The sequence below is a fragment of the Enhydra lutris genome, unplaced genomic scaffold, assembly GCF_002288905.1.
Source record: "Enhydra lutris kenyoni isolate GAN:26980312 unplaced genomic scaffold, ASM228890v2 scaffoldscaffold15, whole genome shotgun sequence".
In the NCBI taxonomy this organism is placed as follows: Eukaryota; Metazoa; Chordata; class Mammalia; order Carnivora; family Mustelidae; genus Enhydra; species Enhydra lutris.
The window spans coordinates 62,294,102-62,364,741 of record NW_019154099.1 but is presented as its reverse complement, the minus strand read 5'-3'; the positions used below and the strand labels follow the sequence as shown (position 1 = coordinate 62,364,741).

Sequence of the window (70,640 nt, the reverse complement as noted above, 5' to 3'; positions counted from 1 at the left end):
CACCACCATCACAGATAGTCGCACCTGCCCATGATCTAGAATTTCTCTTCCAGGCTGACAGGTTGGGTTACCTATTGGTAAACTAACATTGTTCATTCTGTAGTTTGGGTTTCTCAATCAAATTTGTCCTTATTTAGAATCCGTTCCCATGCTATTCAAAATAGATACCTAAATAAGGGTAAAATTCCTTGAGATTGCATTTTGGTCAGACGTACCTGGGGAACCACTTATATTTGTACCAGAAGAGACAAAAGTCCTCACCTGCCTCCTCAGGGTTCTTTCCAGACTTTTAAGGGCTGTCACTGGTTAACAACAAATTTCCTGCATGACAAATTAAATAGATTCTTTACTGTCTTTTTCATTTTTTTATTCCTCTCTTTTGAATTTCTCTACATCTTTAGGTTGGCACATAGTAGCAAAGCAGGAGTCTGCCTTTCCTTCTTTCTTTGAGACACATACTGAGCAGGCACTGAAACACATCTAGCTGGGAGTCTGATAATTATACAACCTGAAGGCCCAGGAGGCATGATGCCAAGTCCGGAAGGTGGGTGGGGGGTTCTTGGGTAGACTGGTCTGTGATGAATGGGGGACAGTGAATGATTCAAGGGAGTGTCCACCCCCCACCTCTGGGAAGGTACTCAAAGTGCTTCCTCATGATAGCCAGCGGCATCTGATTTCAGATCAGAAAGACCACAAGTTACAAGAGGGAGTACTGTTTTGTGCTGTTTTTCTAAATATAAAAATAAATAAGTCTTGTAAGTCTTTACCCATAAAACCTTTTCTTTCATTTCCTCTCTTTACTGCCCAGGACAGTCAGTGTTTCTCAGAGGTCCACCTCTGGAGGAGGTAAGCTGTTGACGGTGGGCCTGGTATCCCACCGAAAACAATGGGAAAGCCTGCTTAAAATACAAGTGTGTACATCAGAAACATACTAAGAACTTGAAGGGTCAAGATTCCAGAGAGAAGGACAATTCACTGATGTGAGTTTTGTATTCTAAGCCCATCTTCCCTGGGGCACCTGGGTGCCTCAGTCAGTTAAGCCTCTGCCTTCAGCTCAGGTCATGATCTCAGGGTCCTGGGATCGAGCCCCGCATCGGGCTCTCTGCTCAATGGAGAGCCTGCTTCCCCTCTGCCCCATCACCCCATTTGTACTCTCTCTTTCTTAAATAATAATTAAATAAAATATTTTAAAAAATATTATAAGCCCATCTTCCCCATGAGGCATTTGCTAATTCTTACACAGTCACAGAGAGGCTGAGAAGCAGAGCAGAAATCAGGCTCTACATGGCTTTCGGGAATTCCCCAGGGCTAGGAATACAAAATGTGAGCTCAAGGCTTCTGAAGCATCCAGGACGTGGGTCAGAGAGAAGGCATGTGAAGTGTAGTGAGTCTACACATCTTATCTGTTTGCCCCTCTAAAGCATTCTTTAGGTCCTCAGCTGCACATGCAGAGATGAGGTGAGTAGAAAGTGGTAGCCAAGAGGTTACGTGGCTAAGGAGAGTATTTAAAAGCAGTTTTGTAGTATAAAAATAAAATAAAAATAAAATTCAAGGCCCTTTAAATTCTGATTCAAATCAGAACTCTTGTAGAAATAAATAAGAGAAACTGGAAATAGACCATATCTTATGAAGACTGAAACCTAGTGTTAAAACAACTCAAGATGATCATGTCCTATTCTAACTAGATGCCAGAACTGAAGGCCCTCCCAAGTCCTTGCAGTGTCTCACAACACAATGCCCAGCCTTCAGTCAGAAAGCACCAATGATACCAAGAGTCCAGGCAACAGAAATAGACTCCTAGATAACAACTTCAATATTGTTGAAGTTGAGTTACTGAGTTACAGTTACTGTTGAGTTACTGAATACAGATAAAAAATAACTATGACTGATATAATTCAGTAAAATAGACAAGATGGCATACTTCACAGAGAACTGGAACCCACAAAACAGAATCAAATGGGAATTCTAGGATTAAAAACACAGTGGTTGAAATTTAGTAAAAAGTAGATGATTAGCCACAGCTGAAGAGAGTAAGTTATCTGGAAGTAGGTCAGTAGAATATATCTGGATAAAATAAAACAAAGAATGGAAAATAAAAAGAATTATAGGAAACATATGAAACACAGTAAAAAGATTTAACATGTAAAATTGGAGAAGGAGAAAGAAATCACTTAGGATCATTATTGGAAAAAAAGAGACTAGAATTTTGCAAAACTTACAAAAGAAATCAAGCCATAGATTCAAATGTCACTCTAAACCCCAGACATAACAAATGCAATGGAATTCACCCTGACAATGTCATTGTAAATCTGAAATCAGTAGACAGAAATTCTTTAAAATGCCAGAAGAGAAAAGGAGCATCGAAACGTGGATGGAGACAGCAGACTTCTCAGTAGAAACTATGGAAGGCACAAGACAATGGAAACACTGAAAGACAATAGCTGTGAACCCAGAATTCTATATTTAGTAAAAAATATTCCTCAAAAATGAAGATAAAGCTATTTTCAGAAAAATAAAGGCCTGATAATATACCCAGCAGACTCACACTAAAATGCTAAAAGGAATTCTCTAGTCATAGGAATATCCTGTTAGTTGGAAGCATTAAAAATCCACCACAGAATAGAGAGTATGAGAAAGGGTAAGTATAAATCTGTATAAAACTGTAACTACAATGTCTATGGTATTTCATAATGAAATTCATAATGGATTCATAATGAAACAAATACCAAAGATGGTTAGTAAATGGGGTTAAAGGTTCTCCTGTCCTTGTATTTCCTAGGAAGTTGTAAAAGTGCTAATTTATTTTCAATTATAGTACCTCTAGGATGCATATTATAATTTCTAACAAAGCTGTTGAAGTAATATTTTAAAAAATATAGTTAACAATGCAATAAAAGAAAAAATAGAATGAAAAAAAAAACTTCATTAACTCAAATAAGGTAATGAAGGAGAAAATTCCTGCATGTGAGTTGAATAGAACACAAATAGGAAGGTAGTAGATATAAACCCAGCTGTATCATTAGTCACATTTAATGTACATGGATTAAATAATTAACAAGCAAAAAGATAGATGGAATTAAAAAAAATGCATCCTCTATATAGTGCTTAAAGAGCTATACATGAAATACAATGCACAGAAAATTTGGAGGTTACAGGTTGGAAGACGTCATGCCATGCAAACATTAACCAGAAGAAAGTTAGTGTATTCATGTTGTTAATATCAAACAGAGGAGATTTGTAGGCAAGAAGAAATACACAGATAAAGAGAAACATGTCACCCAATGAAGGCTTCATTTCAATAGAAAGATATAATCATTTAGTCTTTGAAATCTATAAAGCAAAACTGACAGAACTACCAAAGACTAAGTCCCTAAAAGTCAGAGTGGGGGACTTCAATGCACCCCCCATAGACACTGACAGAGCTGATTGATGCAGATTAATCAGTAAGGAGAAAATTCAAACCATACAATGACTTGGTAGGAAACTGCACCGGACATCTGCAGGACACACACTTCTTCCAAGGCTGAAATGGAAGAGTCACCAAAAATGGCCACACTTGGCCACAAGGCATGCCTCAATAAATTTCCAAAATTGAAATCACAGGATAAAGCAGTATTTTAAAACTTTTTCCAACCCATAACATGTATCAGGGGGTCACCATGCCCAGAGTGGCCGTGCCCCACCCTCCCCAGGCTTCTTACCTTCAGAGGCGCCATCTTGTCCGTGAAGTGCTTGCCTGACTTGACTCTGGACTCAGAGGGAGGCTCACCTCCAGCGCAGGGACGTGTCCTTTCACCAACTCCTCGTTTGATTTTTGCTGGTAATACTGGTATTTATGTTTTTATTCACACATTTAGTTCTCAGCTGCATTTTGTCCTCCCTTATGGCATTCAGACACGGGCTTGGACACTATATGGCTCTCAGGGACATTGGGAGCCAGTGTCTGACTTGGGGGGGCTTCGATGCTGTCACTGAGAGAAACGTTCTGTTCTGATGGGCTCAAACTGTTAAATCACTAAAATTTTAGCTTTTGAAAATCACTGTAATCAGGGATCCATGAGAATGAGGGAGAGGAGTTGCGGGTGGGGCTGGTAAATGATGTTTTTACGTTTTGTTTTGTCAAAGCTCCCCTGGGGACAAACACTGTGAGGTCCTGCTTGGGACTAAGGATGCCTTCAGCACACTGGGCAGGGAGATCCCTCTGGGGACAGGCTCCACCAGGGTCCACGTGACCATGTGCGATGAGAAAGCTTCCAGCACCTCTGAGTGGAGACACGTGGAGGGGGCGCTTCCCTCCCACGCACTGTGCTGAGGGTGTGCACTGGCATTTCAGCGTGGAAATGGCGTATAAATCACAAAGAAATCTAAGAATGTTTCGTGAGATTCAAGCACAAAACAGAAAAATTAAAACTATATGAACAAAACAAACCAAAAAACCCCACTGAGATATCTGTTTACTTTTCGGGGGCAGAAAGGTGGTTGGTGCAGAGAGGGAAAGGCTCAGGAGTCAGGGTACTTGTGCCCGGCTCTGCCGCTGGCCGGGCTACGAGGCAGCTGAGCCTTCTCTCTCTGACTCCGTTTCCTCAGTGTGGATCCCAGGATTATGAAAGCCTCAACCCTGTGGTCCCCCTCTCCCGGGCCTCCATGCTACTGCTGACTTGAGGACATCAAAGAGGAGAGAGGACTTTGGTTTCTCTTGAGAAGCACGTGCAGCAGCAGTCCCAAATGAGACGGCTCCGTTTAAGTCACTTTCCATCTGTGTTCTAGAACAAATACCAATCCGTCGCTAAAGCTGTAACTCGGGAGAGCAGTTCTCTCCCTGAGCCTGTTCTCAGACATGACTCGTGGCCTCCACAGACCTGCCTTTCTAGGGAAAGGAGGTGATCACATTTGCCCCAAATGGCTCTTCCCAGCCTCACCTCAGGAGTCCAGCAGAGGGATAACCACCCACAGTCAGAGGGGCTTGCATAAAGACGCTTGTTGCAAGAGCAGCTCTGGTCCCCCCCACACTGCCGTGGGTCACCTTCACACCCCCGAGACCCAGCCCGTGTTTCCGTGTGCGGTATGCATTGTGATGCAGGGACCTCACGCGTGTGTCTCGTGCACGTGTGTGTGTGGTCTGCAAGGTGCTGCCATGGGAGGGAGGTGTGGGGAGCTGATTCAGGCTCATCGTGGACAGAATTCTCAGAAGCTTCCTGAAACCCCGTCCTGTTCAAAAAGAGGAAGAACCTTAAGAAGCTCTTCTTTCTCAGACTTAATAATTATTGTTTCCTTAAAAAAGAAAGAAAGAAAGAAAGAAACCCACGTCCCCTCTAACTTAACGAATAGCGGAGCCCTACTTGGAGTTGCGTGAATAAAACACGGTTCTGTGTGCGAGGTGGTTAACAACATGTGCACATATATACTCTTTATTCCTGAGGGGCTGTGGGGTCTCACGGAGTCTGGATGTGCTGTGGGGGGGGGGGCTCTCGGGGCAGACGGCCGCGCTGACCGCCCTCTGCAGCCCTTCAGAGCCTCGCCCTCCTTGTCCGCTCACTGGAGAGAGTTCCCTGTTCGGAGAGAAGAGGTTTCCTTTTGAAATTCTAGGAGCCCTGCTTATTCCCACGAGCCTGCCTTTCGGACCCTCCTGGGGAGTCCCGCCTCTGCAGGGACTGGAGAAGTGTGAAGCCGGCCTCCAGCGCCCCTGGCCTGTGGACCACAGTTGTAGGTGCTGTGGGGGCTGGATGGAGCCGCGAGTAGAGAGGGTTCTGGGTGGGGTGTGGGGAGGATGAGCTTGCGGGATGGGCCGCACCCTGTCCTACAGACACGCAGAGGATGGAGGGCACAAGACAGAGCTGGAGAGGTCAGGGCTAACGCGGCCAGAGGGAGCAGGAAGGTGTGGGTTCAGGTGAGGTTGGCAGTGAGCCAGGTGGGGGAGAGAATCGGTAGGATCTTGGGGAGCACGAGGCCGTGACCCCGACAGGGGAGCAGCGCAGAGAGAGGAGGATGAGTTGGGCGACCAGACTGCCCCCTTTAATGCCTCACTATCACTGCCTTCTGCCCCCAAAGCCAGTCGGGGCTCCTCTGAGCTCTGCTGCTGGGCGGGGCAGGGCCCTCCTCCCCCCGGGGGCAGCCCGCTGTGGACCCACGCCTGTGACATCAGGTTCCCAGAGGCCAAGGACCTTGGTCCCTCCTGTCCGCACACTGCTGGGAGCAGCCCCGGCCCTCGAGGAGCGTCCGCTGCCCATCCCCCAGAAGTCCAGGCACGGGGCGGCCTGCAGGGGCTTCGTCAGGTGGAAGGGCCCTGCCTGAGACATTTGAGGCCTCGGAGACTTGGTGTTCTCACGACAGAACTCTCCTGTCCCCGGGAACTGCGAGTTCGGCAAAGTCTCTCACGAAATCTGTCCCAGCAGCAGAAACTGGCTGGGTGTCAGGCCCAGTCGGTGAATCTGCCATGAGTGGAGCAACCGCTAACCTCCCTTTCTGCCTCTGATTGCACTGGGGGGCGTGCTGCGGGGAGGTGCAGACTGGGGGGCCTGGGGTCTCGAGGCCCCAGGGCTGGCTCTGGCCCCGCAGTGTCAGGGTGGCTCCTGCTGTGCTTGGTGACCACTCGCACAACTGGGAGGTCTCTAGGGATGCGTCTGGGACTCCGTCTTGGCCGGCATCTACACGGAGGGCGAGAGGACAGGCTGGCCACAGTGACCATGATCGGGAGCTTGGAGGAGGAGCCGACGAAACGGGGGAGACCCAGCAGTGTCCCGACAGGCTGGAGCGGAGAGGCCGTCGAACGGTCCCCTGGAATGTGGGCTCCGCGAGGGCGGGGCTGCGTGTGTCTGCGTTGTGCAATCCTGAGCCCCCCGAGCAGTGCCCGGCCCGGGGCGGGTGCTCAGCAAACACTAGGGGAAGGTGCACGAAGCCGGCCAGGTTTAAACCTTTGGTCCTGTGCTTGATCTACGAGGAGCCGATGCGTGTGGCTTAGCAGCCACATTTACAAACCCTTGCAGGTCCTCGTGAACACTAGCTCGAAATTAGGGTGTGATGAGTCCCCAGACCAGCCAGTCTTAGGGTACATCATGGGTGTGTGGTGGTTAGAAGGCTGGAGGAGTTGATTCGAACCATCTACGTGACTACAGAGTCTACCTGCAAGAGGCTGGGAGGACAGGAGGGGCCTGGCCTGGAGAAGAGGCTCAGAGGTGTTCTGGAAAGTTCCAGGGAGAAGCATGGGACCTGGGCAGAAGCGACCAGGGGAAATTCGTGGACCGATTCCAGCAGCTAGAAAGTTGTCTGAAAGGGAAGGGGTCAGGGATGCCCAGTGGTGTGGGGCTCAGCCCCAAATGGGAGGCCGCCTGCAGTGAGATTTCGGGACCTTCCCAGGCATGGCCGTGGGGTATAGGTCGGCAGCCCCACACGCCCAGGATGTGGCCCTTGACTCCTCGGATTTGGACTTGGGGTCCAGGAGCCCTGCAGTGACAACACAGGAAACCCACTGGGAGCTCCCTGCCGGTCTGCCCAGGGACCAAGTCACCTGCCCCTCCAGAGAGCGGTTCCCTGGAGCAGACGGTTTACTTCTCTTCACAGCAGGGGATGTCCCAGTGCAAGGAGCCACTTATCTATTATTCCAGTTTACCTGAAGTTTTCCCAAAGTTTTGAAGGATTTTGTCCAGAATTGACAGTTTTTTATATTGCTCGTTTTGTAAATTCTTCTTTCCTGGGGGAGAAAAGAAGTACAATGATCAAGATTTGGTCAGTCATGAAGGCGCGATCCCAAACTTCCCTTTCCAACCTCAGAGGTTTTCAGGGAGCCCAGAAGCTAGTGTGTGTGGCTCATGGGGACTGGTGGAGACATGTGTCGTCAACTTTCTCTGTTTCCTCCTTCTCCACTGAGGATGAGCTTGCACGGTTCCCTCTGGTCCCTTGGATGCTGTCCTTGCATCTGGGCACATATTTTCGAATGGGCACATATTTTCGAAGACATTTCACTCCTCAAAAGGATGAACCCCGACCCCCCTGTCCAGGCCTTTTTACCAATGAATATTGTGTGGGGGTCTCACAATATTGTGTGGGGTCTCAGCGCTGGGGAGAGGGGCAGATTTTGGGTCCATGGGGTGGGTCCTGGGTAGACGCTGGCCCCATGGAGCGGGGTGGGAGAGGACCCATGCAAAGCAGCACCCAGTGTGTGAGGTTCCTTTTCTTGGGATGTAACCATAGCTGTGGCCTACAGGGTGCTCTCGCCCTTCTCCTTCCCGACCTTCCCTACTTTCAAGGTGTATCCAGGAGATCCGCTCCCCTGAAGTTCTCCCAAAACTCCATTTAACACAGCCAGGATGCTTAAGAAAATCCTTAACTTTAGCAAGTTTATCTTGGTCCCACATGTGTGTCCCGAGTTGTTTCTGGCTGGTCTGCGTCTCCCACTGCTCTGCGGGTGTTCAGAGAAGAGCCACCCCTCACCTACCGGGAAGAACCCAGCAGGTCCTCAGAAGGCACTCATTGAGTGAGTGAGTGAGTCTTTTGTCAAGGCTAATGCCAATAGGAAATTAATGATTATGGCACCGAATGACATGTGTCCTATGGGACACTTAGCTGGTAACCCAAAGTTCAGGCACACTCTAGACGTCAGGAGTGGCGCTTTGGGTCGAGAAGTCTTTTCAGACCCTCTGGAAATCACACAGGTGGTTGGTTATTCCAGCAACGAGAGAGGGAAACTCTCTGCAGAGGCTTCAAGCTGCTTTAGGCTGTTAGGATAGTACTCTCAAGTATTTTAAGGCAACAAATTCATATTTGTAATAAGTATTATAAGATCATGGTAGAACTTTAAAATTTGAAGGAGCGTGTCTGCAGAAAGGAAGGCCATTTCCGACAGTGGACCCCGCACTTCCAGCTTTCTCCTGGAGGTCACGGTTGCCCTCCGTTTCTGTGTATCCCAGTGGAAATCCATACCACGAAGATTGTTGCCAACATCATACTCTCATATGACATACATCATAATGTTTGAGGCCACGTTTACATTTTTGTTTTAGAGGAAATTGCTTAGGAAAATTTGGCAGACAATTTAGGCTGACTGACTTATGGAAACATGTAATTCATCAATAAGCATAAAAATTTTGCATCTTAATTTTGCTTATTTGTGGAGTATAATCTATAGCCTTTAGGATTTCACATACAATGGTAACATCTACACCGTCCCTATGGGGGTGTGGTTCCATTTGAACATCCATGCATCCAATGAGGCTTGTGGGAAATGTTCACTTTCCATTTGCAGTTGAGACCCCAGTGAGGCATAGCAGCTTTGTGTAAGGTCACTGAGATGGTGGGAGGCCCTTCTGGGAAAGAATCCTTCCAGGCTGTCCTGAAGCTTCTGAGAGAGTTGAAATCCTGGGCTTTCATAGCTACAGCGTTCCCCATGGAAGCCCATGGGTGAAAGTGCACTACTTGAACTTTCATGCCTGGAAAAGATGGAGTAGCAAGGACCAGATTCATCCTCCCAGTTTAATTTGAAAACCAGAAAAGAATACATGAAACAATGATTGCCCACAGATCAGACAACAGACAGCCAGGGACAGTGATCCCTGAGAAGGGAAATCGACACGGGGCTCCTCACGATCGCTCCTGCTCCTGCCTGGAGAGTTTCATTGGCATGATGAGTGAGGACACAGGCAGAGCCCTGCGGTCTCGCCAGGAGATGAAACTGGGAGAGGCCAAAACAGCAAGTGAGGTCAGAGAACTGGGAGACCTGCAGAAGGTTGCCCTGAGTCTCCAGCTGAGTATGGGTCATTGAGAAACGATGGGAAGCTGGGGATGAGAAAAGAACCCCCCCAAAGGGCAACAGAACAATTTCCAGAGCTCACACAGGCCAGAAACAGACGGCTTCCCCACTGGAACACATAAAAAGCCTCGTTATACACAAGGCACAGGGGAGGGTACTCTGAGTTTTATGGCCTCAGCATCAGGGAACGTTAGCCTGGGAGTGAGTGCTGCCTGGTCTTACCTAACAAAGCTTAAATGCGAACCTCAAAAGGATCAACCCTTTCAAAGTCATTTAACTGGTTCAAGAGCAAAGCTTGCCAGTATTTTAAAAATGCAATATGCAACACTCAACAAAAATGAAATTTATAGTATATGGCATCCAAACAACAATGAGCAGGCATGAAAACAAGCAATAAAGTATGGTCTATAAGAACATGACCTAAAACGAGAAGAATTAATCAATCAAAACCGACGTAGAAATGACATACTTGATAGAATTAGAAGGCAAGGATATTAAAGTTCCTCCTAACACCATATCCCATATGGTCAAGAAGCATAAATTCTCAGATTACATTAAAAAGCAACACCTAACTGTACAACACCTAACTGGCCTACAAAATTCCCCTTTATTTTATTATTTTTAAATTTTTTTTTATTTATTTATTTGACAGACAGAGATCACAACTAGGCAGAGAGGCAGGCAGAGAGAGAGAGGAGGAAGCAGGCTCCCCACGGAGCAGAGAGCCCGATGTGGGGCTCGATCCCAGGACTCTGAGATCATGACCTGAGCTGAAGGCAGAGGCTTTAACCCACTGAGCCACCCAGGCGCCCCCAAAATTCCCCTTTAAATATAAAGCACAAGTAGGTTAAAAATAAAATGACGGAAAAGATCACCCAGGTGAATACTAATCAAAAGAAAGCAAGAGGGGCTACTTAAATTTTAGACAAAAATCATTTCTTAATGTTAAAGCAGTAATTCACCAAGAAGATATAACAATTCCATATTTTTATGCATGCAAATGAAATGCAATGAAAGAGATTCAAAGTACATGAAATGAACATTGGTAAAACCAAAAGATAGGGTGAACAAATCCACAATTACAATTTCAATTCTTCTTTCTTTCTTTCTTTCTCTTTCTTTCTTTCTTTCTTTCTTTCTTTTCTTCTTCTTCTTCTTCTTCTTCTTCTTCTTCTTCTTCTTTTTTAATCAGTATAGCTTCTATTGCCTCTTTAAAATATCACAAATAAGTCTCAAAAATCATCCGGCTTCTCGCTGTTTCTGCAGATGGACGACTCAGATCTTATTCATCAGCCTGCTGAACTGTTCTTTTTCAGAAACGTAGATACCATCCAAAAATTTTTGATATCCTTGTTTTTTTTTTAATTTCTTTTCAGCACAACAGTATTCATTGTTTTTGCACCACACCCAGTGCTCCATGCAATCCGTGCCCTCTCTAATACCCACCACCTGGTTCCCCCAACCTCCCACCCCCCGCCCCTTCAAAACCCTCAGATTGTTTTTCAGAGTCCATAGTCTCTCATGGTTCACCTCCCCTTCCAATTTCCCTCAACTCCCTTCTCCTCTCCATCTCCCCTTGTCCTCCATGCTATTTGTTATGCTCCACAAATAAGTGAAACCATATGATAATTGACTCTCTCTGCTTGACTTATTTCACTCAGCATAATCTCTTCCAGTCCCGTCCATGTTGCTACAAAAGTTGGGTATTCATCCTTTCTGATGGAGGCATCATACTCCATAGTGTATATGGACCACATCTTCCTTATCCATTCGTCCGTGGAAGGGCATCTTGGGTCTTTCCACAGTTTGGCGACCGTGGCCATTGCTGCTATAAACATTGGGGTACAGATGGCCCTTCTTTTCACTACATCTGTATCTTTGGGGTAAATACCCAGTAGTGCAATTGCAGGGTCATAGGGAAGCTCTATTTTTAATTTCTTGAGGAATCTCCACACTGTTCTCCAAAGAGGCTGCACCAACTTGCATTCCCACCAACAGTGTAAAAGGGTTCCCCTTTCTCCACATCCCCTCCAACACATGTTGTTTCCTGTCTTGCTAATTTTGGCCATTCTAACTGGTGTAAGGTGATATCTCAATGTGGTTTTAATTTGAATCTCCCTGATGGCTAGTGATGATGAACATTTTTTCATGTGTCTGATAGCCATTTGTATGTCTTCATTGGAGAAGTGTCTGTTCATATCTTCTGCCCATTTTTTAATATGATTGTCTGTTTTGTGTGTGTTGAGTTTGAGGGGTTCTTTATAGATCCTGGATATCAACCTTTTGTCTGTACTGTCATTTGCAAATATCTTCTCCCATTCTGTGGGTTGCCTCTTTGTTTTCTTGACTGTTTCCTTTGCTGTGCAGAAGCTTTTGATTTTGATGAAGTCCCAAAAGTTTATTTTCGCTTTTGTTTCCTTTGCCTTTGGAGACTTATCTTGAAAGAAGTTGCTGTGGCTGATATCGAAGAGGTTACTGCCTATGTTCTCCTCTAAGATTCTGATGGATTCCTGTCTCACATTGAGGTCTTTTATCCATTTTGAGTTTATCTTTGTGTACGGTGTAAGAGAATGGTCGAGTTTCATTCTTCTACATATAGCTGTCCAGTTTTCCCAGCACCATTTATTGAAGAGACTTTTTTCTACCGTGTATTGATATCCTTGTTTTTAACAGTTATGGCTTGCTGAATCAAAGCAGCTGAGTTCGATACAAGTTCAATGTCATTTCCTTCAAGAATTAACTCATCTTTTTGGGCTTGAGATACAGAACAAGCAACACCTGGCCTCATCTGAACCCTGCGGATGTATTTTTCACCCAAGAAATTTCGAATTTCAACAAGAGAACCATTCTTCTGAATAACAACGTTGATGGGGAAGTGAGCATACACAGCCCTCATCTTGTGTTGGAAGCCCAGTGTAACGCCCTTGATCATGTTCTGTAGGTGACTACAGATGGTGCGAACCGTAGCCAGTTCTTTTCTATTCCCCCACCATTTGTCCACTCGGAGCCTCTTCTTTCTCTTTCCAAGAAGACTGAGTTCTACGTTGATGTGATTGAAGTCCCTTCGCACGGTTCCTCTGGGGCCCTTCATTATAACTGTGCATCCCTTCAGGGTGATGTCGACATTTTCTGGAATGTCGACAGTCTGATTGCTGAGAATGGTCTTTATCCTCACAGTAGATGTGGCAAAGAGAGCTCAATTCTGCTTTCTTAATAATTGAGTAAACAAGGAGACAGAAGTTCAATAAAGATGTAGAATACTTGAACATGGTGGTTCGCTGACTTGATCTAATTGACATTTACAAAACACTCCACAAATCAACAACGTATACACATTCTTTTCAAGTGCACATGGAATACTTGCTAAAGTACAATATATTCTGGGCTATATTGAAAGTTTTTAAAAATGCATTAAAAATATCCAAGGCATATAATATGTGTTTTCTGACCAAAATGGGATTGAATCATAAATCAATAATAGAGAGGTATTGGAAAAGACTCCAAATATTTGAAAATGAAACAGCACATTTCTAAATGGTCTGTGGGTCAAGAAACAAATTTAAAAAGAGAGTTATAAAGCATTTTGAACGGACTGAAAGTAAAAGCATCATATATTGAAATTTGTAAGATGAGATTAAAGTAGAGCTAAAAGGAACCAAATGTTCATAATAAAAAAAGAAGAAAAGCCTCAAATCTATGACCTAAATATTTACATTAACCAGTCACTTAAAAAAAGAGAGAAAAAAATTCAAAGTAAGCAGAGAGAAAAATAATAAACTTAAGAGAGGACATGACAATCATATAAAATAGAGAAACAATACAGAAAAATGAAACCAAAAGCCTGGTTCTCTGGGCAGATCAATAAAATTGATAAGCTACTAATTAGACTACGAGGGACAAAGAAGAGCACAAATTACTAACATAAAGAATGAGAGAATTGACATCACTATAGTTCCTGCAAACATTAAAAAGGGTAATAAGAGACTGTCGTGCTGCTATTTAGATGAAATGAGCAAATTCCTCTAAAGATGCCAACTACCAGAGCTCACTAACCCTTTCTCTGTAGGAGAAATAAAATGTGTATTTAAAAAATCTTTCCACAGAGAAAATACAGGCCCTCATGTCTTCATTGGTAAATTCTACCAACATCTTGTGTAGAGGTAATGTCCATTTCATATAGACATATCCAGAGAATCGAAGGAAAGGGAATACTTCCCAACTCCTTCTGTGAGGCTGTTATTATCTTGAAACCAAAACTAGACCAAAGCATCAGAGAAGAAAAATCCGCACCCCAACATCACTCATGAACAGAGACGCCAAAATTCTTAATTAAATTTTGCAAATTGCATCCAAAATACATAAAAAGGAAAATGTCTCATGGGTTTATCTTGAAAATACAGGTCTAGTTCAGCACTAGAGAGTCAAGACATGTAATTCACCACAGGAACAGAATAGAGAGAACCGATGGACCATTTCAGTAGATCAGGGGTCGGCAAGCTATGGCTTTCAGTCCAAATACGGATCAGCACTGGCTTCAGGAAATCCAGTTTTATTGGGATATAGCCACACCCATTCTTTTATGTATTGTCTTTGGCTACTTTTGGGCTACAATGGCTGAGGTAAGTATTTGCAACTGGGAATTAAAGACTAAAATATTTACTATCTTTTTACAGAAAAATTTCTCTATGCCCACAATAGATACACCTAAGTTTGCAAGAACGTCCATTCTTACCATTCGCACTTCTCCTTCAACATTTTACTGCAGCTAGTGGAGTAAGACAAGAAAAATGAATAAAAGGTGTACCTATTGGAAAGGAAAGAAATATCCATTTGCAGATGATATAATTCATTATATAGTAAGTCCCCGAGGATCTACAGGGAAGCTTCCAGAACTGAAGAGTGAGGGGAGCAAAGTGGCAGGGTGCAGTCTTTCACGAAAAAAACCACATTTCTATACACGAGAAATGAATAACTGGAAGTCAAAATTTAAAGAGCAGTATCATTTATGATAACATCAAGAATATGAAATATTTATGTATAAATCTAATAAAATATATGCAAGGTCTTTATGGCGCGCACTACAAAACATGGTGAGAGAAACTGAAGGGGACCTAAGTAAATGGCATCATTCATGTCTATTTGAGAGAAAGAGAGAACTAGCAGGAGGAGGGGCAGAAGGAGGGGGCAAGCCGACTCCCCACCGAGTGGGGGGCCCACCACAGGGCTCTGTCCCAGGACCGTGAGATCATGAACTGAGCTGAGGTCAGATGCTTAACCGACTGAGCCACCCAGGTGCCCCAAATGGCACCTTCCATAGAGTGGAAGGCTGAATACAGTCCAAAAGTCAGTGCTGTCAAACTGATCTATACATCTGTGGCAATCCCAGCCAAAGTCCCAAGAAAATTTTCGGCAGAAATTAACTGTCTTTAGAACTTATATGAGAAGACAAAGAAACCAGAGGAACCTACTTGATTTTGAAAATCAGAACAAAGTGGGAGGATTCACGTTACCTGATTCCAGATTTTGGTATCAATATGTAGTGACCAAGACAATGTGTTATCTAGAGAAAAGCAGATCCCTGGTCAGTGGAACCAAACAGACCCCAGGAAGCGGCCCACAGGTATAAGATCAACGGATTGTCAACCTCCGTGCCAAGGCAGTTCAACAGAGGGAGGGGGTTCCTTCAACAATGGTGCTGGAACAGCTGGACCTCAGTCATGCGAGAAATCGAACCAAACAAAATAATCCTGACCTTACACCATATATACAAACTAACTCAAAATGGATTACAGCCCGAAATGTAAGCCCTACAGCTCCCAAGTTTCTAGAAAAGAACATAGAAAATGTTTGCGACTTCGAAGTAGGCAAAGATTTCTTATATTTGATTCCAAAAATGAAAAGTGATCAGTTGAGTTGGACTAGTATTAGGAACCCCTGATCTCTGAAGGACACCACTGTGCAATGGGGAGCCAGCCCCATCCCGGGGGACAATCTTCCCAGTCACGCGTCTGACAAGGGACTCGTATCCAGAACATGGAAATACCTCTCCAAACTCAACAGTAAGAAAACAAACTCATGAAAATGGGCAAAATATTTTGAAAAGACACCAGACCAAAAAAGGTATTCAGATGGTAAATGAACACATAAAATATGCTCGATGGTCTGAACCACTGGGGAAGCGCAGATCACCACCACTGTCAGTGCTCAGGGTGACCCAGGGCAACTCTCTGATTCGGGAACGCGAGACCCTGTCGGCAGTTTCTTGTGAAGTAAAACGTGGCGGCCACACCTCTGGCCTTTTGCCCGAATGACAGGAACACTTACAGTCACCCCAAACCTTGTATGCAAATGTTTCCAGGGGCTTTTCTGTGATTCCTGAACCTGGACACAAGCCGGTGTCATCCAGCAGGCGCTTGAGGAGTAAACCGGCGCGACCACAACGGAGCCCGCTCAGCCACGGAGGGAGCGGAAGACCGATGGGCTGATGTGCGCGAGTCTCAAATGCGCTGTGCGGCTGAGGGAACCAGGCTCAAAAGTCTACGCAGTGTTCGTGGTATTTAACGTTCCGGAAAAGGGAAAACGACAGAACAGGACACGAGTGAGTGTTTGCTAGGGCTGGAGGTGGTGGGAGAGGCTGAGTAGAGAGCATGGGCTTGTGGGGTGATGTGTGTCTTCTGTGTCATGTTTGTGGTGATGGTTGTGTGAGTTTGTAACGAGGACGATTTCACAGAGGGCCTGTATCTTACCAAAGCACAGGAGGTCGAGTGGGAACGCCTAACCTGACTTACGAATCAGGATCTGCCCTAAGTCCTTCCCTTTGTCACCCAATTGACTCATCCCACCGCTTAAGGGGCTGTGACCCTGGCTCACGGATGATGAACTGTTAAGTTCAGAGAGGGGAGGTCACTTCTATGAGATCACGCAGCCAAGAAGAGGGGGAGCCAGGGTCTTACGGGATCCTAGCCTCTGCCCTGCATGGTGTCCTGCGTTCCCATGCCTCACAGAAACTTGTCCATTCATACCCCCCTTCAGCCGAGTAAGATGCCAGGAGGGTTAGCTGGTTTCCCAGTGGAAGGTGACAGATACCGGTAAGAACCTGGGTTAAGATCAAGCTGAAAGTGATCATGTATCAAAGAAAGGTCCTGTTACAGGATCGGTGGCCTCCTGCCGCTCAGCAGCCCGAGAGAACCCTTCCAGCCCAGGAAGGAGAGCCAGTGAGTTTCCTAGAGGTGCCTGCTCTGGTGGCCAGAATTTCACGTTAGAGATTCATTCCTTGGAGCCTACTCTAAACCCTCTTTGCCTCACAATCCCGAGGCATGGCTCGGAGGATGATGTTACGTTGACTATACGTTTACGTCTTTGGGGAGGTCAGTGGTGGAGCTCAGTGTACCCCACGGACAAGGAGTCCAAAACATGTGGGTCGCTCGGCGTGTGGAACAAAGGCACTCAAGACCAGCCCTCTGCGAGCCTGTCCGTGTGCCTGTCTGGGGCAGAGGCTGGAGCTCAGGGAACCCCTCCGGGGGGGAAGCCCCCACCTGTGGCAACAGGAGCAGGAAGTGCTCCTGCTCCCAGCAGCGGAGCCTGGGTTGAGGGCCGAGCACGGAGAGGAGGGAAGCCTGAGGGGCGCCCCAGCTGCGCTGAGCCCCAGGGGCCCCTAAAAGTGTCCCAGGGCCTGGCGTTGGACCATTTTTGACCTGCACCATCCTTTCTAATGGCTCAGCCTAATCCATTAGTCCTCAGGGAGGTGTTACAACTATTCCTTCCATCTAATTTGGAAGGCCCCAGGTCCCCAAACCGCTGCTGGCCAGAGACAAAGACGATGACTGTTTTCCAAGGTGACTATTTGTCTACAGACAATATGGGTTGACTTCTAGCCTGGTTCAGATGAATCATTGCCAGCTCTGGGGGTCTCCGACGATGGACGAGCAAAACCCACTTTGTACTTAAGTCAGTGCTGAAGGGAAGAGAACATCAGGAAAACGGACTACCTGACAGCTCTTGGGTGGAGATGGTTTTCCACAGGACAGGAGAAAGTTCTAGATAAATCGGCACACAAAGGCTGGGGAGGGCCATGCCTGCGGGGGTAGCCAAGCTCTGCGGGGCTCTGGGGCTTCTAGTCCCCACCCTGGGGGGCCCCCCCGGGGGAGGCAGGAAGTGTCCCCTGCTGGCTTCTTAGATGGAAATCACTTCCTGCAGTGAGCACCTGAAAGGGAAATCACTACCTCATTGTTCTCCCTGGCAACGTTTCCAGCCCATTGACAGAGCAGGTGGGATCTGCCAAGCGAAAGACAGGAAGGGCGGAGGCAGGGGTGCTGGGCCGCTCACAGAGCTGGAAAAAGCAAGAACTAGTCAGCAGAGCTGGTCTGGACGGCTCTGGGCGACTGTGGGAAACCCAGGCTTCTCTAGCTGCCCGGGACACAGGAATCACTCCCATCAGGGGTCCGGAGCAAGTCCTGTGGCCCACACCCCAGGGCCCACTAGGGCGAGAGCCTGGGTCTCCAGGCCTCACAGCCCCCATCTGTGAAATGGGCCTGACGCGGGGCTGCTGTGAGGCTGATGGCGTGATTCAGATGTGACAGTGCTGGGCACGTGGCGAGAGCATCACCGTCACCGCAATGCTCATCACGGTCATGGACGAACAGTTAGTCTTCATGAGCCGGATCCAAGGCCCACGGGGGCACCGGGAACGAGGCTTCCTGGAGGGGCTCACGGTCCAGTGGACGTCACAACACCCAGTGTGGCCACGGTCTGTCCCCTTCCACAGACGCATGTGGGGGGGGATTAGGGTGAGTGCCGCAGGGAGGGGACAAGCAAGCCTCGAGGAGATGACGTGCAGAAGCCCTGCGGGTCCCTCCGGGTCCTCCTGAGGAAGAATCGAAGTTACTCATGTGAAGAAGCAGTTTCTCAGGTCCGGAGGCTGTCTGAGACCGGAAGCTCTCCCTCCCAGACGAGGTGCATGTCTGCACATGGATCAGTGTGCCCGCCCCTGCCTCGCCGGCGTCTAGTGACCACGGCCGCGTCTTCCCCCACCAGCTCGCTCTGTGGAGGGGGCTGGGTTCGCGTGGCTTCGGGAGGAAGTAGGTCGGCCGGCTGCTGTGCTCAGTGGCGACTCGGCTGGATGCCTGCTGGATGCAGCAGCCGTGGCCTGTGCAGCACCTTCCGGGGCTGCCTGTCGCGGGCCTCCCAGGCGCTCCGACCTCGGGGGGGCAGCATGGGTGTTGCGGGCTGCAGGTGGAGGGTCTGAGTTCTGCTGGAGTTGTTGTCCGATGGCCACTTTCTCACTGGCCGCAAAATCCACTTCTCCAGATCGGGGAAGGGCGTGAGCGTGGCTTTCCACGCTGGCGGTCTGTGTATCACCGCCTGCCCAGGAGCTTAAGATCCACACACGATGGTGTCAGGCCGCCCACAAGTCACCCACCTGTCCCCCTCGGTGCCAAACCCACGTGTGGCCTGGGGGAAGCCAGAGACGCCATGGGGACCCTGGGCTTGTGGGGCCCTCGTTCCTACGTCAAGGAGCTGAAGGGCCGTGGACGTGGCGTTGCTACGGTTACAGGCAACTTCGTGCTGGCCAAACGTCCTCGTGATTTCCCGTCCAGAACAACGAAGCTCGGGGTGAAGACACGGGTTCAGCCCCCGAGTGAGACACTGAATGCTCTTGGCATTACAGACGCTGCACAAAACTGAATGCCATGTAGTCTTGGCTCTGGGGTGGGAAGAGTCTGGAAGGTCCCTTCCTGCTGGACCACAGTCTCTTCACAGAGAAGCTCCCATGGTGGGTTTGAGCTTCTAAGGGGCTCTGGACACTGAAGGCTCAGAAGCAACCTTCTGGGGACTCGCCTCCACCGCTGTCGTGGGACCCCCGTTCCCCTCCCGTCCCTGGCCGGTGCTGGGTGATGGGGCCTGGACGACCATGACGGGAAACCGTGCGGCAAAGAAGACAGGGCTCCTCTGAGCCTCGCACTATTTCTTAGTTAAGTTAAAATGGTGAAGTATTTACTTCTTCTTTAATGCCGTCCGCGTTCACCGGGGAAGCCCCGTGGCCTGGTTCCCAGGCGGGGCTTGAGCGTGTCTGCTGCCAGGTGAGGTGGTGGGTCGCCCTGCGGTCCTTGTGTTGGTCTCACTTAGAAACAGGGTTGTTGCAGGTGTGACCAGTTAGAGGCCGTCACATTGGGAGCAGGGTGGCCCTACTGCCACGTGACAGCTGTCATTACTGGCACAGAGACATGTGCACGGGGAGGAGGCCACGTGACAACAAGGCAGAGGTCGGGGAGGGAAGCCCAAAGACCTCAGGGAAACCACCAGTTGCTGGGAGAGCGCGGAAGGGAGCCACCGCTGACCTTCGTCCGGGACGCGTGCCCCCAGGACAGAGGGACAATCTGTTCCTGCGTTCTTTGCTCCGCTCCACACAAGCACTGAGCCCAGGTCGGGGGCGCGCCCGAACCATCTGGCCCCTGAGGTTTGCAGAGGGGGACCCGGGCTTGCCTTCGGCGGTAGGGAGGGCGTCGTGTGACAGCACAGGACTCTGTCTTGGGAACCGGAAGTGTCACCCGCATGGGCTCTCCAATTTCATCCTATCCTTGTGTTTTAAATGTTGGTGCCGACCCTGACCCCGGGAGCCGATCTCATGGCCCCGTTGGTGGCAGCCGTTTGGAAACCACCTGCCGGAGGGTGCCTCTTCGTCGGGGAAGGTGGCACCGACTCCCAAGAAGGGGACGGTTTCTCTCCAGATGTCCCCATTTCCTTGTCTCGTCTTTCCGCTCTGCCAGAACTTGTCTCTGTGGCTCGCCTTCCACAAGCTGCTCTTTTGCTCCCCTGCTTTTCCAGCTGGCTTCCCCTGAGGCCACCCGCACCCCCCCGGGCACGCTGTCTTCCTGGCCCGTTTCCCCGCCGATCCCGGGAGCACCTCAGGTCGGGTCCTCGGAGGCTCGTCTGTGGCTACAGAACTGGGCACCCCGTGCAGCCCGCAGTGACCCGTTGCGCTGCCTTTCAGTTGCTTGTAAAGTTGTCAGAACATTATGGAATCTTGCCTTTTCTCGGTGTTCATGAATCTACATATTCTCCACACATTTCCACGGTGGCGTCTTTGCCGTGCTTGCGCTCAAATGAACCCCAAGGTTTTGGGTTCCCCTTCAGCTGTAATGCTTCATTAATCCACCCAGAACACACAGACACCTGCTCTGTACAAATTGTGGGCTCGCGAGGAGGACACAGCATCCTCCTCAGGAGGCCACGGTGCACCGGGGTGGGGGGGGCCCAAAGGACTCCTGTGATGGGGGTGGGGCAGGGCATGGAAGCAAAGCAGCCTCACTTCCCCCAGGAATCCAGGGCTCCCAGGTCTGCCTTACAACTTCCCCTTGGTTTCTAGGAGCCCAGCTGAATTGGGAGCTGCCCTAACCCTTCTGTTAAACTTTCACTAAAATAACAGAAGTTCTGGCTCAGGTTGGAGCAGGAGGTGAGGGGAAGCAGAGAGGTGATGGAGGCTCAGACTGTTTTCTCGACCCTTTCCCTGGAGGGAGGCTTCGGACTTCACGATGCGGCTTCCTTTGACTTAAAAGGGCTCACGAAAGATCTGCTTCTATATTGTAGACCTACAGGGATACGGCTTAGATGTTTAAAAATGAAGAAATGAACAAAGACACAGGAGGTAAACTGAAATATTAAGAAAGTGGATCGTGGTGATCCTTATAGCAGAGAAAGTAAAATGCAAGCCCCAAAGCATTAAACAGGACAAAGGTGGGCTCTTTCCCACACGGAAAGCTGGAGTTCACAAGGGAGAGATGGTGCTCCTGACAAGCCACACACCAAACGCCACAGGAATCGTGCTTGTGCGGCAAAAACCACAGGAGAGGCAAGGACACACGCACAAACACATTTACAGTGGGGGAATTTGCACACCATCCTGGGAAAAGAATTGGGGAAGAAAATGATGGGGAAGCAGAGAGGGACTCGAAAAGCATCATCGATAAGCAGACGGTATAAATACGCAGCAAGCACCCTTCCCAGCCCGGCCGCAGAGGACACACTTTCTCAAGTGTTTGCATTGTATTCGCAAAAACTGATAATACATCAGGTTGCAAAGAAAACACATGTCAGACACAAAGCAGAACTACTAAAAACACTTTCTGGTCACAGTATCATAAAAACCAGAAATTATTAACAGAAATAAAGAGAAAAGGTCCTACCACCAGAATTGGAAAACATTTCATAGACAACTTTTGGGTATAAAGGAATTAAAGACTAAAATGTATAGAACTTCTGGGAAATAATGATAATTAAAACACTGTGTATGAGAATCTACGGGTTATGTTTAAAGGAGCAGAGCACCAACCACTTGTTGGTAAAATGAAATAAATGAATTACTCAGCTCTAAAACTGGAAGAGAGGCAACAAAGGGCACTATAAAAAAAGCATAAAGAAAGAAATATTAATGACAACGGCAGAAATTAATGAAGAGCATACTGGAAATACAGTGAAGTTAGTTAATATGTCAATACCCTAGAATTTGGGAAAAAATTAATAGACAAGCTACTTGTTGACCAGTTAGGAAGGAAAAGAAGAGCATATATTTATAAAATTAGAAATAACAAGGGGGAATCGCAGTGGGAAAAAGTGATACCTTTAAGATAATGAGATGATTTAGATATGTCCATGCAAATACGTTCGAGGAACACAGAAGAAACGGATCATTCTCTAGGGAAATAAGAGTTTGCTAAAATCGCTTCTCCTAGAAGAAACAGAAAAAGTTACTAAGGAACTACCTGAGAAAAAACACCAGAAGGAGATGGTTTCACAGGGCATTTCTAAAAAATCTGAAAAGACCGTCTGGTTTCAATGCTCTAAATCTCCAAAGAGATTCCAACAGGGAGGAAAAACACTTAAATTCTTTATTGTGAAGGAGGTGTAACATTGACATTTCAACCTGATAAAGATAGGACAAACAACTGCAGACTAATACTACTTATGAACTGTATTGGGGCTCAAAAATACTAAATAAAACATTGACAAACAGAATCCAAAATAATCAACATGAACAAGTGAGGTTTATTCTAGGAATGCAAGGTTGGTTCAATATTGGAAAATCCATTCATACATCATTCACGTTGACAGGCCTAAAGAAAAAAACATTGAGTATTGCCAAAGAATGAAAAAGAGTGTGACAAAATATTAAAAAATGGATGGATACTTTCTTTAGATGTTAAAATATGCATGCCTTTGTTCTAGGGCCAGAAACTTATTTATTGGCTAAACACTAGGGGTATTTTAGCTAAGATCGTGAACAAGGCACGGAAACGCACTAACTCTGATACTTGTGACTGCTATCTTCGAAATATGAGCCAATGCAATTAGATAAGAGAAACCAATGAGATGCCTAAACGTTGGTAAAGAAGAAGAAAATTCTATTTGTACATGATAATGCAGTATATTTGGAAAACTCTATAGAAGCAATGATTAACTGAACATTCTCACTCATCACCCACCAGGCAGACGACAGGCCTATCCCGAGTCTCCCCGGCACACAGGCAGGGTTGTTCCCAAGTCGCCGTTACTGTCCTTGCAAAGTCTGTGCTTACCGCCAGAAAACTGGGACTCGCCAAAACCCTCAGGACCGCCGATCTGATAACTCTCATCAATGCTGGGTTCTTTGATGATGAACATGGAAAAAACAGGTGGACATTGTTTTGGTTACATGCTTATGAACACTTGGACCCATACTTTATTTCAATACTTTAAGTGGAAATGCCAATATCATCTTCGAGCTTAATCTAAAAATGTGGTCTGGGAAGTTATCACTCAGGCGTCGAGTCCGATGTCATCTGTTAGGGAACCGCGTTCACTCATTTGCTGCCCCAGCCTCCCAGTTACGAGAATTTACGTCCCGACGACATGCAAACAAGTGTGCCCCAGGATGTTCCTGGAAACTTCGTGTGTAACTGCGGAAACAACACATGGAAGCACGTAGAAGGACTGCACGAGGGCGGGAGCCATGGTCCACATGCACTGGGAGTACAAAGGGGCTACAAGACCAGATACCATTGCTGAGACGGGTGCGGAGTGACTCTCAGCGAGCAGCGTGCAGGGAACAGGGCAGAGGCTGGAAATTTGTGGTGAGCACCTTCATCTAACGAGGGAGGAGGACAGGAGTGTATGGTTAGCTCCTCATTTCTGCCAAAGGGACTTGGGGACTTGCGGTGTTGGTCTCCTGGGGATGCACACTGTGGTGGGCAACTCGTAGCTTCTGGTATGTACCTTTCTCTATTGTGATGACTTTTAAAACCACGCTAAGGCTCACATATTCAAATACAAATATCAAAAATCAACAGCATGAGGAGACCAAAAAATGATGCCAGTAGTAGCAGTGAGCTCAGACAGAGGCACAGAGAACGGGCAGGAGGAAAGACCCAGTCTAGGTGACCTTGAAACTGCATTCGGCTAGTGACAAAGAACTCACAAGCACCGTTCTCCTGTCAGCGGATCTGACTTTTCCCGGCTGCGGGTAGCAGAGTCTATGCCTCCAGGACGAAGCCAGGGCTTCAATTGTTGTGGAAAATGGGAGCCGTATTTTTAACAGAAAGTGACAAAGGAGTAGGAAGGAGACCTGGAGGAACCCTGTGATACTGGGTGGGATCAGGGCATTGGCTTGAAGCCGTGGTTTTACGTAGAGAAAGGAGGAGGGCGACAGTTCAGTGGAACTGTGTGTGTGTGTGTGTGTGTCTTTGCGCGTGCCCGTGTGCATATGCCTGTGTGTTTGGGTGTGTGTGCCTATGTGTGTGCACGCGCGCGTGTCTGCGTGTCCGCGTGTCCGCGTGTCTCCGTGGTCACTTATGGCCCTGCCTGCAGAGGGGGCCTGGCAGCGACGGCCTCCTCCCTGTCTGCCTGGCTCCCAGGTCTTCGTTTCTAAGTTCTGTTCTCTGGGAAAGGAGATCAGACTCCGGAGCCGGGGCAGGGAAAGGGCTAGAGGCCGAGAACACCTCAAGGGGCCAGAAAGGAGGGACGTGTTCAAGAGAAGGGCGCGGCCACGGGACACAAGTGGCAAGTGGGCAGAGCCCCCAGAGCACATGCGGGTGAGCGGATGAGGAAGGAGCACGGGACGAGTGAGTAAATATGGGACTAGCCCTTCCTCAGGGCAGCAGTCCCTATAAATAAACACAGGCAGAGTGAAAGGAGCTGAGAGATGCCATTCGACAAGGTCCTGCCTCGGGGCCCAGCACCACGTCCCGCAGAGCAGGCGTCCTGTGACCTACGCAGGCGACCTTTCCTCTGCGCCATCTTTAGGGTAAAGGAAAGATCTGTCATCCCGTGGCGCCCATCGGAGCCTTGGCAGACTGGAATTCATGTCAGCCACCTCGGCTGTTGGAGGGACGCTCTCCCCCACTCCTGGGGGCCTCCCTGGCTGGGGGGAGGCACTGGCTCTCCCCACCCACCGCGCCCAGGAGGGACACTGACCTAGCTGAAATGGGAGAGGCGGGAAGTGTGGCAGCCCTTCCTGCAGACGGCCACCTGCCTGCGGGGACATTCCTGTCTTCCTCCCCCAGGCCCTGCTTTGCCAGGGCCAGGGCCACGGGCAGGGGTGGGGGCTGGACAGAGAAGGGAAGTCTGCCCGCCGGGGTGGGGGGTGGAGAGCAGCCTCCCTCTCTGGCCACACTGTCACCCTCCATGACGGGGCTGTCCCCATCGGCCTCTGCCTGGCTCCTCCGTCCTCCCACTGGGTTCTCTACGCAAGCGGGGTTACGGGGTTGCATTTACCATTATTGAAAATTTTGTCTTCACTGCCAAGAGACAACTGTGGGTTATCGGAGAGTCCATGGTAACTCTGAGGAGCACCAACTTGGAAATTCTCGTCCAGGATGGGATCTGCAAGGAAGAACACGGAAGAAAGAAGGAAACGAGTTTTGCTTGCGCGCCTACGGGCGTTCCGGTCCACACTGAGGCGCAGGGACTGCCGGAGGCCTGGTCAGGTTCTACTGAAAACGTGCGGTGCCAAGTTCGCACGTGAGGGAGTCTGGCCTCGTCTGACCGCCTTGCCCTCAGCCGGGGGCCTCGGCGGTGTCGGGCGACGCCGTGCTGGGAACTGGGGTTTACATCGAGGCACGACTTCCAGGCAGGGCTGACCTCTCCTGCCGCTGAATGTAGTTCGTGCACAGCGCGTGGATTCGGATACCGGCTCCGCCCCGCCCGGTGTCGCCCCGACACTTGCCTTGGTTCTCAGCGAGCTGGTTCTCGGGTCTAGGTGCCTTCCGGACACCGCGAAGCTGCCCTGGGGAAGAGCGCGTTCTTTATCTTGGCTCACTACCCGCCGGGTGGCCCTGGGTTGGTGCTTCAGACCCTAGTTTCATCCCCCGTGGAACGGGGTCAGGCTCGCCGCCCACCCTCTCAGCAGGCTTAGGTCCGCGTCCGTGTGCCGACGGGTGGGAGCTCCTGTTTCCGTGCGCCCCGGGAGCCCGCGGCGGCTGGACCCCATGCGCAGCCCGAGCACAAGACCTTGCTTGCGTGTGCACCCCAGAGACCACCCCAACGTAGGCGGAACTCGTCTCTGCCAGCCCAGGCCTCTCAGTCTCAGGAAGGTTCTAGAAATGGTTTGGGACAACTGTGTCTTTCTCATTTTCATTTGCTCTTGCCCCAGAAGTAGCTGGCCTTCAAGAACGCAGAATGATGGGATTGTGCCTTTACCCCCACGAACCCAGGAATATACGCAGTTATAGGTTCAAAAAAATGTATACTTGCTTTTTTCTGTGAACAGTTTTGTTGGTAATGTTGATGGTGTCCTTTGCTTTCCAGCCATTGATGATTTATTTGGGTCCAACATCTCTTGGACTAGAATTTCATCTTGGGAAAAGCACACAAAGTCATGTTAAAGCCAGCGGTACAGGACAATACACTTTTGCTCTACACGGACCTAAGGCCTCCTGTGAAGCCGGGACTGGAAACAGGGACTCAAGGAGCACCGTGCACACGGGTTTGGCTTTCTGCAGAACCTTGTCTGGGTGGGAGACCACTGCCTTCAGCAGTTTCTGAAATCCGAGACCCCCCAGATACCCTGGAAGAATAAACAGGGCCCCCCAAACGCACCATGCTAGAAGCCTGGCCCCGGGTGCAGTCCTACTTCTCGCTCCCCCGGGCATTCCGTCCCCTCTGAGACTTTCCCCGGGCTGTCCCCATGTGAGCGCGGCGTCCTTCCTGATTTCTGTAGGACGCAGCATTGCTTTCTCCCTTGAGTCTTGCTGACCTCTCCCAGGAAGCTTTTAACAAAAGAGCACCGGACTTTGCCCGACGGGGGGGCCCGTCTCTCTCTGCTTTCGCTGGACCGTGTTCCAACCAGCTTTCTCCCGGACCCTGTTTTCTCGTCTGCAGCATGGGCCTGTGTTTATCTCCTCGGGCAAGGAGGTTCACACAGAGCAGTGTACGCGGAAAGCACTTAGCACCGTTGGGGACCATCAAAGCTAAATGCAAAGGAGAAGGGGGTAGTGGCCAGTCGCCCCATCTCTGCAGGCCGGTGGGCGCCCTGACCAGCTGGTCCACGTACCGAGACGAGCCCCGCCGCAGGAGGACCACCTTGCCCTGGTTTGCCCAGACTTCCCTGGTTCAGTGGGCAAGTGCCACATCCTGGGAGCCCTGAGGTCAGGGCAAAGCACATGGCTGTCCACCCTGGCTCTGGGTCATGGGGGAGACATGACTTCTGGGGAAGAAGACCTCAAGTGTCACTGGAGACAGAGACTCTGCCGGCAGGCATGGGGCGGTGCTCTCGTGTAGCTCTGGGGCCTTCTTCCCCCACAGCCTCACCTTCCTCCTCCTCCCCCCAACCCAGACCCTGAAATGGGCCCCAGGGCCACGTGGGCTCCACAGCTGGGCAGGGCATGTGACGGGCTCTGAGAAGCACTTGGCTTCTCCAGGCAAAGACAGTGGGTGTCTCAACCCGCCACCTTCCTTCTTCCTGCCCTGGGAGTGGCCACCATTCTGGAGCTGCAGGCACTGTCCATGACCGCAAGTCATGAGCTCAGGAGATGGCCAAGGTGACCTCGGGGACATGGCTTGACGCCCCTGAGCTCCTGGGGACACAGGAGCGCCACCCCTGCATGGTGGAGGTGCCGCTCGGCTCCCCTCGAGCGGCCAGGGGCATTCTTCACTGCTGCCCTCTCTGGTTACACCTGCTTCGTCCTTGAGAAGACCTTGGCCACTCTTCTGGGCCAGTTATTATGCAGAAGAACCAACGTGAAGTCCCTAAAATCATGGTGTCTAGTTAGATTTTGGGTCACAGAGAAGAGTGGGTATTCATGGGACTAACGAAGAATTATTGAGCCCTTACTGTGTACCAGAAACTTTCCAGGTGCCCAGGAGTCAGGGATGGCCCAGCCCTGGCCCCTGATCTCTGTCCTGAGCAAACCAGCCCTGTGTGAGGGGCAGGACTCTATACGTGTGACCATTCACCACACCTTCCAGAGCACCCACCAGGGGCTGGGGTTAAGGGGGCCCGAGGCAGCGGGGGGGGGGCACTGGCAGGGACAGGAGGCAACTGAACGGCCCACTCAGTGCTCCTGGAACCAGTCCACCTTGGGAAGGAGGCTGCAGTGGCCTCCCTGGGACATGTAATACCTATTGGCCGCGGACGTCCCGGGAGGTCCTCAGAGCAGCTGTGACAGCCCAGCTGCCACAGGACAAACCCCGTGTGTGGGCAGTGTCTGTTCTCGGCACCAAGAGGAGCCCGAGGGCAGCCGCCTTCACACCACTTCCCGAGTAGGCGGTAGGCAGGCCCAGCGGAAGGTTCCAACAGCCCCCAGGACCCCTGCATCTAAGTGTAGCAAAAACCTTCCGGGAGCCCCGACAGGTTGTACAAGTGAGAAAACTGTCTCCAGGCTATGTCTAATTTCTTATGGTCACATTTACTTTCCTGGAAAATGAGATATTGAATATACAAACGGACAATGAAAAGATCTACATAAAGGTAACACCAGCCCACCAGGTTCGAGAAGTCGCCACTGCGGGAAGGTGACCGTGGTCTCCAGCAGCAATCCTGGAAGTCAGACCCCCCCCCACCCCCAACCCCGGGGCCACCTGCTCCTGCTGGCTGGGATGTGATCCGTCATGGCCGCTTCCCCAACTCTTGTCCTGTGTCCAGGGACCAACCAGAGAAAGCCCAAGGTGCTTCCCTGACCCTCCCACGGGAACCGCTTCTGGTGAGCTGCCCCGGTGTCCCAGCCAGCGCCTACATCAGGGACCCCCTCCCCAAGCCGTCCCCAGCCAGCCTCTCTGTCAGGGATCCCCCCAGGCTGTCCCTGGCTAGCGCCTATGTTCGGGACCCCCTCCCTATGACATCCCCTGAGCTGCCTCTGGCCAGTGCCTACGTCAGGGCTCCCCCTTCCAAGCCATCTCCAGCCCGCAACCATGTCTCGCCTCCTCTCCCCCCACTAGCCGTCCCTGTGCCACCCTGAGCTTCCACCCACCACCGCCCCCAGTCTCTGCCCCATGCATGGGCCGGGGGCCTGGCTGACGTCCTGCAGCGGGGAGCTCTGAAGCCACAGGCTCCGCAGCTCTCACTGGTGGACGACACAAGCCTCGGGAGACACAGATGTCCCCCTCTCACGGCTTCCCGCTCTTCCCCAGGAGAGGTGTGGGGTGGAGGCGGGGGGCAGGAGCCTCGATTCCCCTTCCGGGCTTCTGTGGATCAGCCCCACAGCGTCGTCAGAAATCCCAGTGACTCTGTCCTTTCGTTTCCCCAGGTGGTCGGGACCTTGGGTGGCCGGCCCCAGGAGGGAGTGGGCACTGGTGACTCTGGTCCCGTGGGGACCGAGATGGTCAGACCCGCCGGGAAACTCAGGAGTGCTGGCCAGCCCCGCTCCTGGTCCTGGGGGTGCTTCGCTCCTGCCGGGCTGGTTCGCGGGACTCAGGGTTACCTCCCAGCTCCGGCTCGGGGCTCAGTTTCCCTAACCTGCAGGTAGTGTTTGAAGGGTGTCTAATGCACACCTGCGCGGGGTGGGGTCCTTCATGCCCCTGGGTTCTCTCCACGCCCTGAACCACACACAGAGCCCACGTTACCATCTCATCTCATGGGTGGGCCCTGCCAAGCCTGTCCTCTTGGCTCTGTGGAGGGGCAGGGGCAGGAAGGTTCCCGAGGGCATGAGAATCCCCAGAACCTTCCAATTCGGAGACGGAACTGCTTAGGTGAGCGGCCGGTGGCCCCCCCCACAGTGACCCAGTGGGTGGGCGTCTGAGTTTCTAGGCCCGGAGGGCAGCCCAGCGTCACGCTCCCAGGCTCCTCCTCAAGAGAGGGGATCCCCCAGTCTGCTGCCCCGAGCCCTGTGGGCAGAGGCGTCCCCAGCCCCGAGCCCCCCTCTCAGCTCAGGGGCTTCTCTAGGCTTCACTTTCACGAAATAGAAGACGAGCGTCGGACCAGAACAGCGGGCTCTGGGGCTCCGGCCACGTGCACACACGCGGCTGCGTCTGGTCCGACGGAGATGTCCCCTGGCTGTGAAGGGCACAGCAGACTTTGAAGACTCAGTGTGATGAAACGCTGGACAGATCTCATGAGTGCTTTCATGCTGGTTACACGTCGAAACACTAACATAGGTAAGATGTGGCTAAATTAGTTTCACCTGTTCCTTTCTTTACGGCCACTAGGAAATGCGCAGGGACCTCTGTGGCTTGCGTCGTGCTTCTTGTGAGCAGCCCTGGGAGCCCCGTGGTCCCCAGCTCAGGAGGCCTTCCGGGCAGGGCTCGATTCGGATCCGGGCATTGCTAACGAGCTCCGGCACCTCAGCCCCGCCGGCCGGTGACCTCACTCGCCGCAGTGACATCCCAAGGCCCTTCTCTGGTCCAGTGGCTTTAAATTCTACTTCTTTCTTAACTTCCTGGGAGTTTGACTCTTCACATACAAGGCTTAAATCTGTGGGCCACAGGGACTGTGATTCTGGCCCCAAACCGAACTCACCCTCCACCTGTGCGGGGAGCCCCCGTCCCCCCTCCGATACAGACCAGACGCTGATATGAGGAGGCTCCTTACCAAACACTCGATGTATATCCTCCTGACTTTGTGAACGGGGTGGCATTTCAGTGATGGGACCTGGGGGGAAATAAATACCCTGATAGTTTAACAATTCATTGAATCTGCACGGACTTCTCTCTCCGTAGTCTCAGTTTTGGGGTCCCCGCCAGCCTGCTGCTGAGGGAAAGCCCTGCCTGGGGTTCCCAGGACCGGGCTCTCCTCTGGAAAGTGGTGAACGAAGCGGCTGTGTTTGGAGGGACGAGCCCTGAGCTGGGACTCCTGCCCCCTTGGACAGTGCTCACAGGCACCGTCCCTCAGAAGCGAAAGTCGTCCTGGCTCCAAGGATGACGCCCTTGCAGGGGCTCCGAGGACAGCCGACAAAGAGGGACATGCATGTCCTTTTGTGAAAAGCACACCATTGCTTCCTCTCTGGCTCCAGCAGCAGGTGCTTGGGGAGACCCGGGGATAGGAATCTGGGGAACTGGGAGTGCGGACTGCTGTTCCCTCTGGGGTTCCCTGGTGGGGAGGGGTTCCAGACACACCGGCCACCCGCTCTCCCCCCGTCGTCAGCAGAGCGAGTCCAGGTGGTCTGTCTACAGGGAAGATGCGGGGTCTTGTGGGGGAGATGGCCGGGCCAGCCGTGGGCTTCCGTGGGCTTCCGTGGGATCCCTGGATCCCGACCTGCCGCCTTCCCGGCCTCGCGGGCCTGAACCCGCTGTGCTGGGGACCCGGAGGTGTGCGGTGGCTGATGCTCGTCTCCCCGCTGTGGCGGCACCGGCCAGGGGCTCCCTCCCACTCTTCCGGCTCAGAGCAGGGCTGCCCCCGTCCCTGTCCTCCACTCGAGGTCAAGGTCAGCCTCTCATCAGGCCTCGAGGTCGCGGCGGCTCCCAGAGGGGAGAGGGCAGCCCGGGGACCGCCGCAGGCCCGGCTGCGCGGACGGAGCGTGCACGCGTCTGGAGACGCTCGGGTTCCAACAGCAAACCAGTGACGACGCTGATTTTCAAATGGGTTTAATGACGGACAATCTGCATACCAATGGACTCATCTGCGCGCGGAGGGCTCGGAACAATGCAGGAAATGTCTGTGAGAAGGTCTGCGCTGAGATGACAATCGCTTCGCAGTGTGCTGACCTTCCGCAGCGCGGCAAAGAAGTACGGTTCTCTTTGGATGAGGCATTAATGAGTCATTAAGAATGGGTACAGCTGCGTCTGCAAGCACTTTGTTAAAAATATTCTTTTCATTTTGTGTCTGTCCCGTAATTATAAGGGAGGCTTTGTGCGAGTCAGCCAGCGAGCGTGTGCAGAAAAATATTTATGTTTTGTAATATCCGCACGGTTTCTGAAGTGCGTTGTCGACGGTGGCTGCTGGGCTGTGGTTCGCCTGTCGTCACCCCGACCGGCGGTGTCTGGGCTTCGAACCCCCGGTGCCGGAGCTACCAGGATCCGTTGACCACTCCTCCTCCCTGTTTGCACAGTGTCCATCCCGGCCAGCGGGGAAGGGCTCCCTGTGGACCTCCGCGGTCGTGCTCGGTTAATTCTTTGGGGCAAACGAGGCAAACCAGGCCCGCGGCTGCCGCCCCCGTCTCTCCCCGGGGTCAGGCTGAGTCGTGTGGCCGCCGGCAGCGGTGTCCGCGGACACGGTAACCCCCGGAGGCACGAGCGGCGACAACTTCCTCCGTTTTGGCCTCAAACCGTCTAACTGACGAAGAGCTTCTTTCCGGCTCATCGCCTCTCTCAGGCAAGCATCGCAGAGAGCAGAGCATCCTCCGATGGGAGCCGACTCTGGCCCCTCAAGGGTGAGGCCTGCCTGCAGCCGGCCGGACCCCGCCCAGGACGGACCCCGAGACAGGGACCCGCCTGACCTTTCTGCCCACCTGCCCGCACTGGCCTCTGGTCCCGTTTCCTCCTAGAAACCGCGAGCGCTTTCGGCCGGTCGGAGCCGGTCTCTGAGAGGCTGGTCCGCGGTCCCCCCGGGGTCGTCCCCACCACTGTCCCTGCCTGCGGACCTGGTCAGCACGAGGGGCCACCGCTGGTCTGAGTGGGGCCTCTGTGCCCCGGCTGCGAGCCGGAGGAGCCCCAGGGCTGGCTGTCGTAGATGACGGAGGGACGACGGCCCTCACTGGTCTTCCGAGCCGGGGAAGGCCCCGTGGTCACCTGGGGGCTCCCCGGCCCGATGGGAGGACAGGTCTGGGAGGGGACAGGCCGGCTGCGGCTGCCGCGGGCGCTCCGTCCGTCCGCACTGAGGGCCGTTCCTGGGGACGCGGGCTCGCGACAGTCGTGGGACGCTCGGCCCCACCCCCGTCACAGACTGTTCCACACCCACGGCCGCACGAAGGACGCCTCAAAACTCCGTTTCCATAAGGAATGGAAGCTGGGAGCGATCGTGTCTTCCCGGACCGCCTGCCTTCTCACCCCGGCCCGGCCAGCTGGCCCGTCCCCTCAGGTCACTGTGGGCGCGGCAAGGGCGGGAGGGGGAGCGCTGTGTGGGGCTCGGGGCCAGCACCCCTGCTCCTGCTCCCAGGGGTGCCTCTGCTCCCAGGAGAGCAGCACTGACCCCCGCGGGACGCTCTGGGGCCCGGGTGTCCACCTCTGGGAGCTGGGGCTGGGGACCGTCCCGTCCCCTTTCCTTCCGTCTTTGGGGACCTCCGAAGAAGGTGAACAAGGAGGCAGGTGGCCCGAGCATGGAGCTTCCTGGTGGGAAGTGGGGGGTCATGGGGCACCCCCTTTCCTGCCGCCCTTTGTCCTCATGTCTTGTGAGTCACAGCGTCCCTACCCCTCCTGGGCCATGGTCACCCTCCACGCAGAAGGGGCCAGGATGGAAGCACCAGAGCCAGGGGTGCGTGGGGACCTGCCTGGGGGGTGACTGGAACCGTCCCCAGTAAGGGCCTCTGGGGCGGCGGGGACTGAATCCGGCTGGGGCAGCGGCGGCGAAGGTTGCTGCTGTTTTGTCCGCGTGTGAAGGACGCTGGGAAGTGTGGGAAAACCGCCTTCCCTGCGCCAGCAGCGGTGTGCACAGCCCGTGGCGGCCTCCACACTCCTGGGAGCAGCAGGCGCGTGTGTGCGGAAAGTGCGGGACGGCCCCCGCGTGTCACGGGGACCGGGCTGGGCTTCTCTCAGCTCCTCCAGCACTTTGGGTAAATGAGACATTTTCCGTAATGAAAACGGTCGCACACGCCCCCTCCTACGGAGTTCTGGATCAACAAGGCTTCCAGGACGGAAACCTGTTCCACACGCTCCATCCTCCCCCAGAAACAGATGAGGAGGTAGACCAGGAGTCCCAAGGACCTGAGGGACAAGCTGTGGTGGCCGGATTCAGCCCCCAGAAGCCAGCGTTTCTACCGCTACGACAATACGCTGTGACCAACCTGAAGTCATGTTGATGGGTTGGAGCCTGGCTTCTCGCCAGCAGGACAGCAGCAGGACGAACAGGGTCACTCCTCTGCTCCCTGCCATGTTCCCTCCAGCCAAGGAGGAAGACCTTCCCTTAAGACCCTCAGTTTGGTCTCCGGGAGACCGTGGAATGTCCGGGGGACCTGTGACGTCACCGCAGGAAGTGACCCGGGTCCTGTCCTCTGTGTGGGGAGGGTCGTGTCTGGGACCTGTGACGTCACCGCAGGAAGTGACCCGGGTCCTGTCCTCTGTGTGGGGTGGAGTCCGGGGACCTGGACTGAGAAGAAGCCAGGATTCTGGCTGCGGCAATAGGGTGACAGAGATGCCCCGGTACCCTCCCTGCCTGGTCTGGACCTTGCCTGACCTGCGGACCCTGAAGCCCGGAGGGTGGGATAATCGTCAAGACTCCAAGGGCAAGCAGCCGAACCCACCGAAATCAGCTTACGTGAAAAGAGGTTCCTTGGAAGGAGAGCTGGTTGGTTACATGGCACGTGCTGGAGCCCCTAGTCCCAGGGGTCTGGGAAGAGCAGGTGTGACACTCCCGCTGTCTCCCCGCACCCTTGCTACCCCTCCCTCCTTCTCAGACTCAGCCCTGCTCTCTCACTGTGGGTGGACTTTGATCACAAGACGGGAGCTCATTCCCTCCGTCAGTACCAGTGAGGTACTGGTACTTCCTACAGGAAGCACCCGGTTGGCTGGCCTCAAGCCCGTCCCATGTAGGACTGAGGCCTGTCCCCACTTCAGAGTAGGGTCGTTGGTCTGCCCAGCCAGTGCGCTGGTGTGGACAGGGTGAGGTCCCGGGGGGGGGGGTCATACACATGAGACAACCACCATGCCTCCTCGAACCCGGCAATGACCGTAAGGATGACATGTGCCCGGGGCATGTCTTGGTGTTCTCATTGCCGGAACAGGCACCGACCACAGCTCTCGCTGTTTTCCTCCTGATGGACGTCGAGGAAGCCGTCTGCCTTGAGGAGGGATCGTGGCGGACACTGAGAACGTCTGCGGTGCCCAGCCCACACGTGAGCTCAGCTTACGTTTGCAGGTGGCCCGGTGGTCTTCATGTCCCACTGGAGTTCATCGGTGATGCGTGGTCTGATGACATGGACCGTGGTCTGGACTTGGGCCATTCAGGTGTGGACTTGGCACAGGGCGGAGAATCAAAATGGAGAGCAGCAGCATGAATGACGGTAAACTCTAACTTGCCGTCAGGGAGCCATCCAGGTAGTTACACAACCCCTCCAACCACCGGCCCTCGACGGCCTGGATCTGCTCCATAACTTCCTCCACACAACCACCCAAAGAACGAGGTGGCACCTGTGGAAGGAAGTTCCCAGCATTTCCCTGGAAGGGTGTGGGAGGCCAAGCCGGGGAGACCCGAACACTCACTTATAACAGTGTACACTTACTGGGGTGCCTGGGGGGCTCAGCCAGTCAGGCAGCTGCCTTTGGCTCAGGTCATGATCTCAGGGTCCTTGGATCGAGTCCTAAGTCAGGGTCCCTGCCCAGCGGGGAGTCTGCTTCTCCCTCTCCCTCTGCTGTTTTGTGCTCTCTTCTCTCTGACAAGTGAATAAATAAAAATTAAAAAAAAAAACCCATAGATTAATAATCTAACCTGTTCTGGAGGTGAGAAGTCTACACTGGGTCTCACTGGGCTAAAACCGTGGTGGCTGGCAGCAGGGTGTGCCTCCTGGGAGTGCTCTAGAACCTCTTTCCTTACTCTCCCAGCTTCCAGAAGGCCCTCCACATCCTCAAAGCCTGTCCTGTCTCTGGTTCTCCCTTTTATATGGATGGTTGGGTTTGCACTGGCCTCTGTGATTGTTGATTTCACGTGTCAACTTGCCTAGTTATGTGGTCAAACATTATCCTAGATTCTTCTGTGTGTTGGGATTTATGTTCAAATTGGTGGACTTGGAGTGAAGCAGATTGTTCTCCGTAATGTGGGTGGGCCTCATCCAATCAGTTGAAGGCCTGATTTGAGCAAAGTCACTGATCTCCCTTAAGTGGGAGGGGCCTCTTCCAGCAGATGGCCTTCAGATGCGAATGGCAACACCACTCCCGCCTGGGTCCCCAGCCTGCCCCTGCTCTGCAGATCCGAGACATGCCAGCCTCCACAATCCTGGGAGCCAAGTTCTTGAGATAAATCTGTCTCTCTATCCACCACCTATTGGCTCTGTTTCTTTGGAGAAACCGAATGCAGGACCACATGGGTAGTCCAGGGCAATCTCTCTGTCTAAATTCAGATGATTAGCAAGCTTCCTTCCGTCTACAGCCACAGCTGCCCTCTGCCAGCGAACACAAGACGCTCACAGGTTCTGCAGGTTCTGGGCCTGGGCGTACAGACACATCTCTGTGGGACCATTATTCCGCTGAAAACAATGTCTTTTGCACATTTCTGACTGGATTGCTTGTTCTTTTACTGTCGAATTTTGAGAGTTCTTTGTACGTTTATTCTAAATATGAGTACTTTGTTCAATATTCGATGCGTAAAACATTCCTCCCGGTCCACAGCCCGTCTTTCATCTTCCCTACAGGTCTTTTGTAGAGCAACATTTCTTTTTAATTTTGCTGAATCCAGTGCGTAGAGGCTGCTGCTAGGCGACAGGCCTGAGCAGTGGAAATCTGAGTGAAGCAGAAGGGCCCAGAGTGCCCGCTGGGCTGACGTAAACAGGCCCATGAAGTGACCCGCCCGGAAAAGCCACCAGCCCTGGCTGACCCATGGGCTATGTACAGCCAGCCACAGTTCCCAAGATTAGCCAAGAATCCCATACTTCCTCGGTCTCTGGTGTAAGCCTGTAATGGGAGCATCTGTCAATTGCCTGTGGCAGACGGTCTCTCCCTCGCCGCCCTGCCCGCCACTCCATTCCCATGCACCCAAGAAGCTTCTGCTCCGTTGTCCTGTCCTGAGTGAGTCCCACCGGTCTCAGCTGACCGGGCGCCCGCCACAGCACAGTGTTTTCCCCCACTGACCACGCTCTCGGTGTCATATCCCCTCAGCAAGCCTCAGGTCCCGAAGATTTAACTTATCTTCTAAAAATTTTATGTTTATAACCTATAATTATTGTCTGTAATCCATATGGATTTTAGGATAATATTGTTTATATCTGAAGAAAAGTTTTGCTGGGATTTTGATGGGAATTGTGTTAAACCTGTATGTCAGTCTGGGGCATTGTCCAACGGTTTTCTGCGAGAATCGATGTGATCATGTGACTCCTTCCTCGCTAGCGTGCCGATGGGGTCAGTACAATGTGGAGTGTCTCTTGGCTTATGTTTTTTTTTCCTCCATGATGCTTTTCTGTTTACTCCATTCTGCTACAGAGTCCACCTTGTGAGTTTTTAAAAAATCTTCAGACACAGTATTTTTTAGTTCTAAAATAGCCATTTGGGGTGCCTGGGTGGCTCAGTGGGTTAAAGCCTCTGCCTTCAGCTCAGGTCATGATCCCAGGGTCCTGGGATCGAGTCCCGCATCAGGCTCTCTGCTTGGTGGGGAGCCTGCTTCCTCCTCTCTCTTTGCCTGCTTCTCTGCCTACTTGTGATCTCTGTCAAATAAATAAATAAAATCTTTAAAAAAAATAGCCATTTGGTTCTTCCTATTTTCTGTTTATTTGCTGAAACCCTGTCTTCATGGAGACTTCCTATTTTCACTTGTGTTGATTCCTGCAGATGAGTGTGATCTCACCGCTTTGAAACCCTCACCAGACAGTTCTAACACCTGTGTGACTTCGGTGTTGGGTGTGCTCACATCTTCTCGTTCTGCACGTTCTCTCGCTGCTCCCATGTGACCCGTGGTCTCTGATGGACACCTGGTCGGTGCGTGCCTCATGGTGTAAGACTCTGGGTCTCATTTGGACCTTGTCCTTTGCCGGCTGGCCTCTGACACTGCTCCAGGTTCACCATCACATCAACGGGCTTGGGGGAGGAGGGGGGAGGTGAGCAGAGTCCGGCTTCCCTGCTCAGCCTCCTGCACCATTGCCTAGGCTGGGCGGTGGTACAGTAGCCTAGTGAGGGGGCAAGGCAAGGCTCCCCACTCAACTTTGGCTGGTGGCTGGGGACAGGGTGACCTTTTTTTCTGTGGTGTTTGGCTGGACTAGAGCCGTTACAGTGTTAATGCCTGTAGTATGAGGCCCCCTCCCCCATCCCGTGTCGCTATCATTTGTTTAGAGGGAGTGGGGATTCTCATCTGGGTCTGTGGTATTTCTGTGTGCCGGCATCTCTAGCCGGACCCACTGGGATTCACAAGACAACCCAAGAAGCTAGGGGCTTCACTGCCAGGCTGTTCCTCGGGTCTTGAGGCCCCTTGTCCTCTGCCTTCTCTCCGTCTTCTAGAGAATTCTTGCATTTGTTTGATGCATGATGTCAATGGGTTTCACTGTGCTTCGTGAGAAGAGTAGGGGAGAGGATGTCTGCTCCAATAGTCCCCATTGGGAGTCCCTGGTGCTCTCCTGGGAAACACTGGGGCCCACGGCCAGCGTGGTTAAGCTGTGGAGACGTGGTGTGTATGGGATTAACAGGCCGACTCACCTGCTAGCTTAGCCCCTTCCTGCCTGGCAACCTCAGACAAGTCACTTAGACGGAGCCTCCTCCTCGGCTGCCACAGAATCCTGCCAGGACAGGCGTTCTATGGTCCGAGTCCTTTGTCCCCTCCTAGTGCCTCCTCGCCCCTGCTCACTGGGCTGAGTCTGGTCCCCGGGGCCCTCTCTGCCCCACCTGGCTGTGTCCAGCCCTGTCCCTCCTTCAGTGGCTCTCTGACCCCCTCATCGACGTCCTGTCTCTGCTCGAGGCTGGACTCCCTGCTGGCCGGATCTGGACGGGTGGGGTTGGCAGGATTTGGGGGTTCTGGGAGGGAAGAGGCACTCTCGGGCACAGAACAAACCCCGCTGGGGTCTTCGGTGGGGGGGACAGAAAGCCCCAGGGCCGAGGAGGGAGCTGCGGCCTGCCCTGGTTTCCAACCTCTGCTCCCAGAAAAGCGGAGTAGGGGGAGAATGGGGTATTTGCGTCCACTGGGAGGCCCGGGGGTCAGCGGGAGGAGGTGACCCTGAGTCTGTCTGCATGTCGCCAGGCGCCCCAACCAAATGGAGTTTTCGAAGCCCCTTTACAGTTGTTTTCACTTATGAAAATATCCCGGAGACCCGTAATTTGGCAATATACATAGAACCCATTGTTTCGAAACCAGAAGTCGCGCTGGCTGCTGTAATGTAAACTGTTCTCCCAATGAAGGAATTAAAGGAACGTAATTGGAGAAGTATACAAACAGTGATTAATACGCCGCCCCTTGCAAAGACACGTTACAGCGTGTGATCTGCCTGCACGGGCGTGCGCTGTCAGTGCTTAATCAGGCGTGTGAATGTATTCAGGTGTTCGAGCGCGCGCTATTAGCTGGGCCGGGCTCGGTTATTTGCGGAGCTGTTTGTGTTACATTGTTGCTGGCTCGGGCGCCTCCCTTCCCTGCTCCTCTCTCCGGTCTCTGCAATCTGCGTGATTGTCTTCTTACTTTTGTCTTCAGATCGCTTTAAATAGAACGACGGAACGACGGGCTGTGTCAGAAGCGCAGGGCTCTGGGGCCCCGCAGATCTGCTGGGGGGCATGTGCCCCAATGGTGTCACCTTCCTCTTGCACGGAGGCCACCGTGGGGGGTGCCAGTGGCCCTTCCTCCTGGGCGGACCAGGCTGAGGCCTTGTTCACACAGGCTCGGGCCCCGGGGGCGCTCACAGGACCTCGACGGGCGGCGGCGAGAGCTCTGCGTCTCGGGTGCCTCGACGGGGAGTCCCAAGGGTGGGCCACAAAAGTGAGACGCTGCAGGGAAGGTTTGCCCAGCTCAGGGCGTCCCTCAGAGCCCCTCTCTGATCACTTCTTCTTTCTTTCGTTCCTTCATCTTCCTTGTTTCCTCGCAGACTGTGTTTCCGGGCGGGATCCCGAGTCTCGTGGCTTTGGCCACCCGGTGGAAATGCTGGGAGTGGGGTCTGACCTAGAAAAGCCCAGCCGGTGTTTCCCGAGACCAGCTCGGTGGTTTCAGGCTCTGTCCCGTTGGACTCAGTCAGTCTCTGGAACTCAAATGAGAAACCCGATGGTGCTTTGCGACGTTGTTTTGTCAAAAGCGAATATGCGGGACAGAACGCAGTGTTGTTGAAGGACAAGGGATCGCCTTATCACTCAATCGTGCTAGGAAGGCTGTGCCGGACCGCCACGCAAAGTCCAGCTGCCACGCAGGGTTTCAGTCTCTCATCTTAAAAGAGCATCACCCGGAGGGACGAGCAGGGAGATGGGGCAGAGAGGCCGCGAAGTCGGGCACCAGCCACGCTCTCGTGAGCTCCGACTTTCTCGGTCACGGCTGGAAGCGGGCGCTGGAGACGTGTCTCGGGTGCTCCTCGTGGGGCGAAGTGTGACCGGGACTTGAAACCAGAAATCCCGAATGTCCAGATCACGTGACTATTGTTCAGCTTCTAAAACCGCGACTTCAAACAAAGCCAGTCTGCGTGGGGTGCGGGTGCCCAGAACTCCTTTCTGCGGCTCGATCGCGCCGGCCCTCACTGCGGCCGACAGACCCAGGTAGCAGCTTCTTCCTGGCACACTTGGGAAGTTGTGGTGACGGCGGCGGCGCTTCGAGATCCCTGAAGGAGCAGAGCTGAGCGGGGCGTGCTCTGGGCACCACACCACCCAGGGGCCTGCTCCCTGAAAGCCGGGCGCGTGAGCTCCTGACAAAGAAGAGAAAATTGGCGCTACACCCCGTAGTTAACGTGACAACACGCGGCTAATGAGCACTTAATGACCCCTAGTCTGCTCGTTTTTGTCACCCATTTGAGGATGTCACTTGTTTTATACTTAGCCCTCTGGTGTGGGATTAGCTCCGCGCTAAAGTGAATTAGTCAAGGTTCTTTAAAAATCAGAACAAAAGTGCGAGGAAACGTGCAGATATGAAGAGACTGAGCCCGCGCGCCCAGAGAGTGTGTAATTAACTTGAGGAACTTTTGGCTGAATGTGGGAACCGTGGTAACGTCTTACGTGCGTTTGGTAAGACCCTTGCCTTCACAGGGAACGTGCCTTTTAACTGGAAACTGTTCCTGGAGGCATAGCAAAGGTCGTGCTCTTTGGGCGCAGCAAGGATAGTCACGGGCTTCTTGGCGGTGGTGTGGGGACCCGGCCCAGGCTCACCGGTCGCGCTGTCCTGTCCACACGCTCACACGCCGTTCTCCTCCGTCTGTTTTCACTCCCGTCTCCACTTGCTCCGCTTCCGTGCCCCTCTTTTCTGCTCTTCACTCACAAGAGTCCAGAGAGAGACGGGATGCGTCAGCTCGGGAAAGCGCAAAGATCTCTCTCTGTGTCTCTAATGCTGCAGAGAGGAGACAACTTAGCAAACCAGTTCACGCTCACGGCTATTGTGTTTTGCAGCAAATGAGTGAAAGATGTTTTTTCTCATTGGCTGCCTTTTTGAGATGACCCTGGAGCCTGGAGGCCGGGGCTGGGTCTGTCTCCGACCCCCCCCGGAATCAGTCTCCTTGTAGTAGCCACTCGCCCAAGCCTGTGCTTTGTAAGTAAGAGCTCACGCTTCTTCTAACAACACAGAGCGGTAACAGCCCTGGAGCCAGAGGCGCAGGTGGAAGCGGAGCGGTTATCATTGGACTTTGACGTGTTCAGAGGAGAAGCGCAGTTCCACGACGCGGCCGACCACGAGGAAATGCCGCCTGGGGCTGCAGTTCCGAGAACCAACCATAGATGTCGACACAGTACGCAGCTCCTTAAACCCACACAGGCCCAGGTTGTTTCCTTACTGGCTCCTATGGCTGAATTTTCACCATCAGAGACTTCTTCCTTTGCTTGAAATACTATGTTATTGGGGGGTACCATTTAAGAATTAAATACTTTTGGAAGGGATAATATGTTAGTAACTCAGCAGCCACAGACACCCAAGAGCTAATTAATTTAGGAAATGGCTTCAGGGAGTGCGGTAAGTCATGGTCAGTTGGAAGGAGGGGAGCAGAGCGGACCAGTGCCCACCTGCCGTGTCCTGCCGAGGAGGCTCAGGGCTCCCGGAGAGCTGGTCTGGAGGCGGGAAGGACCGGCTCCCTAAAGGTGCCCTCCGCTCAATTCTAAATGTGCATGCGGGGCTTTCTTGTGCCTCTGCCTGTTTAACTGAAAAGTCACGCAATGGAAAGTCACAGGAACACGCAGTTTTGTGGTCACCTGAGCCGGGAGGTGAGAGGAAGTGGTCAGGCTGTGGCCGGGACCCCTCTGTGTCCGTTTGGAATCGAACACTCAGAACTCCAAATTTTCCACTTCTGCTAGCCAGACGCTCTCGGGGGTGGACAGGCCAGCCTTGCAGGTCCGTCTGATGGTCCCCGCAGCAGAGCTGCTCGTGAGCGTCCTCATTACGTGAGTACCTGAGACGGGGGGACAGCTGCTCGGGGGCTCCGGGTGGCCCGGAGTTCAATGCAAAGTTGTGTTGCACAAAGACATCTGCAACAATAATGGGCCCTTCAGTTTTGATTTCCTTTCTATTGATTTATGTTAGGAACATTTACTTCCAAACCTCGGAGATGGCTGACACGGTCATTCGATTGTGGTTTTGTAGTGATGGAGCCATTAAAACAGTGGAGGGGAGGGTCATACAACGTCCACTGGGCAGAGGAATCGGGGCTAATTCTATTCTGAGATCAAACTCGTGCCAAACCCGAGCAGGTCACGGGCAGGGCTGCGGCTAGAGGGTAGAGCCTGGACGGTGGGCACGTGTAGGAGAACGTACCCCAGCCTCTGCTCATGCAGCAGCTGCACAGCCCGGGCCGCGTCGTCGTGTGCGCGGTGGAGGGCCACGTTCGGGTGACGGGGTCCCAAAACGCTGTCCTCATCTGCTGCAAGACAAACACCAACCAACCGTTCCATTTGCACGTTTCTTCGAACTTCTGTTTGAAATCACGGAGTCCAGTTTTCCAAATGAATTTTGAAAGCCACTTCCTGAGCTCAGGAGTCGCAGTGGCCCTGGCAGCAGAGTGACAGACTCTGCATCTCACAGAAGCATTGCCGAGTCCCCTGGGGGAAGGACACTGCGGAAAGGACGCCCCCCAAAGGACAGAAAACCTTGACTTAGCAGAATGAACCGTATCTACATGAGTAAAAACCTGAACTATCTTATAATTTTTTTTACTTTGAAAGTTTCTGAATTTCATTTCACTTGAAGGGAGTGAAACTGCAACCAAGTTCGGTCTTGTTAGGGTTTTATTTTATTTATTAAAAGATTTATTTATTTATTTGAGATGGGGGAGAGCGAGTGAGTGGGAGGGGGCACATGCAGGGGGAGCAGCAGAGGGAGAAGCAGGGTCCCCACGGAGCAGAGAGCCTGAATGGGGCTCGATCCCAGGACCCTGAGATCGTGACCTGAGCCGAAGGCAGACACTTCACCGGCTGAGCCCCCCAGGGGCCCCACGTAATTCAGTGTATGTGAGGTCGTAATAATACCCATAATATAAGTCTGACGCTGAGAACGGACACTGATGGAGAAAGGAAGAGTGGGCGGGGGGAAGCCAGGGAGTGAAGGTGTGGAGAGTGGGCGGGAGCCAGGAGGAGAAGGCCACTGGAGAGGCGGGCAGAGCCCCGGGTGGTGGCGACACCCCGCCCAGAGTTTCCCTCCTTTTCCCCACCTGCACCTGCCTGAGGACCCCTCTCCCGGCACATTAATCTCAACCACACAGCTGCGCAGGTGCTCGGGAGTGGAAACTCAGTTTGCTTCCTGGACCCCGAGGGCCCAATCCCCACCGCTCCAGGCTGCACCTCCGTGGCCATTTCATTTCCCTACAGACCCTGGGCCCTCCTCCTCCTCCTCTGTAGCCCCAGCACCCTGCACCCCTGTGCCCACCCGCCCCTTCTGCTCCAGCCCCGCAGCCCCCTCCCGCGCTGCGTCCATCTTCCCCACGGCTCACTGCAGCTGTGGGTGTGGGAAGAGGTGGGGCGGCCACGTCAGGAGCCGGACCGCCAAGGTCAGATTGTCTGTGAGCTCAGGCAAGAGTTTGGGTTCCCTGTGCCTTGGTTTCCCCACCTGTACAGTGGGACCCCTAGCGCCTGCAGCCCTGGTCCCATAGGACAAGAGGGTTAAGCGCAGCCCATGTCTGGCCCAGACGCCGTCCACTCCCTGCAGCCTTCCCGTCGGCTTTCTGTGCTCCGTGACCGCTCCGTCCACGCCAGTCTGACTGGAAACCCCTTTCTCTACGGGACCTGTGACGTCACCGCAGGAAGTGACCCGGGTCCTGTCCTCTGTGTGGGGAGGGTCGTGTCTGGGACCTGTGACGTCACCGCAGGAAGTGACCCGGGTCCTGTCCTCTGTGTGGGGTGGAGTCCGGGGACCTGGACTGAGAAGAAGCCAGGATTCTGGCTGCGGCAATAGGGTGACAGAGATGCCCCGGTACCCTCCCTGCCTGGTCTGGACCTTGCCTGACCTGCGGACCCTGAAGCCCGGAGGGTGGGATAATCGTCAAGACTCCAAGGGCAAGCAGCCGAACCCACCGAAATCAGCTTACGTGAAAAGAGGTTCCTTGGAAGGAGAGCTGGTTGGTTACATGGCACGTGCTGGAGCCCCTAGTCCCAGGGGTCTGGGAAGAGCAGGTGTGACACTCCCGCTGTCTCCCCGCACCCTTGCTACCCCTCCCTCCTTCTCAGACTCAGCCCTGCTCTCTCACTGTGGGTGGACTTTGATCACAAGACGGGAGCTCATTCCCTCCGTCAGTACCAGTGAGGTACTGGTACTTCCTACAGGAAGCACCCGGTTGGCTGGCCTCAAGCCCGTCCCATGTAGGACTGAGGCCTGTCCCCACTTCAGAGTAGGGTCGTTGGTCTGCCCAGCCAGTGCGCTGGTGTGGACAGGGTGAGGTCCCGGGGGGGGGCGGTCATACACATGAGACAACCACCATGCCTCCTCGAACCCGGCAATGACCGTAAGGATGACATGTGCCCGGGGCATGTCTTGGTGTTCTCATTGCCGGAACAGGCACCGACCACAGCTCTCGCTGTTTTCCTCCTGATGGACGTCGAGGAAGCCGTCTGCCTTGAGGAGGGATCGTGGCGGACACTGAGAACGTCTGCGGTGCCCAGCCCACACGTGAGCTCAGCTTACGTTTGCAGGTGGCCCGGTGGTCTTCATGTCCCACTGGAGTTCATCGGTGATGCGTGGTCTGATGACATGGACCGTGGTCTGGACTTGGGCCATTCAGGTGTGGACTTGGCACAGGGCGGAGAATCAAAATGGAGAGCAGCAGCATGAATGACGGTAAACTCTAACTTGCCGTCAGGGAGCCATCCAGGTAGTTACACAACCCCTCCAACCACCGGCCCTCGACGGCCTGGATCTGCTCCATAACTTCCTCCACACAACCACCCAAAGAACGAGGTGGCACCTGTGGAAGGAAGTTCCCAGCATTTCCCTGGAAGGGTGTGGGAGGCCAAGCCGGGGAGACCCGAACACTCACTTATAACAGTGTACACTTACTGGGGTGCCTGGGGGGCTCAGCCAGTCAGGCAGCTGCCTTTGGCTCAGGTCATGATCTCAGGGTCCTTGGATCGAGTCCTAAGTCAGGGTCCCTGCCCAGCGGGGAGTCTGCTTCTCCCTCTCCCTCTGCTGTTTTGTGCTCTCTTCTCTCTGACAAGTGAATAAATAAAAATTAAAAAAAAAAACCCATAGATTAATAATCTAACCTGTTCTGGAGGTGAGAAGTCTACACTGGGTCTCACTGGGCTAAAACCGTGGTGGCTGGCAGCAGGGTGTGCCTCCTGGGAGTGCTCTAGAACCTCTTTCCTTACTCTCCCAGCTTCCAGAAGGCCCTCCACATCCTCAAAGCCTGTCCTGTCTCTGGTTCTCCCTTTTATATGGATGGTTGGGTTTGCACTGGCCTCTGTGATTGTTGATTTCACGTGTCAACTTGCCTAGTTATGTGGTCAAACATTATCCTAGATTCTTCTGTGTGTTGGGATTTATGTTCAAATTGGTGGACTTGGAGTGAAGCAGATTGTTCTCCGTAATGTGGGTGGGCCTCATCCAATCAGTTGAAGGCCTGATTTGAGCAAAGTCACTGATCTCCCTTAAGTGGGAGGGGCCTCTTCCAGCAGATGGCCTTCAGATGCGAATGGCAACACCACTCCCGCCTGGGTCCCCAGCCTGCCCCTGCTCTGCAGATCCGAGACATGCCAGCCTCCACAATCCTGGGAGCCAAGTTCTTGAGATAAATCTGTCTCTCTATCCACCACCTATTGGCTCTGTTTCTTTGGAGAAACCGAATGCAGGACCACATGGGTAGTCCAGGGCAATCTCTCTGTCTAAATTCAGATGATTAGCAAGCTTCCTTCCGTCTACAGCCACAGCTGCCCTCTGCCAGCGAACACAAGACGCTCACAGGTTCTGCAGGTTCTGGGCCTGGGCGTACAGACACATCTCTGTGGGACCATTATTCCGCTGAAAACAATGTCTTTTGCACATTTCTGACTGGATTGCTTGTTCTTTTACTGTCGAATTTTGAGAGTTCTTTGTACGTTTATTCTAAATATGAGTACTTTGTTCAATATTCGATGCGTAAAACATTCCTCCCGGTCCACAGCCCGTCTTTCATCTTCCCTACAGGTCTTTTGTAGAGCAACATTTCTTTTTAATTTTGCTGAATCCAGTGCGTAGAGGCTGCTGCTAGGCGACAGGCCTGAGCAGTGGAAATCTGAGTGAAGCAGAAGGGCCCAGAGTGCCCGCTGGGCTGACGTAAACAGGCCCATGAAGTGACCCGCCCGGAAAAGCCACCAGCCCTGGCTGACCCATGGGCTATGTACAGCCAGCCACAGTTCCCAAGATTAGCCAAGAATCCCATACTTCCTCGGTCTCTGGTGTAAGCCTGTAATGGGAGCATCTGTCAATTGCCTGTGGCAGACGGTCTCTCCCTCGCCGCCCTGCCCGCCACTCCATTCCCATGCACCCAAGAAGCTTCTGCTCCGTTGTCCTGTCCTGAGTGAGTCCCACCGGTCTCAGCTGACCGGGCGCCCGCCACAGCACAGTGTTTTCCCCCACTGACCACGCTCTCGGTGTCATATCCCCTCAGCAAGCCTCAGGTCCTGAAGATTTAACTTATCTTCTAAAAATTTTATGTTTATAACCTATAATTATTGTCTGTAATCCATATGGATTTTAGGATAATATTGTTTATATCTGAAGAAAAGTTTTGCTGGGATTTTGATGGGAATTGTGTTAAACCTGTATGTCAGTCTGGGGCATTGTCCAACGGTTTTCTGCGAGAATCGATGTGATCATGTGACTCCTTCCTCGCTAGCGTGCCGATGGGGTCAGTACAATGTGGAGTGTCTCTTGGCTTATGTTTTTTTTTTCCTCCATGATGCTTTTCTGTTTACTCCATTCTGCTACAGAGTCCACCTTGTGAGTTTTTAAAAAATCTTCAGACACAGTATTTTTTAGTTCTAAAATAGCCATTTGGGGTGCCTGGGTGGCTCAGTGGGTTAAAGCCTCTGCCTTCAGCTCAGGTCATGATCCCAGGGTCCTGGGATCGAGTCCCGCATCAGGCTCTCTGCTTGGTGGGGAGCCTGCTTCCTCCTCTCTCTTTGCCTGCTTCTCTGCCTACTTGTGATCTCTGTCAAATAAATAAATAAAATCTTTAAAAAAAATAGCCATTTGGTTCTTCCTATTTTCTGTTTATTTGCTGAAACCCTGTCTTCATGGAGACTTCCTATTTTCACTTGTGTTGATTCCTGCAGATGAGTGTGATCTCACCTCTTTGAAACCCTCACCAGACAGTTCTAACACCTGTGTGACTTCGGTGTTGGGTGTGCTCACATCTTCTCGTTCTGCACGTTCTCTCGCTGCTCCCATGTGACCCGTGGTCTCTGATGGACACCTGGTCGGTGCGTGCCTCATGGTGTAAGACTCTGGGTCTCATTTGGACCTTGTCCTTTGCCGGCTGGCCTCTGACACTGCTCCAGGTTCACCATCACATCAACGGGCTTGGGGGAGGAGGGGGGAGGTGAGCAGAGTCCGGCTTCCCTGCTCAGCCTCCTGCACCATTGCCTAGGCTGGGCGGTGGTACAGTAGCCTAGTGAGGGGGCAAGGCAAGGCTCCCCACTCAACTTTGGCTGGTGGCTGGGGACAGGGTGACCTTTTTTTCTGTGGTGTTTGGCTGGACTAGAGCCGTTACAGTGTTAATGCCTGTAGTATGAGGCCCCCTCCCCCATCCCGTGTCGCTATCATTTGTTTAGAGGGAGTGGGGATTCTCATCTGGGTCTGTGGTATTTCTGTGTGCCGGCATCTCTAGCCGGACCCACTGGGATTCACAAGACAACCCAAGAAGCTAGGGGCTTCACTGCCAGGCTGTTCCTCGGGTCTTGAGGCCCCTTGTCCTCTGCCTTCTCTCCGTCTTCTAGAGAATTCTTGCATTTGTTTGATGCATGATGTCAATGGGTTTCACTGTGCTTCGTGAGAAGAGTAGGGGAGAGGATGTCTGCTCCAATAGTCCCCATTGGGAGTCCCTGGTGCTCTCCTGGGAAACACTGGGGCCCACGGCCAGCGTGGTTAAGCTGTGGAGACGTGGTGTGTATGGGATTAACAGGCCGACTCACCTGCTAGCTTAGCCCCTTCCTGCCTGGCAACCTCAGACAAGTCACTTAGACGGAGCCTCCTCCTCGGCTGCCACAGAATCCTGCCAGGACAGGCGTTCTATGGTCCGAGTCCTTTGTCCCCTCCTAGTGCCTCCTCGCCCCTGCTCACTGGGCTGAGTCTGGTCCCCGGGGCCCTCTCTGCCCCACCTGGCTGTGTCCAGCCCTGTCCCTCCTTCAGTGGCTCTCTGACCCCCTCATCGACGTCCTGTCTCTGCTCGAGGCTGGACTCCCTGCTGGCCGGATCTGGACGGGTGGGGTTGGCAGGATTTGGGGGTTCTGGGAGGGAAGAGGCACTCTCGGGCACAGAACAAACCCCGCTGGGGTCTTCGGTGGGGGGGACAGAAAGCCCCAGGGCCGAGGAGGGAGCTGCGGCCTGCCCTGGTTTCCAACCTCTGCTCCCAGAAAAGCGGAGTAGGGGGAGAATGGGGTATTTGCGTCCACTGGGAGGCCCGGGGGTCAGCGGGAGGAGGTGACCCTGAGTCTGTCTGCATGTCACCAGGCGCCCCAACCAAATGGAGTTTTCGAAGCCCCTTTACAGTTGTTTTCACTTATGAAAATATCCCGGAGACCCGTAATTTGGCAATATACATAGAACCCATTGTTTCGAAACCAGAAGTCGCGCTGGCTGCTGTAATGTAAACTGTTCTCCCAATGAAGGAATTAAAGGAACGTAATTGGAGAAGTATACAAACAGTGATTAATACGCCGCCCCTTGCAAAGACACGTTACAGCGTGTGATCTGCCTGCACGGGCGTGCGCTGTCAGTGCTTAATCAGGCGTGTGAATGTATTCAGGTGTTCGAGCGCGCGCTATTAGCTGGGCCGGGCTCGGTTATTTGCGGAGCTGTTTGTGTTACATTGTTGCTGGCTCGCGCGCCTCCCTTCCCTGCTCCTCTCTCCGGTCTCTGCAATCTGCGTGATTGTCTTCTTACTTTTGTCTTCAGATCGCTTTAAATAGAACGACGGAACGACGGGCTGTGTCAGAAGCGCAGGGCTCTGGGGCCCCGCAGATCTGCTGGGGGGCATGTGCCCCAATGGTGTCACCTTCCTCTTGCACGGAGGCCACCGTGGGGGGTGCCAGTGGCCCTTCCTCCTGGGCGGACCAGGCTGAGGCCTTGTTCACACAGGCTCGGGCCCCGGGGGCGCTCACAGGACCTCGACGGGCGGCGGCGAGAGCTCTGCGTCTCGGGTGCCTCGACGGGGAGTCCCAAGGGTGGGCCACAAAAGTGAGACGCTGCAGGGAAGGTTTGCCCAGCTCAGGGCGTCCCTCAGAGCCCCTCTCTGATCACTTCTTCTTTCTTTCGTTCCTTCATCTTCCTTGTTTCCTCGCAGACTGTGTTTCCGGGCGGGATCCCGAGTCTCGTGGCTTTGGCCACCCGGTGGAAATGCTGGGAGTGGGGTCTGACCTAGAAAAGCCCAGCCGGTGTTTCCCGAGACCAGCTCGGTGGTTTCAGGCTCTGTCCCGTTGGACTCAGTCAGTCTCTGGAACTCAAATGAGAAACCCGATGGTGCTTTGCGACGTTGTTTTGTCAAAAGCGAATATGCGGGACAGAACGCAGTGTTGTTGAAGGACAAGGGATCGCCTTATCACTCAATCGTGCTAGGAAGGCTGTGCCGGACCGCCACGCAAAGTCCAGCTGCCACGCAGGGTTTCAGTCTCTCATCTTAAAAGAGCATCACCCGGAGGGACGAGCAGGGAGATGGGGCAGAGAGGCCGCGAAGTCGGGCACCAGCCACGCTCTCGTGAGCTCCGACTTTCTCGGTCACGGCTGGAAGCGGGCGCTGGAGACGTGTCTCGGGTGCTCCTCGTGGGGCGAAGTGTGACCGGGACTTGAAACCAGAAATCCCGAATGTCCAGATCACGTGACTATTGTTCAGCTTCTAAAACCGCGACTTCAAACAAAGCCAGTCTGCGTGGGGTGCGGGTGCCCAGAACTCCTTTCTGCGGCTCGATCGCGCCGGCCCTCACTGCGGCCGACAGACCCAGGTAGCAGCTTCTTCCTGGCACACTTGGGAAGTTGTGGTGACGGCGGCGGCGCTTCGAGATCCCTGAAGGAGCAGAGCTGAGCGGGGCGTGCTCTGGGCACCACACCACCCAGGGGCCTGCTCCCTGAAAGCCGGGCGCGTGAGCTCCTGACAAAGAAGAGAAAATTGGCGCTACACCCCGTAGTTAACGTGACAACACGCGGCTAATGAGCACTTAATGACCCCTAGTCTGCTCGTTTTTGTCACCCATTTGAGGATGTCACTTGTTTTATACTTAGCCCTCTGGTGTGGGATTAGCTCCGCGCTAAAGTGAATTAGTCAAGGTTCTTTAAAAATCAGAACAAAAGTGCGAGGAAACGTGCAGATATGAAGAGACTGAGCCCGCGCGCCCAGAGAGTGTGTAATTAACTTGAGGAACTTTTGGCTGAATGTGGGAACCGTGGTAACGTCTTACGTGCGTTTGGTAAGACCCTTGCCTTCACAGGGAACGTGCCTTTTAACTGGAAACTGTTCCTGGAGGCATAGCAAAGGTCGTGCTCTTTGGGCGCAGCAAGGATAGTCACGGGCTTCTTGGCGGTGGTGTGGGGACCCGGCCCAGGCTCACCGGTCGCGCTGTCCTGTCCACACGCTCACACGCCGTTCTCCTCCGTCTGTTTTCACTCCCGTCTCCACTTGCTCCGCTTCCGTGCCCCTCTTTTCTGCTCTTCACTCACAAGAGTCCAGAGAGAGACGGGATGCGTCAGCTCGGGAAAGCGCAAAGATCTCTCTCTGTGTCTCTAATGCTGCAGAGAGGAGACAACTTAGCAAACCAGTTCACGCTCACGGCTATTGTGTTTTGCAGCAAATGAGTGAAAGATGTTTTTTCTCATTGGCTGCCTTTTTGAGATGACCCTGGAGCCTGGAGGCCGGGGCTGGGTCTGTCTCCGACCCCCCCCGGAATCAGTCTCCTTGTAGTAGCCACTCGCCCAAGCCTGTGCTTTGTAAGTAAGAGCTCACGCTTCTTCTAACAACACAGAGCGGTAACAGCCCTGGAGCCAGAGGCGCAGGTGGAAGCGGAGCGGTTATCATTGGACTTTGACGTGTTCAGAGGAGAAGCGCAGTTCCACGACGCGGCCGACCACGAGGAAATGCCGCCTGGGGCTGCAGTTCCGAGAACCAACCATAGATGTCGACACAGTACGCAGCTCCTTAAACCCACACAGGCCCAGGTTGTTTCCTTACTGGCTCCTATGGCTGAATTTTCACCATCAGAGACTTCTTCCTTTGCTTGAAATACTATGTTATTGGGGGGTACCATTTAAGAATTAAATACTTTTGGAAGGGATAATATGTTAGTAACTCAGCAGCCACAGACACCCAAGAGCTAATTAATTTAGGAAATGGCTTCAGGGAGTGCGGTAAGTCATGGTCAGTTGGAAGGAGGGGAGCAGAGCGGACCAGTGCCCACCTGCCGTGTCCTGCCGAGGAGGCTCAGGGCTCCCGGAGAGCTGGTCTGGAGGCGGGAAGGACCGGCTCCCTAAAGGTGCCCTCCGCTCAATTCTAAATGTGCATGCGGGGCTTTCTTGTGCCTCTGCCTGTTTAACTGAAAAGTCACGCAATGGAAAGTCACAGGAACACGCAGTTTTGTGGTCACCTGAGCCGGGAGGTGAGAGGAAGTGGTCAGGCTGTGGCCGGGACCCCTCTGTGTCCGTTTGGAATCGAACACTCAGAACTCCAAATTTTCCACTTCTGCTAGCCAGACGCTCTCGGGGGTGGACAGGCCAGCCTTGCAGGTCCGTCTGATGGTCCCCGCAGCAGAGCTGCTCGTGAGCGTCCTCATTACGTGAGTACCTGAGACGGGGGGACAGCTGCTCGGGGGCTCCGGGTGGCCCGGAGTTCAATGCAAAGTTGTGTTGCACAAAGACATCTGCAACAATAATGGGCCCTTCAGTTTTGATTTCCTTTCTATTGATTTATGTTAGGAACATTTACTTCCAAACCTCGGAGATGGCTGACACGGTCATTCGATTGTGGTTTTGTAGTGATGGAGCCATTAAAACAGTGGAGGGGAGGGTCATACAACGTCCACTGGGCAGAGGAATCGGGGCTAATTCTATTCTGAGATCAAACTCGTGCCAAACCCGAGCAGGTCACGGGCAGGGCTGCGGCTAGAGGGTAGAGCCTGGACGGTGGGCACGTGTAGGAGAACGTACCCCAGCCTCTGCTCATGCAGCAGCTGCACAGCCCGGGCCGCGTCGTCGTGTGCGCGGTGGAGGGCCACGTTCGGGTGACGGGGTCCCAAAACGCTGTCCTCATCTGCTGCAAGACAAACACCAACCAACCGTTCCATTTGCACGTTTCTTCGAACTTCTGTTTGAAATCACGGAGTCCAGTTTTCCAAATGAATTTTGAAAGCCACTTCCTGAGCTCAGGAGTCGCAGTGGCCCTGGCAGCAGAGTGACAGACTCTGCATCTCACAGAAGCATTGCCGAGTCCCCTGGGGGAAGGACACTGCGGAAAGGACGCCCCCCAAAGGACAGAAAACCTTGACTTAGCAGAATGAACCGTATCTACATGAGTAAAAACCTGAACTATCTTATAATTTTTTTTACTTTGAAAGTTTCTGAATTTCATTTCACTTGAAGGGAGTGAAACTGCAACCAAGTTCGGTCTTGTTAGGGTTTTATTTTATTTATTAAAAGATTTATTTATTTATTTGAGATGGGGGAGAGCGAGTGAGTGGGAGGGGGCACATGCAGGGGGAGCAGCAGAGGGAGAAGCAGGGTCCCCACGGAGCAGAGAGCCTGAATGGGGCTCGATCCCAGGACCCTGAGATCGTGACCTGAGCCGAAGGCAGACACTTCACCGGCTGAGCCCCCCAGGGGCCCCACGTAATTCAGTGTATGTGAGGTCGTAATAATACCCATAATATAAGTCTGACGCTGAGAACGGACACTGATGGAGAAAGGAAGAGTGGGCGGGGGGAAGCCAGGGAGTGAAGGTGTGGAGAGTGGGCGGGAGCCAGGAGGAGAAGGCCACTGGAGAGGCGGGCAGAGCCCCGGGTGGTGGCGACACCCCGCCCAGAGTTTCCCTCCTTTTCCCCACCTGCACCTGCCTGAGGACCCCTCTCCCGGCACATTAATCTCAACCACACAGCTGCGCAGGTGCTCGGGAGTGGAAACTCAGTTTGCTTCCTGGACCCCGAGGGCCCAATCCCCACCGCTCCAGGCTGCACCTCCGTGGCCATTTCATTTCCCTACAGACCCTGGGCCCTCCTCCTCCTCCTCTGTAGCCCCAGCACCCTGCACCCCTGTGCCCACCCGCCCCTTCTGCTCCAGCCCCGCAGCCCCCTCCCGCGCTGCGTCCATCTTCCCCACGGCTCACTGCAGCTGTGGGTGTGGGAAGAGGTGGGGCGGCCACGTCAGGAGCCGGACCGCCAAGGTCAGATTGTCTGTGAGCTCAGGCAAGAGTTTGGGTTCCCTGTGCCTTGGTTTCCCCACCTGTACAGTGGGACCCCTAGTGCCTGCAGCCCTGGTCCCATAGGACAAGAGGGTTAAGCGCAGCCCACGTCTGGCCCAGACGCCGTCCACTCCCTGCAGCCTTCCCGTCGGCTTTCTGTGCTCCGTGACCGCTCCGTCCACGCCAGTCTGACTGGAAACCCCTTTCTCTACCCTCCTCAACCTGTTCTTTCCCTCTCCTTCTATTTTACGTTGCTGCCCACTGATTTGTCTTCTGAAAGCCTTTTAAGATTTTCTCCTCTTCTGACAACCGGGTCCAGGAGCCACCTCATTGTGCCGTTAAAGCCTGGGGCCCGGCAAGGTCCCCCGGCCCCTCGTGAGCGTCTGCGCGAGAGGAAGCCGATAGGAGTTTCTGAGGGGAAGTACCCTCGAGAGGGGAGGCCAATACGAGTTTCTGAAATAACTTGGTCATCTTGTGGCTGAAAACAATGGATGTTTTGGGGGTGAAGCCACGAGACCGATGCCTCCTCTCAAACGGCCGCTGGCTGCCGTGGGCGTCGCCCTGAAAGCCTGACAGGCTCCGTAGCTCCAAGGACGAGAGGCTCCGCGCTGGCCGTGCTCCCGGGCCTCCGAGAGCTGCTTGTTCTGAGACGCCGCGGCTCATATTGAGACAAAGTTCCGGCTCTTTACCGTCTTTGTGTGGTCAGGTCAGAGCACGGAAACGCCGATGGCTCCTCGCAGCTCCTCCGCACGGGTGTCCACGAACACTGGTCGGCCTGCTGGCCTCAGCCGGCGGTGATCGCCGGCCGTCGGAAGCCCGCGTGTTGCCCGCCGCGGGAACAGCTATCCCGCCGCGCGCGCGGTCCGTGAGCCGGTGACTGCCGCGTGCTCCGAGGCAAGGCTCCCGGGCCGCCGTGCCCACCTCCGCCGTGTTTTACAACGAACCTGCTACAACCACCCTTTACCCGGACGGTCGTCGCCCCTACGACAACGGACCCACACACCCGAAAAACAGCGTTATGTTTAACGTTACTAGAGGAAATTAATCAAGATAAACTATGATAGAAGGACATTGACTGATACTCGCGTATACGTGATTCCAAGCGGAAGTCCCTGGGCGCGACGACGAGGTCGAACTCTTTCCCTGCTTTAAAGGTCTCTGAGTTTGCGGGAAGGAGAGCGTGTTCCGCTGGGCGTGGTAACACCTGACGGCTGCCGCCTGTGTTTGTGTTCACGTTACATGCGCGGAGAGAGGGCCCCGGGGTGCACTGATCCACAGATGTGTCCTGTTGGCGCACCGAGCACGGTGGCGACAGGGCTGCCAGGGGCTCGGGGTGTGACTTTCCAGACTGGTGAGCAGCTCCTGATGAAGGTCCGAAGGAAATGTACCACCTTCCCCAGATTTGCAAAGTCGCTGCCTGGGCAGGTGCGCCCAGGGCTTTCCAGAGGCGAGTGTTCCCTGAAGGCCCCCGTGTTGGTGCAGTATCGTACTGTGGCCGGTCCCGCAGCAGCTGCCCTGCCCCCAACGCTGCTTCAGGTTCCCAAGGTAGTTTGCAAGGGCTGTGGGTTTTTGAGCTATTATAACTGATTTTTGAATAATAATACATGAGACTTGAGTAACTCCATGCATTTTCTGGACATGAAGGGACAGGCTCAGAGAGACCGCGAGGCAGAGAGTGTCCAGCCCTCCCGGTACCCAAGCTTGGGCCCAGACGAGCCAGGAGGGCACCTTCCGACAACCCCAGCATCAGTTCCTCCCGATGCCAAGTGAGGGGTTCTAGGAGCCCCCAGCTGAGCCCGTCTACCCAGGACCGTGGAGGTCATAGTACATTGTTGATTTAAGCCATACGGTTCGGGTGGTTTGCTGGCCCGCGCTACTAACTGAGCATAGGGTCTGTGGTGAAGGCATGGCGTAGACATTGTGGCCGACACGAGGAAACAGTGTTTGTAGGGGCTCATCCAGCTGGAGCAGGTAAGCAAAGCTCACACCAGAACAGCTGCGAGAGCCTCACACAGCCGGGCAGAGCCACGCACAACCATGAGCAGCCATGCACAACTGTGCTCCTGCATGGCAACCATGCACGACCAGTGCAGCTGTCCGCAGCCGCGCATGACCAGGGAAAACACTGGAACATAGATTTGGATTGCCTGCGGCTTGCGAACCACATACAAGCATGCTGTCCCCTCCTAGATGGGATATGGTTCCAGACCATAACAGTTCCTAATTATATTCTAGAACGTACGTGCTGGAAGAGGTTTTCTAGAGCTCCTCATTGGCAAAGGAGAAGGCTGAGGCTATTTCAGCCCTCGTGGTCTGTTGCCTCGCAGCCGGCAGAACGGGAGCTGGGGTGTGGCTCCTTCCTCTGGATGGTGAGTGTCCTGGGGTGGCCGGGGCAACGTGCTCGCTGCTCCTTGAGGGGACCAGAGTCAGAGCCATGGGTGCTCTGTGGGCCAGAGCCACGGTGCGCAGATGTGGGGCGCTTGCACTCGGGCCAGCCCTCTGGGGAGCCTGGGTCCCACTCTTGGGAGAACCTTGAAGCCAGCAACACCCATTGGTGCCCGCTCTGGCCAGTGGACGGGGGCTCGGGGTGGTTCCTTGGTTCCTGTAGGACGTGGGGGCCAGAGTGAGTCAGTTTGTGGGGAAGGTTGTAGGACTCCTGAGCCCACAGGAGGGGGCATCAGGAGCAAGGGAAGCCGCAAAGATTTTACTTAAAAAATCCAGACCTTCCTCCAATTTGTTCTCCCAAGGGGCCTCAGGCGAACATTGCCCTGAATTCAGCCAAGCTGGAGGACAGAAGCAGAGCGAGGACACGCTACAGAGAAAACAACCTCAACGCTACTCGCCTTACACGACCAGCTCAGGCAGGTGCTTTTCGGTGAAGACTTTCTTGATCTCTGTAGACAGAAGTGACTGTTCCAATCTCTGATTTTAAAAACCGACATGGTGCCGTGCACGTCACAGTGTGTGTACGAAGGAGGCCAACGAGCGGGTGCGGCCTCTGACCGCCATCCGTGGGCCCAGGTGTGCTTGCTCGAGCCCCACATCTCTGCCTCGCGGCCGACGTGCCGGCTCCCCAGCTTGGCGGCGGCCGGGGAACCCACACCGCTGGCAGGCTGTGGGCTCATGAGGACCCCGGCCCGCAGGACATCACCTTTGTCCTTCTTGGGCGGCACACGAACGCGGGTGAATGCTGCACCCACACAGCCCTCCTGGAGGGCAGGCGCCGTCCCAGCCTCTCTGCAGTTGGCACGGTTCCCAGGGGCCGTGGCTCATGTCCCGTGGTCATTACACATGCATGTGGGTCACCTTTGTGCTCACTATGTGTGGGTTTTGTTTCAGGATCAGGCCCGAGTTCTCCGTACCCATGGCCTCGGTCTTGCTGCTGTCTGTGCACAGCCGACCGTCACCGGCTCCCACTGCGCACCCGCGGATCCTGCTCTGCCGAGGACTGAGCACTTGTAAGCCGCAGGTGGGCAGGCCTGAGGCTGTGGCGCCCGGGCTGTGCTTCGAGGAGCAGAGTCCTTCCCCGAGTCTGCGTGGCCAAAGCTCCCCTGGGAACACGAGAGTCGCAGAGACACAAGAAGGAGCCTGTTGCTGCTGGGGCGGCCTTGGGGTCCCTATGCTCAGTGTTTGGGGACATGTCCGTGGGGCCGGAGGTGCTCAGTGAGGTGGTGGAGTGAGGGGATGCCACGCCCCCTGCAAACTCGCACTCCAGAGAAGGGAGCCGGAGCTCTCGGTCATCAGGCCTGATCTCTGGAGAGAGGCTCCAAAGTGGGATTTTTAGGTAGAATCTGTGATTTTTAAAGTACTTAGTAGTTAGGGGAAACGAGCCCTGGTGGACTGGGAGGGTTCTGATACTGGGGTGTCACTGGTGTGTCGATCTCTGCCGGCAGAAGCCCGGGAGCCACAGCAGAGAGCAGGGCAAGGGCGGGACAGCTGGATGGTCCAGGAGCAGCACCCACTCCACGCCTGTTCCACCACTGCCGCTCACGGGGAGCCATGGCCCTTCTCCACGTCCTCGTGCCACGTGACGGATGGTCTTAGGACGCACTCGCGAGGCGCTAATCTGTCGGAAAGCTGGAATAGTGCCCATTTCCACAGCTTAAACTTTGAGGGTCCAACTTAACAAAAGGAGTCCAGCCTCCCCAAAGGAAAATGGGGGTTTCAGAGTTTATTTCTTGTTTTCGGCCCAAAAGGCAGATGACAGGTGCACAGGCTGTTTTCCTGAGTTTCACGTTTTAAGTGAATAAATCAGGTTCTTTAATGATCACATGGCATAAGTTACTGATACAGACAATATTCTGACATTCTTCTCAAGGTCCTGGAAGACAACGGGACTAAAGGTGCGACGAAACACGTGAGAGAGCTGTGGGCTCCTCACTTGTCCCCTAAGCCAAGACGCCGCTGCCCTGGCCGTGAGCTCCACGGCCGCCCCCGCCCCAGCTGTGGAAGACGCGACGGCGTTTCTGCCACAGAAAAGCCGGCGGCGCGGGGCGCCCGGCGGGAGAGTGTGCCGCGAGGCAGCTGCCCTGTGGCGCGGGAAAGACCACGTCCTCCTGTAACGCATCCAGGAAAAGATAATTGCGTTCCGTGGAGAGAAAACACACGAGGATAGGGGTCATTTATTTAAAAAATTCCTAGTTTTGTAACATCAGGAACTGAGGGGCGCCTGTTAAACCGTAATTACATCCACCGGCACGGTTTTGCATCCCTTCCATTTGCGTAAGAACTGAAGAATGCTTTTTACCGTGTCAACACTGTTTAAATAATGACATATTACCTTCAACTCCCCACCTGAGCTTTGAGTTCTCTTTTGATCAACATTCATTTGTCAGTCGTTTCTACATGCAACTTCCCCTGAAATACACAGCGGATTCTGAAATAGCTGCACGGTCCTGGCGCGGCTGTCAGTAACGGCCGGAACAGGACACCGCAGGTAACGCCTTTGTGTGGAATTCCTGCCTCCCCTTTGGGTTAAAGTCTCTGCGCCTTTAGCCACAGAGCGCGTGGCACCTCGATGTGTTCACCCAGAAACGCGCCACATGCCGGGGCTCGTGGCCTCCTTGTATGTAATGGGATCATTTCGGGGGAAAAAAGACTATAATGAAGATTATGTGTGGGGGAGAAAATCGCTCAAGAAAGAATTAACTATGAAATAATGTAATTACCCGTAGGGTCTTGAACGTCTGTTTTTGATCCGCAGGAGAACTGAAGCAGGTCTGCCTCCCGCGGCGCGTGCTCGCTGGGGACAGACGCTGAGCACCAACCTCGGCGGTGCCTTTGGGCTGGTTGTCTCATCGAGACTGGGGGCTGATTTCTTACAAGGGTTAAACTGGCGCGTCCCACATTAAATTACCACCGTCGTTCGATTCATTAGAGTAGTTGGTGGAGTTACGATATGTCTGTGATTTACGGCTCGCTCACCGACGAGCCTCACGCTAACACACCCTAATTTGCCAGGGTTATCTCAAGTTCCATTCATCTCCTGCGCTGACAGGGCTCCTGCGAGTCCGTGCTCCACGGCCGAGGGACATGGGGTTTCGTGTTTAGTGCTATCAGTCACAGGGGGCCGCCTCTCGCTCCCACCCCGGTGTTCAAGGTGACTCCTCGGGAGCTTCTGATGAGTCACGACAGCATGGCCCAGCCAGTGGTGGGCGGCGTCCCTCAGTGTCCCTGGAGGGACAGGCCAGCCGAGAGCCCCAGTCACTCTGAGCCTGATGCTGCTGGTGTCCTCGGAGCCCCTGGGGTGATCAGGGAGGTCACATGTCACCCGGGGTGACCCACTCATGGCCTAGACAGATGTCCTGGCCCCACGTGGGCATTTCCATCTGCTGGGGCGGCGTCTCCTTAGAGACTATCCACGCAGTGGGGGCCGGGGTGCGCTCTCCCAGTAATAGACTCTGGTGCCCGAGGGGGGTCCTCTACTGGGGACAGCCAAGCAGAGTTCAGTGCCACGGCGTCCACCTAGAACGCCGCGCGCCCCGCCGCCGTGCGCTTGTGAAGAGACCTGCGCCAGAAAGCGTCTTGCACAGCTTGTGGGTTGTGTGAGGACAGCACACCGCCGGAGGTCATCTCCTGCTCGCTGAGTGCGGGGGGGGTGCAGTGTCCACACCGGCTGAAAACGGGTCGGCCGCGTGGGTCCAGCACCTGCCGGCACCGTCAGTGTCTCCCAGGTGATCGCAGGCAGGATCCCGGGCAGGGGTGTGGGCCTGCGAGTCTGTGTTCTCCAAATGGCAAAGGTTTCAAGTGTCTCCTCAAGCCTGTGAGTAAACGAGGCAGCCCAGCAGACGGCGGCACACAGTTCCAGCAGGTTCCGAGCTTCCTGGTGGGCAGTGGCTTGATTTCACGGAAGGCGTGATTCCACAGGTACGGTCACTGTTTGTGCAGGCGGCCGGAGACCTCTGCCTGCAGACGGGCCCTGCGGGTAAGGCCCAGGGAAGGAGCTCAGGCCTGCGATGTGCCCGGCCGGGCTCTGCGGGGGCCGGGCTCTCAGACCCCAGGGCGGGAGGGTCTCCCCACGACGGCCCTCGTGCGTCTTCAGAGCCTTAAATCCTCCACTTGGAGCTTGCTTTCTGGATTCTTTTATTAAAGCTTCTGGATCACGTCCGAAACGGAAGCCTGGAGAAGGGGCCGGGGGCTGGGAGGCCACAGCGCTTGTGGTTCAGGGCGCGCAGTTCCCAATGTGTGGGCTGGAAGCGATCGCTGCGTGGGACCCGGCGGGCGCGTGGGGGCTGAGAAGGAAGGCCCTGAGCTGGGATGAGGGGCTCCCAGCTTTGTGACCGTGATGCCATTGCAGTGACCCCTGAAAGCAAGCGGAGCCTACGGTCCCAGGGGACGCCTGGGAAGCTCCCAGTTTAGAAATGGAACTGGTTGCCCATTGTGTTCTTGAGGAGCAAGTGTCCGATTTCCCCACAGGAAAGAAAAGCGCATTGTTGGTGGTCGGAGAGAAGATGTGTGTCTGGAGAGGAGGGGACTGCGTCCCAGCAGCAGAGGAGGCTTCCAGCTAACGCTGGAGGCATTCTAGATTTTTCCTGGCACCATTCCTGCGGTTCTCAGGGCGGCTGAGGCGGGCGTGGGGAAGGGGACAGGGTGGGGATCTGAGGTCTGATTTGTGGGAAAAGCTCTGGTTTCTTCACGTGGCTAGTTAGGTGCGGTCACCGAGTGCCTCTCAGAGCCGGTCTCGCGAGGCATCCGTGGGACTTGAACAAATCTGTTTATTATCTTCGGGAGGTCGTAAAGCCAGGCCGACCCACCTGCCCCGCCTTGGTCTGGGTGCCGAGGCCTGGAAGCTTCTCCTTTTTGGGGAAGGTTCCCGGAGGGCACAGGCCGATCCTCCAAACTAGCTGTGTGTCCCCATGCCCCAGGGAACTGAATTAGCATCAGAATCCTGAGCCCAAGGGGGCAGGTCCTCCTCCGCCCAGTGGGACCTGGACAAATGGTCTCTCATTTGCATGTTCCTTTGCTTTGAACAAGGGAGGGTCCTCCCCCCGAGACCCTGGTGTAGGGGTCTTGTCCCCGCAAGGGAAGTGAGTGAGGAAGGGCTGTGAGTGCGTCTTGTCTGGCCTCATGTTTTGGGAGTCCGAGGAGCTGCAAAAAAAGGAAAGGAGAGAGAAGGAAAAAGGAATGTTTTGCAGGCGACCTCCCTGGCAATAGAGGTTCCACGCCTCCTGGAACTTAAACTAGAGAAATTTTAGTAAATGCACATATAGCCAGAAGGGAAACCATGGCATGTCACGTGGGAGGAAGGAAACTTTTAGAAAATTTACTTCTCAACCGTGTGCTCAGGTTAGCTCCCCACCGAGAAGCAGGGCTGGCTGCTTTGAAGAGCTGAGCAGGGAGAGCTTTGCTGGGGAAACGGGCTCCGAGGGCCTCCCCGAGCCCCAGTCCTCAGGCTGCAGGCCCCAGGCGGCGAAGGGGCAGGGAAGGTCCCGTTCAAACCTGAGGCCAGAGAACCAGGGGCGCTGGTGTCGGGGCCAGGAAGAGTTGGGTATCCCAGCCAAGGCAGCACCCAGATGCCCTTCCACGCTCAGCCTGGCCGTGAGCACGCCCTTCTCTTCCAGAAACTCCCTTGTAGATGCTAGATATGGTTCGCCGGCCCTCCCGGCACCTCTGAGCCCAGCCAAGTCAACATACAAAATCAGGCATCACAGGTGTAGATAATGGTTGCTTGTTCATTTGTGTCTGCTTCCCCCGGCACACTTGCACACATGTGTACACACACAACACAGACGCATACACACGCACGCACGTACACATGCACGCACACACATGCATGCTCACGTTCACATATACAAACTGCACAACACACACATGCACACACATGAGCAGGCACACACGTGCACGTGCACACAGTACAGACGTGCACACACTACAGATGCATGCACATGCACACGTACACATTCACATGAGAGAGCGTGTACACGCATACACACATGTACACACAGACGTGCACACAATCCACATGCCCATACATTCACAGTGCAAGCACGTGCACACACACGTACACATTCACACATGGGAGCACACACACACCCGTACACACGCACGCACACACATGTACACACGCACGCACACACATATACACACACAGGTGGAGAGCTGCAGAGGTCCGGTGTTGCTGGGAATGGTTCCTCTGCGACACCATTTCCGCATCACCTTTGGAGAGCAGGGCCCTGTGTGAGTTCCCTTACATGTCCTGCTTCTGTCCCCGCAGCAAACCCACAGAAGGATCTCGCAGACGAGGATGCGGCTGAGCGGCAGAGATGTGAAGCGACTTGTCCAGGGGGCGTGGGGGACAGGCCCGCTGAGGGGTCCCAGGGCTCTGTGTGCAGCGCGGCTGGCACAGCTCCACAGCTGGCTCTCCTCACTGTGAACTGATGGTGGCAGCGAGGGGTGGTTCTCTGCAGGGCAAGACTATCTGAGGCTTTGGGCATCTTGGGGTGCGTGGCTGGGGACGTGGGTCATCCTCACCAGCGTCCCGCTGGGGCCCGCCCCTGACCCGCGCCGGGGATAGAGCTAGGACTGCCGAGCTCTAAGGTCCCAGACACCCACGTCTTTGGGGCCTGGCTGGTTGGCGGGGAGTCAGCAGTCAGGGAGACCCCATCGGTCCCCACATCCTGTCACAGGCAGATGGCCCCTGGGTCCGGCGTGGGAGACCGACCTGCAGCCAGAGAGAGGCCATGAAGCCTCGCTGGGAGAAGCCACGGGATTGGAGAGAAACAGTTTAAAAAGCAGCAGCTCTCACGGAAACTAAATGTACGCCAGAAAGCGACTGCGTTAGGAGACAGGGAGAGGGAAGGGGAGGTTCGGCTCTGAGGCGCCCAGGCTGGGGCAGCCCTGGTTAGAAATCGGACAGGAGGAGGGCAGCTCCCCCCGGAGGCACAGTGGTCTGGGGTGCCCTTAGTAAGCTGTCCTCTGGGGAGCTATGTCCTGGGGGGCAGCCAGAGTGTTCGGGATGAGGATTTCTGCCCCCGGGGCTGGCTGTTTCTCTCCCCAGACGCTGGAAGGGTTTGTGTGTGTGCAGTGTGGGAGGAGGCTGGGTCCAACGTCCCGCCGGAGGTCCCGAGGGTGGCCTGGAGGGCCAAGGACCAGCCATACAGTGCAGGTGGGGCCTCAGCCACTGGCCCGAGCGAGGCGGGAGCCCTACCCCCACCCCGGCGTGGACTCCCGAGCCGATTTCAGGCCATGTGCAAGGTTCTTTCCACGGCAGTGGGGAGACACATGGGTGAAAAGCAGTTTGCCTCTGAGGCCAGGGCCACGGGGTGTCAACGCAGCCTGACGGACGGGGGCTCTGAGGGCGCGCTGCCCCGAGTCAGAGGACTCAGCACTGAAAGTAACAGTGATAAAGGCTCATCAGCAATTGTGTATTGATTAGGATTTGATTGGTAATATTTTGGATGCATCGAATTAAATAATGTATTATTCTCAAAAAAATCACCTTCGTTCTAATAAAGAGGGAAACGTTTTTAGTGATGCTTGTCTCCTGGGGCTCAGGGCTCTGAGCTAGAATTTTATGATTCCAGGCTCCTCCCCCCCCCCCCCCCGAAACAGGACACTTTCTTTCAGGAATGACTGCAGAGACTCTGCTCTCTTTCCTCCACATCTGAGCGAGAGCTCCTTACCGAGCTCTGGAATATAATATCAAGTTCATTGGCTCCTCTGGCTCAATGAGGTAAGAAAGTCTTATTCTTTCAAAAATGAAAGGTAGTATATTTTCCTACTGCAAATGTAATACAAGATTTTAAAGTGACATATACTCATTTGGAAAATACCACCGGCATTAAGAGGAGAAAATAAGTCACTGTACTTCTACTGCCAGGGCCTAAGCCTCAAACACCTAGTTGGAAAGGGAAAGGGCACCTTAATCATCTCTTCAGGTGAACGCGGAGATGCTTTGATGCTACAGACAAGTGTGACACGTGGCGGTTTCTTAAAAGGTTACCCAGGCGGAGGAAGGAAAACCCCCCCGCGGGCTGTTTCCAGTCTGGTACGTGAGGACCCGTCGCTCTGTCGCGCGCGTTGCCCGATCGCTTGCCCGTTTTGCACGGGGCTACAGAGATCTTCCCAGTGTTGACGCGTGTCGTTGTGCAAAACCAAAAAAGATCACGCGCGTTAATGGCACCGCTGATCTGGCCAGAAAGCCTTTAGGTATGAGGAATCTGTCAAGCTCAAGGTCATAGATCCATTTTCTTCCATTTTTGCTTGAAAGCTTAAATCTTCTTGCTGACACACAACACGTACACCACTTTCCTGAAAGTGACAGGCTCACGCCGTCCCTTCCTTGGGAACAGCCGTGCCGTAGTGTCCAGCCGGTCGGCCAGCTGGTCTTCGAACAACTAGGGACGGTCCGTGAAAAAGTGGCTAGTTTGGCTTGCGGCTCACACGACGGCGCTGTCACCTTTCCCTGGGGGTGGCTGTAGCTTTCCGGCGTGCTGCGGAGGTGTGGTTCACGCGCTCCCGCTAACTGCATCACAGAGTCACGAAGACAGCCCTCGACTCGACCAGCTACATCATTAGCGGAACTTGGTACAAAAGGAAAACGCAAGGCCCTTGTTTAAAAAATCATGAAGAATTTCCAGATGAGGGGACACCGGGTGGCTCAGTGGTTTGGGCCTCTGCCTTCGGCTCAGGTCCTGATCTCCGGGTCCTGGGATCGAGCCCCGCGTTGGGCTCCCTGCTCAGCGGGGAGTCTGCTTCTCCGTCTGTCTCTGCTTGTACTCGCTGTCTCTGATAGATAAATAAAATCTAAAAAAAAAAAAAGAATTTTGAGGTGGGGCAGCGGCGCGTTGAGCCTGGTGCTGGCCCTTTTGTGCCCTGAGCCAGGAGCCGGCGCTGGCTTCATGCCGAGGAGGCTGGCCCGTGTCCTTGCGGGTCAAGAGTGAATAAAATCATACTTTTTACTGCCTCATCAAGCACATTCTTCACCGAAACAGGCATTTTTCTTGCCCATCTGAGTGGCCGGTGGTCCACACCATGACAACATGGTACCGTTGGGCGTCCCTGGTTCGCAAGGAAGCTCCCCATGTTGACCTGCCCTTGCTCTGGGGACGCTTGTGTGCACACGTCCACACGGTGAAAAGGCCAGGAGCGGCCTAGTGTTGGCAAGAAACCTGTTCTGACCCCACTGACCCCCTGAGAAGGTGTTGGGGTCCGATGGCCACACTCTGCAGAGAGCCTGGGGCGGTCTCTGGCTCCCAGTGGGAGGGAGAGACCCGCTACGAAGCGCATAAGTGGAGAACCGAGGGTTCTTTACCTTTTACTCAGGGTAAAGAAGTTCGTTTTATTTATTTTATTTTTATATTTTCTTCAGAATGCATGATTTAAAATTCACACGACTTTATGTTTTCGTAAAGGACCAAAGGGAGACGTGGCACAGACTTTCCATCACTGCCCTTGGCCGCCCCGAAACCCCCTTGCATGTGCCTCCCTGCCAGCCACCGAATCCGGGTCCTTTCAGTCTCCATGTTGTGCAGACTTTCTGTCCAAAGCCGCTTGGAGCAGGTGCCTCTCCTCTGGGACCATTTCATCCGCAAACGGCAAAGAGGAAAGAGTGGGGCGGGTGTGTGTCTGCAGGACGGGGCCTCCGAGGGGACCCAAGGGCTCGGGACGATGCCTTTCGGGAGCGTGAAGTAGTTGCGGGCCTCCCCCCAGCAGCTGGTCCCAGCCAGGCCGAGCGAACACGCCCTGGCCCTCCCAGGAGGATGGCAGAAAGCCCCGCCTCCCTGCACAATGAAAGGCTCCCCGACGTCCTTCACTTCTTGAGCAGGGAGAAGACTCATTAAAGAGACGACAGAAAAAATCCCCACCCGGCACTTTGACCAAGTGGCCCTTCGCGACAAAGGGCTGCGTCGAGCGTCCCTCCCAGCGGGCCGGGGCCTGATCCGGGGCTGCGGCTGATTGGCGGACGCTCCTGCCCGGCCCTGCTTTGGCAGCCTCGCGGCCGGCACCTGTGCGCGGACCTGGGCCCCGCCGGCCCCGCAGATGTTTCCTATTAGTGGCACTTAATAGGCAGAGGCTGGGACGGCTCTGCTGAGCGCGGGGACAGACAGCAAACATTGTTCCCACTGTGGGCAAAGGGTCAAACAGTTTCTCTCCCTCTAGAGCCCCGCGGGATAATTGCTGGTGATTAGCAATTTTAATTACCAGGTGCGAGAGGTCCGGACCCCCTCCTGTAACTGGGGAGGTTGTTGACAGTTGTGAGGATGTGAGCGGGGCTGGATTTTACCAATATGCTCCGGGTCTTTCAAAGCTCATTACGGTAAAGCGGCTGAAGTCGTCAGAGGCAGCCTGGGATCCGGTGAGCCCGGCAGAAGGTTTCGGTGAACGTCGTGCCACGAGGGGATCTGAACGTAGCTGAGGGCAGGGCGCTGACCCCCCTGTGCCCACGGTGCTCCTCTGGCCGGACCGGCGGCCGGGCCAGCGCGTCTTCCTGCCGCGCGAGTCGCGACGGGGCAGACTCGCTGGTTCCCGCGCCGATTCTCGGGGTCTCAGGCCCACGGTGAGCAGAGCCCTGGCATCTTCCCAGTTCCACTGGGGAACGTGCGGCTGCCACTTCACAGCCCACAGGAGGCTCCCCCATCCCCCAGCCCCGTTCCTTCTCCGGAATTTTCTTGTTAACTCGCACAAGCATCTGTGTGTAGTTGACAGATGTCCCCTAAGTACTTCCACGGAGGCCGGAGGCCTGTGTGTGAATGTCAGAGTCTCTGAATGAAAGGAAGAAGAGCCCTGGAAGTTTCCCTGGGGTTGCGGTGGCCCCAGTTGCCACCTGCAGGGCACACCCGGTCTCCGGGCAACCCCAGCTTCAGAAGCAGCACGGTGCTCGCGGGGACATGCTGGCCAGGAAGGTCGCAGCTGAACCACTCGGGGCAGAAAACCGCGCGGCCGAGAGCACGCTCCCCACTCGGGCACCAAGGAGGGAACGCGGAGAGAAGGTGGAACCACTTTGGCCATGAGTGGAGAACAGGAACACTCTCCCTGACGAACCCATCTCTGATCCCTTTCATAGGGTCACGGGGGGAGCCGGAGGGGGCCGTGCCCCTCGTATCCATCCAGCCCTGTGGCCGTCCCCCGCCCGTCTCTGCTCGCCCGCCGCAGAAGCAGGTGTGGTGCGAGCCCCCGGCCCCAGGCCTGTTCCAGCCTTGGTTTTCTTGGCACTGTTCTCAGCAGCTTTAATGAAAACTATTTTCCTTTCACGACACACTTATTACGCTCCTTGGCCGCAGCACAGAGCCCTTGCTGCAAGTGCTAACAGGGGCCGTTCATTCCAGCGGGGCTGGGACTGCCTTCTCCCTTTCCAGCAGAAGGCTTTGTGACTTCCAGAAAGAGAAGCCTGGTGCCTGGCGTGTGTGGGAAGGGCCCCTAGGGGAGGGCGGGCTCTTGGAAACCCACGAGGCACAGGGACAATGACCCAGGGAAGCTTCTAGCGGGGGCGGGAATGGGGGGGAACGCCACTCAAGGACATCCATGTGAGCGGGGCCAGGAGGCTGGTCCCCCCTGGTGGGCCCAGCACTCGCATACGTGCATGGGAAAGCAGAGGCATGCCTGGAACATTCCAAAACGGGAGAAGGCTTCCAAAGTTGATACTCAGCAACCGACCACTTTCTCACTCAAAAAGCAGAGCGATGGTGCGTGTGGCCTCCTTTGTGAAAATGCAGCTGGGGTGTCAGCGCCAAGTTCCGTGCCGCAGGTGCCTTGTCGCCCTGTGTGTGCATGGCACATGCTGTGCAGGTGCACGGTCATGCGTGCGTGTGATCTGACACACGTGTGTTCCAGACGTACCACGCACGGATGTCATGCATGTGATGTCTGCCTTCTACACACATGCCCATGCACACAGAACCTGTCGGGCATGCTATTGCACACACGTACCATGTGCGCAGCACGTGCGTGTTGTGTGTGCAACGTTCATGCATGTCAAACGTTTATGTGTGTGCACACCTGGTGTTTGCCACGGGTGTATCACGCGTACCTCCACGCAGGCCACGCTGTGTTTGCACGCTGCACTGATGTCTGTGCGTGGTGTACGGAACGCGTGGGTGTGAGTGTGCGTGCCCGTTCTGCATGCATGTTATCTTGTACACGTGTTTATATGCTGCGTGTGCACGTGACGTGTGCTGTGTGTTCTGTTCGTGCCGATGTTAACACGAGGCCTAGGTCTATGGTGGCACCTGGAGCAGGGCTTGCAGGGGAGAGCGTCAGGGAGCCGACCACTCAGCGGGGGCCAGACGGCGACGCACGCGTTCCTACTTGTGGTCCCTCACTCCTCTGTGACTGCACAAGCCTGCCTCCTTGGCGGATTTGACTGCTGCATCCTCCGGCCTCGGGGTCCCCACAGTGGTTTGCACGGGGCCTGCCACAGGTGGTACAAGAAGCCTACGCCCCCACCCAGCACCCCCACTGGCCCCAGGGCCCGGCACTGTGCTGGGCCCGTGGGAGCACCCACACGGCTCCCTCACCCTCGGACAGAGGGGAGAGCCCTCCGCCTCCCGGCATACTGACCGGCAAGGCCGTGTGTGTGACTCAGCCAGGGCGGCGAAGGGCAGCTCTGGGAGCACATCACCGTCGTTGACGGAAGTACCAGAGTCCATAGAAAAGGCCTCCCTCTTTCTTATGCTGGAGTCCAGTGACCCTTAAAACCACGTGCAGAACAATAAAGACAAGGCCTAGAAGTGAGGGCGTGGGGCTCGCGTCCCGCTGCTGTCGGCCGGAGTTTTCAGGACGGCACTGGGCCTGCCTGCATGGACGCGGGGCTCAGTCAGAGACGCAGGAAACAACGCAGAGTCTCTTGTTGTCTCCGGGGAAAGTCCCCATCTGCGTGGGTGGCAGGGTTCTAGTGTCCGAGGGGGAGAGTGGGGAGATCTGGGGCAGGTCCTGAACGGCGATGTGTGAGCGGGTGACAGAGGCCGAGGGGACCCGGCAGATGCCTCCCAGGTTCCTGGAGCGCAGGCCTGGGGCCAAGCTGCAGGGACTCAGGTGTCCCCACGCTGGGGCGCGCTGTGGGCAGCGCCCGTGGTCAGGGCAAGTCGTGGGAGGGAACACCCATTCACCAACACTCCTGCTTTATTTTGTGACTTTTTGTTCTGAAGTAATTTAATCTACAAAACGGTTGCAGAAACAAAGCCTTCCCGCCTACCTTCCTCGCGGCTTCCCCAGACGTGAGCAGTCACGGACCCCAGCTCAGGGTCAGAGGCAGGAAGCCAGCCCTGCCGCTTTCTTCCTAGGTGACCTGTGGGCCTTACTGAAAGGTTGCCCGCTTCCCCACAAATGTCCCTTTTCTGGTCTACGAGCTGAGCTTGGGCCGCGCGCCTTCTTGTCTCCCCACGGCTCTGGGATCTGAGATCGTTCCTCCGCCCACGTTTGTCTTTAAGGGCCTTGCTGGTTTCGCAGAACCATAGCCGGGAATGTCCCACCCGTTGCTCTGCTGGGTTTGCCCGAGCTTTCCTCCTGAGCAAGTCGAGAGCTTGCATTTTAGGCCAGAATGCCCAGAAGCAGTGCTGGGTCGGTCCTCCTCAAGGCACCCTGTGGGAGTGCTGGGTGCTGGGTCCTCCTCGGGGCACCCTGTGGGGGTGCTGGGTGCTGGGTCCTCCTCGGGGCACCCCACTGGAGCACTAAGCATCCAGAGAGGGCAGCTTCGGTCAGGGGCTCAGGGCCCTGCCAGCTTCCTCCATGGGGAGCTTATGGTTTTCCCCTTGTAACTAGTAAGTGTTTGTGGGAAGGTATTTTGGGACGAGGCAAATAGCCTGTTTCCCATTATGTTCTCACCCACCGCTTTTGGCCTCATCGGTAGTCCTGCCTGGCGCGCCTACCGCGGGGCGGCTCGCTGGGTGCGGCCTTCCGTCCGTCCGCACCTGCCGCTCTACGCTGACGGGGGCACCGCCGCTGTAGCCGTGCGTCCCTTTATGTATCGATTACGTGTTTGTGCCGGTCCAAGCTCTCAACTGTTCACTGTGTCTTGTGGGACATAATCTATTGTTGTCAGAGTTCACCTGGTCCCA

The 70,640-nt window shown here is 54.2% G+C and overlaps 1 protein-coding gene across 1 annotated transcript; it reads right to left on the bottom strand.

Moving 5' to 3' along the window:
* Nucleotides 1-10,995: 10,995 nt before the first annotated feature.
* On the bottom strand, nucleotides 10,996-34,209 carry LOC111146949 (sperm acrosome associated 7). The gene is given in 8 exon segments (XM_022502694.1): nucleotides 10,996-11,050; nucleotides 11,053-11,085; nucleotides 12,395-12,937; nucleotides 18,899-19,039; nucleotides 23,314-23,382; nucleotides 25,487-25,594; nucleotides 26,465-26,566; nucleotides 34,081-34,209. Coding segments are annotated over 8 exon segments (1,110 nt in total). The 5' UTR covers nucleotides 34,169-34,209; the 3' UTR covers nucleotides 10,996-11,024.
* Nucleotides 34,210-70,640: the final 36,431 nt, after the last annotated feature.